The sequence below is a fragment of the Pinus tabuliformis genome, chromosome 4_2 (assembly GCF_031772625.1).
Source record: "Pinus tabuliformis cultivar Carrire ecotype Pingquan chromosome 4_2, CPIR1, whole genome shotgun sequence".
Lineage (NCBI taxonomy): Eukaryota > Viridiplantae > Streptophyta > Pinopsida > Pinales > Pinaceae > Pinus > Pinus tabuliformis.
In genome coordinates, this window is record NC_142304.1 from 609,654,501 (window position 1) to 609,726,589 (window position 72,089).

The following is a 72,089-nucleotide window of genomic DNA, read 5'->3' on the forward strand; positions in this document are numbered from 1 at the left end:
GTCATTTTGTAAATTTTCCGAAGTAGGAACCTTGTTTTCAAGTAGACACCACATGAAGAAGCATGATTTTACTAGGCATTTTAATTTCCATGAGTGTTTCCACCAACATACATGTTACCCTCTTAATCTGTGAGAAATCAGATGAAGGTAACCCAAATTTGGATTATTGAACCTCCAAAGGGTGAGTGTGACTAGAGTAGCTCATCTTCACTGTCAATCAACCTTATATGAGGAAAAAATCTCTGCAATTAAGCCCCTCCAAGCATCACCATGTCCATTCAAAATTTCTATGTTTTCAGCCAACTACCATTCTTGTTCCCAAATATCAGTAGTGCCCATGTTCACCACCTGATTAATATTATGGGTACCATTTCTACTAAGGTGGTCTACTAAGTCTTTAGGAAGACAAAATCCTTCCCCATACTTAAACCAAGGGTCAATACCTACTTTTAATTTCTATCCATTTCCAATTTTCCATGAAATATCTTCTTCAATCAAAGGGAAAGAGTCAAGGACTTCCTTCAAAATAAAAGAGATGTTAATTTGAGCTTTGTTTAGTTTCCTGATCCACTATTCCAGAGTCCCAGGGTGTAGGTATTTCCTGTGGATCAGTTCCTTCCATAGGCTTTTAATAGAAATGAGCCTCTAGCCTACCTTAGTAGCAAGCGCTTTAACAAATAGAGGGATATTATTTAACCCCCACCCCCCAAAGCCTTCGGGACATCGATTTTTTCCCACTTGACCCACGACATAACAAAGTGATCATTCAAACCTTCCCATAAGAATATTGGATAGACTTTGCGAAGCTTTTCCATAATCCATTTCAGGATTCATGTGAGTGCCATGCAATAGACAATAATGGCTTCGAGGATGAATTTCACTAGATCAAGCTGCCCAACTATGGACAACCAATGCAAACACATTATTTTTAGTCTTTTCTATAATTTTGCAACCATCCAGTTCCAATCTTATTTTCTGTAACACATTAGATTTAGGAAAAATCCTAGGTATTTGATTCCATCATCCAACATATTTTGGGTGTAGGGAAAATTCCCCATAATATGGAGATATCCCTCCTCATTAATTGAGACCAATGAGATGGATGACTTAGCTGCATTAAGTTTTATGCTCGTCGTTTCCTTGAAGAGACCTAAATCATATTGTAGAAAATTTGCATCTTTATGCGAGCCATTCAAAAAAATCAAAATATCATCAAAAAATAATAGGTTTCTTAAACTAAAATTTTCTATAACAGTAATATCTTTGAAGGCCTCCCATTTCTTAGCATTGTCTAATATTCTACTTAAGCCTTCTCCCACTAGTAGGAATAGAAGTGACGAAAGTGAACAACCCTCCCTTAGACCTCTCTAAGCATGGAAGAAGGGAGAAGCAACATCATTGATTAATACCGCAAAGGAAACTAAGGTTAGACAACTCATAACCCATTGAATGAAAGGTAAATTTTCCTCCTCATTAACACAACGTGGGAATAATTGAGCTCAGGTTTTCATAAATTTCCTTCCAATAATTGTGTTAAACAATCTCTCTCAAGTCCTTCCACCACCCATTATTATATGAAAATTCTTGCATATTAATGCCCAAGCTTAGATTTTAAGCAAATATGATACCACAAGTCCTTCCACCACCCAACATTATATGAAAATTTTTGCATATTAATGCTCAAGCTTAGATTTTAAGCGAATATGATACCATTTTATACTTGATACTCTGGATAATATGAAAATTCTTGCATATTAATGCTCAAGCTTAGATCTTAAGCAAATATGATACCACTTGATACTTGATACTAGCGATAGAATCTAAGCCTACCTACAAAATTCATGATGCTCTAACAAAGTGCACTGCTTCAAACATTCTTATTGATTGTCACATAAATTAATTAATACAAAACAATAGGAATTTTGGATCGTAGCTCTTGTACAAGTAAATTTAAAACCTACTAAAAAAATAGTATTTAGAGGGTATTAATCACCTCTCATTTTGCAATATAATCTATTTCATATACATTTCATATTTATCGTTTTGGGCGTCTCTATGCCTCAGCGTTGAATCTGCTAAGCCTTTTTTACATGACACTGTCTCTGGAACATAATTGGATAGTTGTTGTTGTTCAAATAAATCTTGAACCCGTGCAAGGAGAGGCATATTTAGAGTGTCTAAGTCTGCTCTATTTTTTCAATACGAGTTATTTCACATACATTTCATCTTTACTCTCTTGGGTAGCCCTATCCCTTTGAACTAAGTCTTCTGTGCATACGTCGTCGTCGTTGCCTCTCATACATGTGGGACACCTTTCCAATCCGACCCAAAAAATACTTTTGGCTTATTTTTCCTCTTAAATGTCATCGCGTTTCTTATATGATTGGATGATGGACACTCTAGTGGTTCAACTTCTTCAACTAGTCAAAGTCAATTCCCGTTCCTTTTGGAATACCACCTTTCACTGGTACCTCTCTTCATAAGACACCTGAACTCACAAAGCCATACTCCGGAGAGTATTATCTCAGGACAAATATGGTCATGCATCAGGCACCAGTAGGCACAAACGACATGTTTAAAATCTTAATCTATAGAATACACTTAAAGAGAGTGAATGTGCTTCTTATCTTGGTGACCTGACATTCCCTAAACTTAGACTTCGAAGGACATGGGACCTGCTTGTTTATAGTTGGATGAATGCATATGTCTCAGCATGGAGAGTTTGATTTGTATTTTTACCAATTATCTTTCTACAATTTGTAAAGAGATATGGCTAAATATTCTTCAATTTCATTTCTTGTAAATCCCATTTGATTTTCTGCCTATTATGGATTCCTAAATTCAGGAAACTCTTGAACAATCTTTCCCTCTATAACCATTGCGACAATAAAATTATTGTATTGCAATTGACCCTATATTGAATTCAAAGAAACTCTCTAGCAATCTTTCGCTCAATATTGACGTACTAGAGTGTGGTATATTTTTAAATAAAGCATGCTAATAAAATACGCTAATAAAATAATAAAAAAATACAACAATTTCATTAAACAAAATTTATTAATAAATTGCCAATCATTTAAAGGCGTTGTTAGTAGGAAAACATAGATATGCACACACAAAGGAAATATTTCTATGACACACTACAAATAACATAAATACATCACATATTTATGGTGCTTGTTAGATCCAACTGATTCCAAAACAAGGAGATTGGTTGTTGATAAATTATCTCAACAATTCAACCAATTAACACAAAATTTACCTGCTAATGTAAGTTTTATTTCCAAATCCCCCTTTAATGCTTACATTATTACATAAATCATAAATTACAAAATAGAGAACACATAGTACAAAAACATAATTGGTCTTTGTCTCATTGGACTTCATCAACACTCACGTCCACTCTGGAATCTCGCAAACATTGCTCTTTCTTCATCACCACTTATTTGAGTTATTACTTGAACTCCATTTAAAAATGATTTCCTCTAAACATCTTTCATGAACTTTACAAGATCAACAATATTGATAACTCGGCTAGTCAGGGCTTCCACGATAAGAGTTATCAAGTAATGAAACACTTTGTGGACCTTCCACCATCTGTCAGATATTTCACTTTTGGCTATCTGTCAGTTGCTAGGATGGAGGTTTAAATACTAAATGTATTCAAAAGTTGATCTGTTGATCTAACAAATTGACCTATCTAACACACAAGGATCTCATATCATAACATGTAGTCATTGTTCAGGGGTTTATGAGCACCAGGAACAACAAACCATAACAATTTAAACACAATCAAACTATTGATGTGTCAAGGGTTTCCAAGCATCAAGAACCACTAATTTGAATTATGCAACACTATTAAATAATTGGTTATGCACCTTTTGCAAACCAAAAAATATACATAACTTGATACAACATACATCATTGATAACTTAAAATATTCTGAGAGCTTTTGCATTGGACTCATCATCATTATCATAATCTGAGAAGTCCTCAAATTTGTCTTATGGCGAGTCTTCAAAAGTAGCTATGTTAGCATATTCTTTTAATTTTCCATTTAAGAGATCTTTGGCATGAGCTTTATAGTTAAATGTTGAGTCCATGTTTTAGGCAATAAAAACATTTTATTGAGTTCCTCTTTTTATTGACTCTGCCGCTCAATAATAGTTCCATCTCAAGTTGTGAATTGTCCTTTGCATCACCTATTTTCATTCTCTTATCTTCTGCTAAGAGAGGTGATATTATTTCATCTAGTGATTTAGAAGAAAATTGACTTAAGGTGAAAATAACATTATCATAATTGGAAGATAAATCGTTTAGCAAAATAGCCTTAGCATCTTCATCTTCTATTATTACCCCAGTTTCCCCCAACTTCTTTATGAGATATTTTAAATCATTTATATGTGTAGAAAATGATACCCCCTCATGCATCTTAATTTTGAATAACTACAATTTCAAGGAGAAGTTTGCATTCACAACCTTTTCCCCAAATATTTTGCTTAACTGTTCCCATATTTGTGCAAAAGATTTTTCCAAGTCTATGAGATGAAGTTGTGAATCTGACAATGAGAGACCTATAATGGACTTAGCTTTCGCTTCCTTTTTCAAGCCAATCAACTAATAATTTAGGGTCTTAAGGTGTTGATTCAGTTCCTTTAACTAAACCCCATAAGTTTTTATACATAAATGCATTTGGACTTTTACCTTCAAGGTGTGAAAGTTAAATCCATTAAATTTTTCAAAAACGATTTGTTCCATGTTTAAATAAACAACTGCTTAAACAACTGCTTTATTATTGTTACCTCACAAATATGTAGCAATAATGATAGTTTGCGTTGTAGATTCCCTTTGACCATCTCCTTCCCACACGCAACACTTGACTGGTTGGGCATGCATTTACAACACGCGATGTACCCAAATAATCTCCTTAATTATGGAAGCAAGACGATTTATCTTGGCACAAATTCCCTATACAAGATCTCATGAAGTGAACTATCATATCGAAACAGCTACAACCCTCGGCTCCATATGCGTAGAGCTCACCACCATGTTTTTACTCTCAACAAAGTTGCCCTAAAGCATGGAGGAAATGAGCTGTATCCATCTCTTCTTGATTAATTATTGTAGTTCCTCCGCTGTCAGTTTGGTGGCGAGCTCATCAGTCGCCAGATCAAATTCAAATTCAGTCTCGCATTTCCGTGGGATGTCCTGAAAGGAGTAAACCTAGAGCTACCAGCTCTAATACCAAGTAGGAAAAGAGGGAGATGCACACATGAAGGAAATATTTCTATTACACACAACAAATCACACAAATACATCACATATTTATGTTGCTTGTGAGATCGAACCATTTCTATAACAAGGAGATTGGTTGTTGAGAAATTATCTCAACCAATTAACACCAAATTCACCTATTTCCAAATATAAGCATGCTAATAAAATATAAAAAAATTGACAACAATTTAATTAAACAAAATTTATTAATAATTTTCCAATCATTTTAAAGATATAGTCTATTTATTATATGTTTTAGACTTTTGGTCATAAATAAGCAATATAATTTTTTGTCAAATCTTAATATTTTGTTACTTAAAATGTATTTTTAAGTACAAATTCATCACTTTTAAAAACATTTCGACACTAAAATTATGAAAAGTTCACAATTCAAAATTGTAATTCCAACAAATTCTTACAAAATTCTAAAAAAAATCCAAAAAATCTAAAATGTATAACAAATAAACTATTACATTTTTAAATAAAACTAATTAATAAAATATATACAATTTATAACAATTTGATTAAATAAACCATTATCGAATTACTCAACCAGATTCGAAAAGCACCTCGTGTAATAAATTAATTTGCATGCTTTCATTTTGTTACAATAATTGAAATTTATATTTAAAATGTCAATGCCGTGAGCGATAACATGACAACAAGATTTGCCAAACAATAGCTATAGCATGTCACAAGCAATGGACCAAATTATTTCGTTCGCGTCGGGCCATACGTTTTCACGGCACCATATGAACTCTTCTATGTCAACCATCCAGCAGATCACCACCATCCAGATTTTCCAGAAGCTTACACCGTTAGATCAGTCAAAGCGGTGACGGTGACATGCTAAAGGATTTTGGATTTCTTTTATTGGAATTGGACAGAAAAATTTGAAGTAAAATTTTAATGTGTGTTATTTTAATTAATTTTTTTATTTTATGTATAGATTCATTACTCTAAAAAAAATCCCTAAGTCGATTATGTAAAAGTTAAGTTAATCATTAAATTCATGCCAAATTTTTAAAAATTAAATAAAAAACCTACCTATTAAAAAATAAATAAAAAAATCCGCCATAACCCCTCGAGCTTTAATACGGAGTTAATGAAGCTTAGGAAAAATCTCTGATCTCACTTATTTAGTGGAATTTGTTCTTCAAAATTCAGAAATGAAGTGCCGTGAAGAAGACATTTTATCCATATTCAAACGGTTGGTGATGGTGGACGGCTGGAGGCAAGCTTGCCGCCTCCAAACTCCCATACCATTCCATTCTTCAATCTACCTTCCTGCGATATTACTCCGTTGTGCGTTGATTTTGCCATCATGTATTTATCATACATCTTATCCTTAGGAGTTCCATTAATTTCACCATTCCTGGCTTCTCACGTTTGCAATAGGATTTAAAAAAATAAAAATTAATTATCAATATTTTTATTTCAATAATTTTGAGGTTGATGCTATTAATTTAATTTCAAAAAATATTTTAGTAATAATAAGTTTTGAGATTAATATTTTGAAGTATCAATAAGATAGAGAATTAAGATTTATTTACAATATTGATATATGGTTTTTAAATAGTTAAAAATTTAAATTGAAAAAATGTGGCAATCATTAAATACTTATTATTGTATTATTATTAATTGTATTATTAATTTTTTATCTTCATATACGTTTTCTTAATTCTTAACAATTTTAGATGTATATAGTTATTTATATTTATAAAATGGATTATTTATTATTTAATTTATATAATTAGATTAATACTAATATAATTATAATGAAGGTTAAAAGGCGTAAATTTATGATAAACATCAACGCATTTATACCTTCCATAGTTCTATGATTAAAAAAATCATAAAAATTAATAAATATATAATTTTATTTTAACTTATTATTATAATTATGAAAAAAAAAAAATATGAATTAAGTATATATACATTTTCCATTTTACCATGAATATTTTTATCTCGTAAATAAGTTTTGTTATAATATCATGCTCTATCAATACAATATGTCTCAAAAACCATAACTCATTTCATATCACACATGCTAATATGATGTTTTTCTAATTAATTAATTTAATTAAAAATAAAGAAAAGGTAGAACAATTTTTTTTTGTTTTCAAGTTGTCCCAGTTCTCTAGCGATGTAACCTGTGGCTTGAAAAACAGTAAACCTAGGCCACACCAGCCCTTAAAGTGGCTGGATTTTTGCCCACAGAATTTGAAACCTTAAATACAATAACCTTTAAAGTGACCAAATTTTTACCCATTTAATTAACCAATAACCTTTACATCATGTGCTAAAATCTGAAATTATCTTACCAATTTACTCTGCACAGATTATCTTCCCAATTTAAAGACAAAATCTGTGGGGAGTACTTTACTCCTAAATCTGAAATTAGGTTTGTTAAGGGTTTTGCAAGTTTTCTTTCTCATCCCAATTCAACGATTTTATTCCAAGTAACCGATGTCAGCTTTGGCCCTATTCTTTAATTTTTGGATCAAATGTTTTATTAAAAGCGAATATTTATGGAATATGATATAAGGTCAATAAAGTTAAATAGTTCCAAAACAAACCGTTAGAATAAGCGTCGCTGACATGGGTGGCGGCCTCAATCTCTTTAGATTGAATGCAGACCGAACAGAAAGCCACCAAATCTTGTATTAATTTTTTAATAGCTAAATTATTTTTAATGGTCTATGTGATGACCGCAAGGCAACTAAAGAATGCACTCACTGATAAGTTGGCAGACATCCCAGCGTAAAAAGGTTTCCTTAGTCGTGACGTGACTTGGCCATCCTTGTAAGGTCTTCGGGCGTGCATGACGAGTCGGAGCGCACGACGGGTGCGGGCGTGGGCGAACCGGCGAGTTGGCGCACAAGGCGAGCGTGCGCGGGTGGACCGGCGAGTCGAAGCACGCGGGAATGCGACGAAAGAGCGAGCCAGGTGTGACGATATGTGTGACAGTTTGCGACAAGTGATAAAATGAAGTGCGATGGGGAAGTTTATACCCGTGGAGCGTTTGCCGATATGATCAAAGGGCCGACTCACATGGAGGGCAGGCCGACGTGTTTGCAAGGCGTTCAAGGGGTGTGTGAAAGAGATTTGGTGGTTGGCTGGGCGAGCCACCACCCCGTTTGCGATGGGTATATGTTATGGCATTTGAAAGTGTTCAAAGGCCATCATTCGATCACAACAACTTCGCATAAGAGGTGCAGATCTTCAAGTGCGCATAAGGGACAAGAGGGAGTGCATAACTCTTGTGCTAATCTTGGTTTAAGCCGCACGGTTGGAAGTAGCATTTAGAATTTGTCGAAGGTGTTGGGAAAGGTGTGCTCGTGGGTTGATTGTGAATGCACGAAGTCTTGGCGTGGGTGTCTTGGTGACTCGGGTGAGCACCCGCCCATCGTGCAAGTGTGCACAAAGACAATTTGCCTTGATTGTAAATTTGGCTAAGTATGGAACTTGATATATTCCAAGTAGACATGTAAAAGCTTGTAAACATTGAAGATTGATTAATATATATATTTCAGGCAGACTCATGGTTCAGGGAGTTGCCCCTCCCTTTATACTGTGCAATTGTGTTCTTGTTATAATTGTTGTTGATAATGAATGAGTATCGGTGTTCATTGGTATAAAGGCTAAATATAATAATACTTGGTTGAAAAACACAAACTAAGAGAAAGTGAATTAGGCGTAGTCCATGAACATAAGTATTGGTGAAAATAAAGTGTTCGGTGGTGCCACACCTCGCTATAAGCGATTGAAAGACTACTACAGGTGTAGGGGCGTGACAGTTGGTATCAGAGTTGGTACGTGATGAAGTGCAAGTGTGGATGCACTTGACAGTTGATGACAGTGGAAGCAGGTACTTGCAAGTGAAGGAAGCTAGTTTCACATACAAGTGGAACAAGGGCCAGTTCATGGTTGCAGGGAACTTGGTGAGGCTGGTGAATGGTGAAACAGGCTTAGCAGAGGTGAAGCTTAGTGCTTGGACCAAGCTGAACGATAAGGCATGGCAGGTTTGGAAGAATTCAAAGGAAAGCTCTTGTTGACCATATATAGGTTGAAGCGGATGAAAGAAGAGAATCCCCGGATGAACTTAGTTGGACAATGGAGCAAGATGAAGTTTCAGATTGTGCTAACAAGGAAGAGGAAGCCGTGATGATTGAGAATGCCGCAGACGTGAAAATGATGGAGGATGAACTTGAGGATGATCAAGTTGGACCAGGATCGTGCAGTTTGCAGACATGGATGGATGAGAATACTCACATGGAGGAGCGTCATGATCATGATGATGATGTAAGTATTATTGATACTTGTGTTTCACTTGAGCATTTGGTAGATGGACCGTATGCAGGGAAGGGCAATGTCAGTTTGTCGATGCTAGGGAGGATCTTACCATGGATGTCTACGATGAGACCTTGTATGGAGAAGCAAGGATTGTTGATTGTTGCAGGACTTGTTGGGGTTGTTTGTGACCTTATGGTAGAAGGTACAAGAGCCCGTGATAAGGGAGGAACATGATGATTGTTGCGGATGATTGGGTCATGCTTTAGCCACTTTGGCTAAGTGCCCGACATGACTCATGGACAGATTGGAGGGCACACACTAGAGGTATGATGATGCTTGGGTGGACTTCTCATGGCCGAGACCAAGAGCAAGTCTTGGTGGAACCTTTCGTGGGGGAGATATGATGGAGAGACTCATGTGATGATGATATGGTTGGGTGACCGAGTTCACTAAACCGAAGATAGCAGATTTGGATGATATGACCGATTGTTGTGATGGGTCTAGTTGGTTGGACTACATGGGCAACTTGAGTCATGGACATTAGGTTGAAGACATGGAGCATGGAAGTCTTATGCAGGGACATGATGCAGGAGCACTTGTAGAGGTGTTATGGACATCCAATGGGGAGTGCCAAGGTAGGGATGTTGTGCAGGTAGATTTGCTGGTGTGACATGGATATGTTTTACTTATGAGCCAATGGAGAGGTTGTGCACTTATGTACAACAAGGCCATGGACTTGGATGGAGTTGTGAGTAGACTATGGAGCATTCCTATTACATGGAGAGCTGAGGCATCTTGTAGAGACCTTTGGGCCGAGACTTGTATGCTTGCTGAGATGTTGGTTGGGGATGGCTTATGGAGCTCATGATGACATGAGATTATTGTGACTTATAGGGGGATTTCATATATCGTGGACTTGGAGGATCTAATGCATTGAAGAGCTGAGGTCAGGGACTTTGATGCAGGTGCATACTTTCAAGTACATACATGGGTGTGGCTTGGAAGAGTGACTTGATGTGCAGGATCGATATGAGGCACTTTGGAGCAATGGAGTTACGACGATGATGATGCCTTAGTGGCAACACTTGGGCATGGGTTGAGCCGATACTCAACCGCTTTTGACACATGGGAGCTGATTGATCTATGATCATGGGCAGCACATGGATAGATGAGACAGGTGTATACTTGTTTCTATGATAGACTTGAGGGATGGAACATTGTAGATATGATGAAGGATTGCTTCATGGACCTAGATGTGGCACATCGAGAGTCGATTTGATGAAATGCTCTCTTCACATTGAGGAGATACACAAATGGATGATGTTGGGATATATGTGGCTGATTTCATGTAGCACATTGACACCAAACATCATGGACAACATGTTGCAGACGAGATGAGGGCTACTTCATGGACCTGAGCATGGCTTACACTTATATGGAGATGGATTCTTGATCGAGTTGAGGATGTGACAGGATGTTTTGGGAAACAACTGATGGTGGCATGAGGATGTGCATTCTCATGGTTTGAGCGTGATAGTTGGATTAGCTACCCAACTAGTTCAGACATGGGGGTCGGCATGCACATAGATGTGTTAGCATTGTGTTGGAGTATCATGGTAGTAGTTCACATGAGGGCGACACATGATGAGATCGACACGGGATGTTGCACGAAGCATGTAGCTTGAGATGGAGGAACCAGCCTTCCACAATGAGAAGCAGCATGTGGAGATCGTGACAGGGTGATCGATGGTCATGGATTGAGATGATTTCTGATGCACGACATACCGATGAGGTGTATACCTTGGTATGGCGATCTTAGTGACAGATGGTTACCGAGGCGAGACATGGTGGAGACGGTGGTTCTACATATGTTGCAAAGATGGTTGCAGTATGTGGAGGAGTTGACATCATTGATATGATGATCTTGGTGGATGGCTATCGGGATGGTATGTTGTTGAGGATGATAACGATTTTAGGTGGAGGAGGATGTAAGGTCCTCGGGTGTGCACGACGAGTCGAAGCGCACTACAGGCGCGGGCGCAGGCAAACAGGCGAGTTGGCGCACACGGCGGGCACGCGCGAGTGAACCAGTGAGTCAGAGCACATGGGAATGTGACGAAAGCGCGAGCTAGGTGCGACGATATGTGGGACAGTTTGCGACAAGTGATAAAATGAAGTGCGATGGGGAAGTTTATACCCGTGGAGCATTTGCCGCTATGATCAAACGGCCGACTCACATGGTGGGCAGGCCGACGTGTTTGCAAGGCATTCAAGGGGTGTGTGAATGAGATTTGGTTGTCGGCTGGGCGAGCCACCACCCCATTTGCGATGGGAATATATTATGGCATTTGAAAGCGTTCAAAGGCCATCATTCGATCAAAACAACTTCGCATAAGAGGTGCAGACCTTCAAGTGCATAGAAGGGACAAGAGGGAGCGCATAACTCATGTGCTAATCTTGGTTTAAGCCGCACGGTTGGAAGTAGCATTTGGAATTTGTCGAAGGTGTTGGGCAAGGTGTGCCCATGGGTTGATTGTGAATGAACGAAGTCTTGGCGTGGGTGTCTTAGTGACTCGGGTGAGCACCTGCCCATCGTGCAAGTGTGCATAAAGGCAATTTGCCTTGATTGTAAATTTGGCTAAGTATGGAACTTGAAATCTTCCAAGTAGACATGTAAAAGCTTGTAAACATTGAAGATTGATTAATATATATATTTCGGGCAGACTCGTGGTTCAGGGAGTTGCCCCTCCCTTTATACTGTGCAATTGTGTTCTTGTTATAATTGTTGTTGATAATGAATGACTATGGGTGTTCATTGGCATAAAGGCTAAACATAATAACACTTGGTTGCGAAACACAAACTAAGTAAGAGAAAGTGAATTAGGCGTAGTCCACGAACATAAGTATTGGTGAAAAGAAAGTGTTCGGTGGTGCCGCACCTCGCTATAAGCGATTGAAAGATTACCGCAGGTGTAGGGGCGTGACAGTCCTAGTCAAGGTTGTTGCGTCACCTTATAATAATGTGTTCGATTCCTTTTTTTATTCAATATTTCATATATATATATATATATATATATATATATATATATATATAATTTTATGACTAAGTCACCTGACACGGGGATTCGGGACACGTATGATTCGGGATTCGTGGTGTCGGATTCGGGACACGCTGACCCCCCGGAACAGGACACGTTATATATTATTTTATTAAAATATATATATATATTATATATATATATATATATATATATTTAAAATATATATATATATATATATATATATATATATATATATATATCCAGGTGGATATTGGTGGCCACCTGCCAAGTCCACCTAGACCCCCACCATTGTCTTTCTCAGCATTTTCAGTTTCCTTAATTGTAGCACAACTTACTATTTTTAGCAAATTTTCGGGTCCTGAACTTCCGGAGCCATTTTGAGGCCCTAAACGGCGTTTTTTTGGGAATCCAGGGGCAACATGGGTCCATGGAATGGACTGATGTTGCCCGTTCCAACAATGGCAGTTCTCGGATAGATATTTCTAACGAGCTATTGTATGCGTCAAACGGAGATCATTGCCAAAGTTACGACCCCGGGAAATTGATGTACCAATTTACCCCAAACGGGGCCCACAGTTTGGCGTTTCATCTCCTAGGGTTAGGTTTTGGAATGTTAAGGGTTTTTCATTCTTTCTCAACAATAAATAGGCCTGCGAGCCTCATTGTAAGATAGTTCAGAGGCATGTAGCCATCACATCTCTTCTCAGAGATAAGCTACCATCGCCCTAGCTGGTTTATTTCCATTTCTGGTTGTAAGCATATTTCAGTATTTTCCATTAATGAAATGAAGTATTATTTCCGCTGCATCTTTGTGTATATGGTTATCTCTGTAATTTGTTGCGTTCCTGTTTAAATCCGGATCAGTGGTATCAGAGCGGTCTGCTTTTTCTCTGTTTTTCTTTGCATGTCCCCAACAAGGTCGGGATATAAGGAGTTAGGGCTTGAACTGGTTGAACCTTTGCAAGACCAGCCTCACAAATCCCTACGGCCTCCCATGGCGGACGAGAAGAAAGACGAGGGGGCAGGAGATCCCATCAAAATCTTGCTCGAAGAAGCCCTCGAGCGACAGCGGAACGCGATGATGGACAACTTTGCCCAGATCCTTCAGCGGCTACCCAGAAGCAACGCATCGGCTTCCAGCAGCTACTCTTGAAATGCCACACCCTTTAAGGTACAAGTTAATTTTGAAATCCCCATATTCGAGGGTCAGATAGACACAGATGCCGTAGATAAATGGTTAAATCTGCTAGAGGGTTATTTTTCTGTTCATGAATTTTCGAGTCGGGAAAAGATTGTTTTTGCTCTTCTCAAAGCAGCCGCCCACGTCAAGGACTGGTGGGAAACCTACTGCGAGCAGAAGGATGAAAGTACTGGCTCACTATTTTCAGCCGCACCCACCTGGGATTCGTTCCGGTATGCCATCAAGGAGCAGTACTACCCTGTTGGAAGCTATGAGGATGAATACATAAAGTGGACCACGCTGCGACAGGGAAGGGACCAAGACGTGCCGGAGTTCACCAATCTTTTCCATATCCTTTGCACAAAGTTGGGTATCAAGGATTCAGGGCAACATTTGATACTCAAATACCGTGGCTACCTGCACAAGTACATCTAGGAAGAAATACAATTCCTAAACATCCCCTCACTCGGCCCAGCATACCGATATGCCGTCAAGGTCGAGCAGAAGTTCAAACAAAAGAAGCGAGACTTTGGATCTGCGAATCCAAAGCAAGGGAAAGGTGCCCCTAAACCACAGAACAAAGGACAAAGACAAGGCGGAACAGCCCAAGACAACCAGCCAAAGCTGCAAGCAAAGAACAGCGCCGCGAAGCCGAGAAAGGACACTGGAAAATGGTGTGATTTCCATAAGAGCTCCACTCACAACACAAGTGAGTGTCGGGCCAAGCAGTCACTGGTGGCTGAGCTAAAGGTTTCAGAATCAGATGCATGTTCCGACTCTGAGTCAGAACCCGATAAGGGGTATGAAAAAGGGAAGCAGATCATTGATGCGGATCCCAGCGCCACTGTTGCTACTGCAAAGATCCAGAAAAATGAACCCGAAGATCCAGAGGAGGAGGAGCGTCTCTTCCACTCCCAGATGTGGGTAAAGGGCTCCCCGATACAGTTCATTGTTGATAACGGGAGTCAAAAGAACCTCATTTCGGCAGAGGTCGTGAAGTGGTTGGGCTTACCGACCACAGCACATCCACAACCATACACCATTGGGTGGCTGCACCAAGGACGAGATCTTCGCGTGAGCCAGCAGTGTCGCCTTCCATACAACATCAAGCCCTTCACGGATGAGGTATTGTGTGACATTGCTCCCCTTGAAGTTTGTGATGTATTACTAGGACAACCATACTTGTGGAAGCGACATGTTGTGTATGAATCAAGGCCCCGTGCTGTTATTATTACATTGGGAAATAAGTTGTTCAGGATACCAGAGGTAGCACCACCTGCCGCCATCTCTTTGATTACTGCAAAACAATGCAGTAAGATCATTTCCAAAACCAGGAAATTTGTTTTCCTGATGATACGCCCTCAAGGAAAGAAGAAGACAGTGGCCGCGGCCTCCAAACGGGGTCCCTCTGCACGACAACTACAGATGGACAAGATTGTGGAGGAGTACGAGGACATCTTCACCTCCCCGGTAGGGGTTCCTCTGCACTGTCAAGTCAAGCACTCCATCGATCTGACCCCAGGGGCGCCGCTACCCAATGGACCAATTTATCGGCGCTCCGTTCTGGAGAACGATGAAATCAAGAGGCAGATTCAGGAGCTCCTGCAGAAAGGTCACATCCATCCGAGTTCATCGCCCTGTGGGAGCCCGATCGTGTTGGTACAGAAGAAGGATGGGACGTGGAGACTCTGTATTGACTATCGAGTGTTGAACAAGATCACTGTCCGTAATAGGTACCCGATCCCGCAGATTGATGACCTCCTAGACCAACTAAAGGGGGCGAAATATTTCAGCAAGATCGATCTGAAGTCAGGATATCACCAGGTACCAATCGAACCCTCTGATGTGTGGAAGACTGCCTTCAAATCCAAGGAGGGCCTCTTCGAATGGTTGGTCATGCCTTTCGGATTGACGAATGCTCCTACAACCTTTATGAGGCTAATAGATGACATCTTGCAGCCATTCACCAACTCCTTTGTAGTAGTATATTTGGATGACATTCTGATCTTCAGCCAGAGTTGGGAAGAGCACATCCACCACATCCGACAGGTTCTCCAAACACTGCGGCAACACAAGCTATGTGCCAATTTGGAGAAATGCACTTTTGGCATGACCCAGGTTCAGTATCTTGGATACATCATTGATGAACAGGGGGTGCATGTCGATCCAGCCAAGATCCAAGTCATTCGAGATTGGCCCTCTCCAACCAATCTAACAAAGCTCCGCAGCTTTTTAGGTCTTGCCAACTTCTACCGCAGGTTTGTGTTGGGGTTTTCTCATATTTCTTGGCCCTTGAGTCAAGTCACCAAGGGAGGGGCTAAAGCAAAATTATTTTGGTCTGAATCTCAACAGAAGGCATTCATGGAGCTAAAGGATCGCCTCTGCACGGCACCAGTGCTCACGTTACCAGATTTACAACAACCATTTGAGGTCGAGACAGATGCCTCTGACTATGCTACTGGAGCAGTCCTTACTCAACATGGACATCCGGTGGCATATCACAGTGAAACACTTTCAGACACAGTCCGGAAGTACCCCACTTATGATAAAGAGATGTATTCCATTGTACAGGCCTGCCGAAATGGAAGCATTACATTTTGGGGAAGGAAATGGTCATCCACACAGACCACCGACCCCTGCAGTTCATACAGACCCAAGGGAAATTGCAGAATGATCGCCATCAAAAGTGGTCTACATACTTGCAACAGTTCCATTTGAATATCAAGTATAAGAAGGGCAGCACCAATAATGTTGTAGATTGCCTAAGTCGACCACCGATCGTGGCGTTAACCATCGTGCTCAACTCTTGTGGGCACGAGACTTTTGATTGGCCACTTCTCTACAAAAGCGACCCAGAATTCGGCCACACATACCAAACACTCTTGGAGGGTCGGCATGTTGCAGATTTTCACCTCCAGGATGCCCTATTATGCCACCTCGGTCACCTTTGTGTTCCTTCAAGCGAGCGTGCCAAGATGATTTGGGAAGCACACTACAGTCGGGCTGCTGGGCATTTCGGGGTCGAGAAAACAGTGGCAGTACTGCAAAATTATTTCTATTGGCCGAATCTTCGACAAGATGTTGGGAAGTACATCAGATCATGTACTGCCTGTGCCATTGCCAAACCGACCATTAAGAAGCACGACCTCTATACCCCGTTGCCTACCTCTAGTCGACCTTGGGAATCCATCTCCATGGATTACATGTCAGGCCTTCCTTCCACTAAGCATGGAAATGACTGTGTTTTTGTGGTCGTTGACAGGTTCTCGAAGATGGCCATTATGGTGGCCTGCAAGAAGAATATAACAGCAGAAGCCACTGCTAAACTCTTCTTTGAACGAGTGTGGGTGCACTTTGGGATCCCACAGTCCATCATCTCAGATCGGGACAATCAGTTTCTCAGCACATTTTGGTCCAGTCTCTGGTCAATGCTGGACACCAAACTCACGAAGTCCACAGCCTTCCATCCTCAAACTGATGGCCAGACAGAGGTTGTCAATAGGATGATTGTGCACATTCTGCGCATGTATAACTCAAAACATCCACGCACATGGGACGAGAGCCTCCCCTATGTTCAGCACAGCTACAATCGAGCTCTTCACAGCTCCACTGGCCATAGCCCTTTTCAGGTGGGTTTGGGATTCCAGCCACTATGCCCCATTGATGTGGCCATGCCACTTGCAGCTACTCACATGAATTCAGCTCATGTCCAGTCCGAAACAGATAAGGCCACCAGCTTCATTGAGCGCATCCAACATATTCACCAGCAGGTCCATGACATTCTTGAGAAATCAAATGCCAAGTACAAGCAGCGACATGATCAACACCGGGTGCCACATAAGTTTCAGGTGGGCGACAAAGTTTGGTTGCATTTGCAAAAGGAACGCCTTACTGGAGCCTATCGGAAATTGAGACCACTCCGATATGGTCCTTACACCATTACTAAGGCTATGGGAGACAATGCATTTGAGCTCAGCATTCCCCCATTCCTTGGCCTGCACCCAGTGTTAAATGTGGACCGCCTTCGGCCATACTTTCCACCATTGCTCGACACATTCGACATTTCAGAACAACTCAAACCCACAGAATTAAATCCAGATTGCATGGAACAAGCTGCAACTGATCGGGTCATGGACACACAGATCAAGAACACTCGCCAACAGAATATCCAACTGTATCGAGTTGTCAAAGCAGGCCAACTCCTTCAACAGGGCAAGTGGCTCACCAGGGAACAAGTTCAGCAAAAGTTTCCTCATCTCATGGAGGAGCTCAACGCAATGGGGACCATTGCTTCCTAAGGGGGTAGGAATGATCCAGGTGGATATTGGTGGCCACCTGCCAAGTCCACCTGGACCCCCACCATTGTCTTTCTCAGCATTTTCAGTTTCCTTAATTATAGCACAACTTACTATTTTTATCAGTTTTTCGGGTCCTGAACTTCCAGAGCCGTTTTGAGGCCCTAAACGACGTTTTTTGGGGAATCCGGGGGCAACATGGGTCCATGGAATGGATCGATGTTGCCCGTTCCAACAATGGCAGTACTCGGATAGATCTTTCTAACGAGATATTGTATGCGTCAAACGGAGATCATATGCCAAAGTTACGACCCCGGGAAATTGATGTACCAATTTACCCCAAACGGGGCCCACAGTTTGGCATTTCATCTCCTAGGGTTAGGTTTTGGAATGTTAAGGGTTTTTCATTCTTTCTCAACAATAAATAGGCATGCGAGCCTCATTGTAAGACAGTTCAGAGGCATGTAGCCATCACATCTCTCCTCAGAGATAAGCTACCATCGCCCTAGCTGGTTTATTTCCATTTCTGGTTGTAAGCATATTTCAGTATTTTCCATTAATGAAATGAAGTATTATTTCCGCTGCATCTTTGTGTATATGGTTATCTCTGTAATTTGTTGCGTTCCTGTTTAAATCCAGATCATATATATATATATATTAAAAATTAGATATTATCATATTTCTTACACAAATTTTAATTAATGATACAAATTTATTGATTTCAAACATAGATCTTCATCTATAGATATTAGCATGCATAGTACATACAAAATTCAAATAAATGTCAGTGGTACTGGTCACATAAATGATAAATCTATTAAAAATTTAAATCATGATTCATAATTCATAACTGAAAGACAACTTACAACTACAAGATAGTAAGATAAACACACTGACAACTGTAGTTTTCTCATTAAGTCATCAAATCAAAATGTGTTACATAGGTAGTGTTGGTGCAATGCCAATGGCAAATAGAAATAGAAAATATAAAACAACTACAGGTATACAAGCCTCAAGGCATCAATTAGCATCAGAATCAGCATCACTGTCCCCATCATCATGGTCCCCACTGCTCTCCTCTACATCCTCCTCCTCCCGTGTATCCATAGTCGCCTTTGCATCTGCTGGTATGGAGGCTGACCCCTCTAAGTCATCAAATCTAATAGGCTCTAGCACTGGATCATTGAGATCCATGTTGGCCAATGCCAACTCAACAATGGTGTCCAGACCCATATCATCAGGAACAGTGTTACTTGGGAGCGGGAGCGACATATTCAGAAGCTCTTGGTTTGGTGCTCTTGATTAAATACGAGTTCCATACCCTAATACATGAAAAAATTCAATGGAAACATTGCAATCCCCCAATCCTAAAATCCTGAAAAACTGATAAGTCTGCTGGATTTTGAATGAAATCTAAAATTCTACTTTCTCCATATGAAATCCAATGAGGTCGGAACCACTCTCAAACATCCTGAGTTATTTCATGGTAATGTTAAAAATTTAAGTAAAAGGATGAAAATGAAGATTAACATTACCATGAATAGCATATCAATACTAGGGCCTAGACTTGATTACGAAGCTGCCAAAATGCTCTACTCCTTACTGCAACAACACAAATCACTTACCAAATGAAAATATTAATGAGCAAACACGCCCTTTTCATACCCGCGCTGAGCTTAGCAAGTCCTGGAAACTGGACATGAGTCCTAAAATCGCGATACGCCCCTGAAAATCGCGACACGCCCTCGGACACAACGTGTCTTGTGATTTGGACACAAATCCAGACTGAATCGTGTCGGATTCGCCGGATTCGGGATTCACAAGGGGTTTAGGACGAATCCAGTTTCCTAGTTTTATGAATATGATATAAAATTGTTTTTTGCACATACATTTGTTGATGTATTCTGATAAAATTTATCACATCTCGTTAAATTTCTCATAATAACAAAAATCCAAAATATGAAATCTTGCTACTATGTTAATCGACATTTCATACAAGAAAATAATTACATTGCAACATCAAGTTTTTTTGTAATGTGTACAAAAGCTATATGCCAAAAAAACCAAAAACGTATTTTATCTTCTCCTGTTGCTGTGGATGTTGTCCTTATTCAATAAAAGGATTACAATTCTTCTCCTGTTGCTGTGGATGTTGTCCTTATTCAATAAAAGGATTACAATTCATACTGTTTTGCTTCTTTAGTTTCAACAATCAGCCAGCTCCCATAAGGCTTACTAATACTCACCTTAGAGAGCCCATCTGCCATCCAATTGGGTTTCCCGAAGACATGGAAACAAGATAATAAATCAAAACTCTCCCTGCCAACTAGAAGTGCGTTACTTCATCATTTTGAAGGTTACATTACAAAATTTTTAAATTTTAGAAATTGTTTTTTTAACTAGGCTTAAACAGACTCTGTTCTTACTTAAAAAAATATTGGAATTTGGTTTCTAAACATAGATTTGGAATAATTAAAATCACAAATTTTGAATATTGAAACCAGTTTAAAAAAATATTTAAAATAATTTGCTTATTTTTTAACATATTTTTCCATGTCATTTTTAGAAAAACAAATAAAATTGTTTATTAAGAAACAATAATTTCTATGTTTTATATTGTTTTATAAAGACAATATTTTACAATAATAAGTTTACACTATATACAAATTTATTTTTATGTCAAATTCAAACAATTTTCTCAGCTATTGTTTTAATATACTCAATTATTATCTATGTAGCAGTGCTAAAAAAATGTTTAGGAGTTGTCAATCTCATCTATTTTTGCAATACAAAACTATTTCATATACATTTCATCTTTATCCTCTTGGTTGTCTCTATGCCTCAGTGTTTGAGTCTTTTGCACATATGTTACCGCCTATAGAACATAATTGAATGGTTGCTCTTGTTCAAATAATTTTGAACCTGTGCAAAGAGGCTCATATTTAGAGAGTCTAAGTCTCCTCTCTTTTTGCAACAGAAAGGTATTTCATATGCAGTTCATCTTCATTCTCTTGGGTATATCTGTTCCTTTCTGCTAAGTCCTTCTCTTGGGCATCTCTATCCCTTTGTGCTAAGCCTTCTCTGCTTACGTCGCCGTCTCTCGTACATCTCGGCCACCCTTCAAACTGGACCTCCCAAAGGCTTTTCGCTTATGTTTCTCTCCTTCATCTTGGTTGGGAGATGGACACCCTGGTGGTTCAACTTCTCGAAGTCAACTATTCAAAGTCAATTCCCATTCCTTTGGCGTATACCCTACATTGGTCACGGTCACCATCGAAGACATAATCCAATATAGACTCTAGAGTATTGCCTGATGCCAAAGATGGTCACTATCAAAGACAATCCAATCAGCAAGCAAAAAATGGCATCTTCCTAAAACTGAGATTTCGAAGGACATGGATGATGGGACCGCTCGTTTACAGTTGGATGACTGCATATGTATCAGTTCCCTCATAGTTTGATTTGATTTGTATTTTTATCAGTTGCCTTTCTACAATTTATAAAGAGATATGGTTAAATGTTCTTCAATCCCATTTTATTCTCTTCCTACAATGAATTCTTAAATACATGAAACTGTCGAACAGTCTTTTGCTCGATAAATGATAAATTTGTCAAATTCCAGTTGACTCTATACTGAATTTAAAGCAACTTTCGAGCAACCTTTCCCTTAATAATGGTGTATTAGAGTGTGATATATTTCTAAATAAGATTTATGGAAAAAATACATAAAATTTAGAAAAAATCATTAAATAAAGTATTATCATATAACTCGCACATGGTGTAATGAGTTAATTAGCAAGCTTGTTACGATAATTAAATTTATATTTAATTTGTAAATTTGTGTTTGTTTGGTTGAGAGTTGGACTTTTGGGTTAAAGGCCAAGATTAGGCATTTAAGAGTTAAAGTCTATGCCCTTGCCAATTTTGTTTATCTGGTATAAAGTGACAAGTCAGTGGGTATTTACAGATAGCAGTCAGTGTGAGTTATTTTCACTCTGGGTTTAACAACTAATTTATGACAGGTTTTTTCACTTACAAAAAATGGGGGTAGAGTAAATAATTCTAGTCGAGTAAGAGCTTACGTAAAAATGGGTGTAGAGTAAATAATTCTAGTCGAGTAAGAACTTACGTTTTTTTGGATGTAAAAAAACAAGTTAACACTGGAGACATCTAACAAAAGAGAAAACCTAATCCCTTTATGGTCCACCACCAAATTATTTTAGGTGATTTTCTTAACTAACAAGAATGACTTAACCTACATTAACTGTATGAAAACAGTCCCATTACCAGGTTGATAACCGAATTATCATAAATCTCCCTTGGTTAGCAAAAAACATATCTACAATATTTGCCAAACGGCCAGCCCCTAATTCCGGCGTACCCCACAAGCAGTGGACCACACCATTTCGTTTGCGTCGGGCCATACGTTTTCGGCAAGTGCTATTTCATGGACTATAGCATTATTAATGCTCCCTTACATCACTGTCATTCCGTGGGCATAGACGGTAGTACAATCACGCTGACACCCCGGATTATTTCTGGACAAGCGCTTTCCGGTAAATCATACCACGGATAACCACCATGTACAATACATAAAACCATACCATGCTATGCTATGCATCTGGACGGGGCATCTGAGATGTGACGCGCTGATAGCATGACCATACCATGCTATGCTATGCATCTGGACGGGGCATCTGAGATGTGACGCGCTGATACCATGCTATGCTATGCATCTGGACGGGGTATCTGAGATGTGACGCACTGAGCAACCATGTTACTCCATGTGAACCGAACCATTCAAATTCAAATTCGAAATTCGAAATTTGAACTGGTGAATCCGCCCCGCCGAATTCGAAGTTTGAACTGGTGAACCCGCCCGGCCCAAATTCAAAATTTGAACATCGATAATTGCTATATCTCGCATTTCAAGTCGTCTGGCATCATGGTTCAGGGCGGGCACGAGACATATATCCGGAATTCCTTCCTGGGGCAGTGCATTACCGCCTGTGGAAGCCCGGACGAGAAGAAATTCAGCGGCGTGGGCATAAGCCTCATGGGCAACCACAACGCTGTAACAGACGTTGTCATCTTTTCGGCTGCTATGGGGATTACAGTGACAGGTCAAGCCAATATCCTCACAGGAGTTCACTGTTATAACAAGGCCACAGGCTTCGGAGGAGTTGGAATCAAACTAATGCTCAGTGGATTGACTCAGATCTGAGGAACATCGGTTCTTATTTGGATTATAGAGCTCATTCTTCATGCACTCCATGGCAACAAATTTGGGAAAGCTGAGAGAATTGTTGCTCTCACAGAACAAAAAGGTACCTACAATGCCTCTATTTATAGTCAGGCTCCCCCATATGATTACCTCTATTGTGGTTCCTCGCTGTACGGTGACCTGAATCCTCAGAGAATGAGAGAGTGGATGGCTTATCATGCCAAATTCTTTGGCCCTAGATTGCACTTTGTTTTTCACGATGCTGGTGGAGTCCATTCCCAAGTTAGAAAGGTGTTGGAGCCATGGATTCGAGCAGGTCGTGTGACGTTGCAGGATGTAACAGAGCAGGAACAATATGACGGGTATTACCATAATCAGTTCCTCATTGTGAACGATTGTTTGCAGTTTGCACAGGTACAAATTCATGGCGAATTGGACTTTTTTCTTCGATGTAGATGAGTATCTCTATATTCCTCGGCGGAAAACACTGCAATATGTGTTGAATGAGCTCTCTGGCTATACCCAATTCACCATTGAGCAATATTCCATGTCTAACAAGCTCTGCTTGCAGAATAATCTGCACAGCATCTCGACTAACAGTACTTATTCCAGGTAATAGTAATTATGGTTTCTATTAATCCGAAGAAAAAATTCGAATATGTTTTTGGGGTTTGAAATTCAATGTGATAATTCTGTTGCGCAGGGAATGGGGATTTGAAAAGTTATTATTCAGGGATGTGAAGAGAGGCATAAGGAGAGATCGCAAGTATGCAGTGCAGGCAAGAAATGTGTACGCAACTGGCGTTCACATGTCTGAGAATGTGATGGGGAAAACACAGCACAAGACAGAGGGTTTGATGAGATTCTATCATTATCATGACACCATCACCAGTAGAGGAGAGCCGTGCAGGGAATTTGTGAAATCATCGATGAGAAAGAATGTGAGTTGGGTGGGAGGCATTCCGTATGTATATGATGGCACCATGAAAGTTGTTGCTCAATCCATTAAAAAATTCGAGAGAGACATGATGGGATCCCAGCTCGCATCCATTCAGCAGTGAGCGATTATGTTGGGAAAATTCTGCAAATTGATAAAAGCAAGTACCATTTATGAAAGACCAAATCATTGCAAGAGCTTTGATTTGATCAGGCCGAAATCCAGAGCTCATCAGACTTAGTGTTTAGTGATCGTACCATTCTTTCTAACTCTTGAGCCTGCATCTATCTCTTGTAAATTTCCATGCTTGTTTACCGCGGGGGCGGGATTCTGCCCTGCCCTGCCCTGCCCGACCCCAGCATGGTCCGATGCATGTAGGTTTATGGTACTGTATTCTTTTGTAAAGTATGAAATTTCAATTTGAGTGGACTTTGATGCTCCCCGCCATCATTTGTTCACAGATCACTCTCACCTCACCTCACTTTGTACTGTCTTTCCCACCACGAGATCCTCGCTTTCAATACCATGCGTTTGGTGGATGACTGGAATCGGTTCATTTCCTTTTCTGTTCTACTATCAATAATAGTATTGCCAGAAATTTGACATTATATGTTACAAAAGTGGATTTCATTTCATTTTCTGTTCTACTATTAGTAGTATTGCCAGAATTGTTTTATAAATTGTTATGACATTATAGGTTACAAAAGCGGAATTTAAAGTTAAACGGAAAAACTAATTTCCTTCGTACTTATTTGTATAATATTCTTTAACATATATGAAAACTCTCTCTTTTATATATATATATATACAGTATTTTATAAAAATTAAAAAATATATAATTATCCACTAGTCACCGTAACACATTTTTTCACCTAATGGTTACAACTCTGAAATTCAATTGCGTCATACAGCACGGGCATGTCTATGCATAAAATAGATTAATTATTCAGCCATGGTTAAAAACTGTTATCTTACAATCCTACCTCCATCCATTGGTTTAAAACGTCAACCCTTTGGATTTCAGTAAATAAAATTCACCTTTGGGACACCACCGAGGATATTAAACTTAGATTTGAGATACTATTGTATTGAATTTTACATTTACAATTTTATTGGTCAATGGTTTAAACGTTACAGTTTTATTTAAGTCTAATCTGTGTTATCATCATTTAACACATTTTAATTTATGATTCGAGAGGGTTTTAAAAATGGTTTGTTTGGTAAGGAAATAATTTAACAATTTAAAATCTAGAGGTATTTTATAAGAATAAAAAGTTATCTTTTTAAATAATGTTGATGAGTCACTCAGCATTGGTCAATAACAATGATTTTTAAATAATGTTGTTGAGTCATTTTACATTTGCCAATTACAATAAGTGCATAACAACCAATAACGGTTGTCTCAGTATTGGTTTGACAACTGAATTATGATAGGTTTACCTACTTTTCAAAAAAAAAAAAAATATAAGCATACACCAGTACATTTGAGGATAACAACCTGTGATCGTTGTCCCACTGCTGCTTTCACAACTGAGTTATTATAAGTTTTCCTACTATTAAAAAGATAATTAAAAAAAATTAATTTATGAATAAGTGTACTTGGAAGAAGGTTTTAAAATATTTAATGCATTTGAGGATAACAACCTGTGATGTGATCGTTGTCCCACTGCTGCTTTCACAACTGAGTTATTATAGGTTTTCCTACTATTAAAAAGATAATTAAAAAAAAATCAATTTATGAATAAGTGTACTTGGAAGAAGGTTTTAAAATATTTAATGAGAACCGCTCATTAATAACCATTTTAGATCCATCTTAACTCCGAAACTACCAAGAATCTAGAGGGATCGAATTTCTTTGCACCTTAAGTAAATCTATGGGGTTCAAAGGTTTACTACCTCTCCTCCTTTCTGTAACTGGAACCTTGGATCTCTCATTTTCCACAGATTTCACATTATTTCCATCACCAATTGAGCTGCTCCCAAGACAAATAGATATATAACTTAGAAAAAAAAATATTAAATATATAATTTTTATATGCTTATTAATTAAATTTAAATCTAAAATTATGAAATATAATAATTATGAATTTGAATCATTATTTTAATTTATATGACCAAATAAAATTTAATAAATAACCATATATAATTAACATTTCAAAAAAATTAAACTAAAGCTATTTAAAAAAAAACTTATATTAATATGTAATTCTTTTAATGGGAAAAAATCAATAATCACATGAAATTAAATAATTATAAATTTAAGCTTTCTTATTAAAATTTAACACAGTTATAAATTAATTATTTATAATACTACATTCATATTTATTTTCAATTTCAAAAAAATATTTTAATAATTAAATCTCCATTTATAGATTCATGAAGTAGGGTCACCATTATTTTTTTTATTTGGACAACTTCTTAAATTTGATACCAAGATTATTTTGTAGTGTTTTTTATATTTGATAAATTATAGTCTACTATTAAAGATGATTACTAATCGTGTTAAGAGGTGTTTTCGAGTTTTATATGACAGATATTTGCAACAAAATTTTATTTAGACAATTTCTTAAATTTGATAATAAAATTATCTTGTAGTACTTTTTGTTTTTGGTAAATTTTATTATTATATTATTAGAGTTGATTACTAATGGCTTTGAGAGGTTTTAAATTTGATAATAAAATTGTCTTGCAGTGCTTTTTATATTTGATAAATTATATTATATTATTAAAATTGATTATTATTTATGTTGAGAAGTGTTTTCAAGTTTTATATGAAATAGATATTTGTAATGTTATGTGATTTAAATATTAAGATTAGGTAAAATAAAAATTAAAAAGTAATTTTTGGGTTTAGGTTTTGAGAAGTCATGATTTTTCTTATAGTATTTTGTTATGATGAAACAAAAGTTTGAAGAAATTTATTATGAAATGCAAGCATATTACTTTAGATCCATCTTAACTTTTAAATTGATACGTCAATACTTAATAAATTTAAATTTAAAATCAATTAAACTGGTTTTAAAGCTATAATAAAAACAACGATATTACCCATCGATAAATGTGGGTGATATCAAAGATTCCATCAAAAATTGTTTTTTTGGTACATTGTCATAAAAAGGCATTAATAAACGATTAAATTGTACATCGGTAGAGTCAATAAATTAACTTGGTTCAGTGAAGCTGATTTAGCCCCTTACGGTATTTTTCATCCCGGGCACGCACTTCCCTTTCATCCAATGCATTGCGGGGGAGGAACATACATACGAGGTCTGCTAGTCTGCTCTTTCGAAAAGTTAGTCTGCTCCTCCGTCGATTTATATGATCCAATCCAGCTTATTTTTATCCCCTTCCCCCAGTATTGGTTTGGTCTAACTTGGGGAGATACGGCTAATGAATCACTATAAATAAAGTACCTAATACGCCTATCCCAACACGCCTATTGCAATAAGTTGTGGTTAGCTCAGCAATTGCCCTCTCACTCATTACTGAAAGTTGACGGAATGTGATTAAACGAATCTTTGGTTTAAGCACCTTTCCCCGTTCATTATTGAGAAGGGCTGGTTAATTAACTGATTTAAAGTGAACTGCTTCTTTCTAAAAGTTCCTCTCCTTATGGTGAGACCCCAATGGGTCTTGAACTGATGGACAAATAAAGCTAGGAGGTGTATTTGACTAGCAATTGTCTCAAAATGTGCAAACATAGGTCGATAGGTTTTTTAAATTGGAAAAATGATATGAGGAACGCATTTGCATAATATGTATTGGAAAATTTAAATTTTATATAGATATTGTAAAAGATAATATTTTAGTTTTATGGATCCTGGAGTTCGAAAGCATACCAGTGAAGTTCTTAGACTATCTTGTTCTTGAAGGGCAACACGGACACCAGATTCGACCTCTAGAAACTCAGATCAATGTCATAGCTCAAACCTGAGAGAATAACAAGGATACTTTTAAATTCAAGTGAGTTAGAAACTACCTCCTCAATTTTGGGAAGAAAAGAGTTATAAATTAAATGTAGTCTTCAACAAATGTGAAACTTATAATATTTAAAAAACAAATAAAAAATAAAGAAACTTATGCAAATAGTTACATGCATCCATTGCAAAGTACATCCATCACACAAAAAAAAATCCATCATACACCACTAAATAACAAAAAACCAAATTTATAAAAAATATTAATAATATTCAAATTATGTAGTGAATTGACTTTAGAAAATTGCTAGATTGAACTCTCTTGCTCGTGAATTTGGCGTGTTCATATAATGATAACGGAACAATAAATGTAAGTCAAAATGTGACAAATTTATAAAATACAATAAATTTTATTTTACCAAAATCACAACGGTCAAATTCAATATTCAAGCTTCCATACATGAGAATTGTAGATTTTTCCTTGGCCAACACACAAATTATGAAGGGCAGATTGTCTACAACTAAATTTCCTATATCGGCTTGCAGCTGGAAAGTTCCAAGAAAACTAAAAATCTTCTGAACCACAAGACTAAATTCATTGCATGCTCAAGTATATCATGCTCCATGAATAATAACTAGGCATACCATATACAAATCTACAACTCTTTTCTAGTGTCCTGAATAAGTATGAACGGATTTACAGTTACCTGTGCTAGTTCTAACATTGTAAATTCCCCAGGATTCCCAAGATTGAAAGGACCAACATGCCTCCATAAGTCACATAAGGCATTCAACCTTCGGGGTTTCCAAGGAAGTGTTTGTAGTTAATTTTTATTTGAGAAGTGAAATAAAACAGTACCATATTACTTCCAACAACACGGAGCGATAAACAATGGACCAATATTTCTGCTGCAATTGTCAACTTACCAGATCATAAACGAACTAGAATCTCTGTGTATGTTTCCCATCTCCATAGAATGTCAAAGGCTCCTTGCACAAAGGCTATACATAATAATAATGAATTTATCAAAATTATCTTAGACAAGAAAAAGGAATAAATCCCAAATTAACTCACTATAGAAAGAAAAGATTAAGCACAAAGGAACTAGAAAATAATTAAGGCACATAATCAAAAGGTTATACAAAGGCCCTAAGTGAATAGAAAAGCATAATTCAAAAAGATAAATGATTATAATCATTTGGGGAAATCATCAAAGAAGTGGAAAAAAAATTGTCTTAAGCAAAAGCACCATTAAGTGCAATAATACAATATTACAAACATAAGAAATCCAAATACTGCCCAAAGTTCCATAATACCTGCCAAAGTTCCTTAAATACATGCTTCTTCTTACTGAACCATATAAGATGTTTTTTAATTACCCTGTGAATGACTTATTACTTCATATAATTTTCGGGTAAATATAATTTTCAAACATTTCTATTAGAATAATTAGGTTTCTATTCGGTATTTTGTGGTACCTATCAAACTACTAAAGGATTGCTAACCTTTATTGGACTATGTCTTGCAATAAAAAATCTCTAGGCCTTTTGAAAAACACACCAAATAGTACGACACTTTTGAATAGGAACCAAGCTAAAAAGAAAAATCAAAGTACCAGTAAACAGATAATGTAGCTCTAGATTTTTCTTCAAGGAGAATCATCGTATGGTCTACAACTACACAACCTATGTAACACCAACATTCAATGCATAATACAACTACAAAGTTATGAGATCATAGCCTTGAGAGTCTGGGAAGAAAATCAATAACTTACCTGAGCAACAAAATTACTTACAATCTGACCATCATCAAGGCACATTCGCAGACTGTATGTACTGAAAATTTGAGAAATATGAACTTGAAAGCACGATATCAAATAAGTATCTTGGCAAGTGTGATGTGAAATAAGGTTTAATATATTTAGATTTAATACAGATATTAAGACAAACTCATATTCACAATACACCTCAACATTTGCTCCCCTGTGATAATCCATTGTTAGAGTTTCGGTTGTTTTCTTACCCTCATCATAACAACTGCGAACTCTTGAATATCACCATGAAAACGATATTAGCAATCTTTATTGGGTTCTATAAACTTATATTAGCAATTGATTTCTTTACCAGGGTATATAAATTTATAATTTTTATTCACAAGAGAATTGGTTTATGGTGGATTTAAAAAGTTGGATTTTGCCTATTTGCAAATTTCACCTTTTTCATTGTATTGACTTTACATGCTTGCACCTATAGTTGTGCTTGAATAGCATACTTTTGCATTGGATTTTGGAATTTAGTTTTATGTTTGGTAGTTATAGAGGTATAGGAAGATTCTAGGTTTGCGAAATTTGCAGTTTCATTTATTACATTAAAAGTGCATATTAGTTATGCCACATTCTCAAAATTATGCATTTTGGGTCTTCTGAATTTTACTGAAATACATTGTTTTTTTTAGAATCGAAGTTTTATGTATTCTATTATGCTGATTTCGAATGATATTATATGGATTTCTTTATTGGGCCACAGTGAATTTATGTATCACTCTTAAGTTAACTTAATTGAGTTGTATTTAATTTAATTTGTGGACTTTGGGTGAATAATCACAAATAATATAATCAAAGTAAGAGGTTTAATCATGTTGACACATGGAGCGTTTGTGCTGCATTATTTAATTCCTTAACTAGGAAAGCTAATTTTGAAGCCTGCACTTTTCAATTTTGGAGATTCCAATTTTAAAATAATAATATATATTTATAAATAATATATTAAATATTAATATTTATTTAAAATTATTTACCTATATGTTAAATATATAGTTTATGTTGTTAATGTTTTTGTTAAATTAAAAATTTCATAATTAACTATTCAACTTAATATTGTTTTGGCTAATAAATATAGTTTGGATTTTACTACTAACAAATTTGTTTATTATTTAGTCATTATCATTTAAATGTATTGATTCTATACCGGTGAAATAATGATAAGAAAATAATGTTTTCATAAGATGATGAGTAGGTCAGTTTCCCGATTTTCTTCATCCAGGTATTATTAACCTCTTATATGATTTATTTAAAATTTTATTTGATTTTTTATTTTAATTTCAATTATTTGATCCTATAATATTGTAATTACTATACATTTCTCTATATTTTATATATAAAGCTCAATATTCACCTTAATGAGTTGTAAACTTAATAGTCACTATAATGAGTTCTAAAGGACACCTTTAAATTTCCATATTTTGAAGTCCACCACGAGGTATAGCTACTTCATTCGATGAAAACTGTAAGCCATGTGGAGTGAAAAAATCCCATTGCCCACCAGCGGGGATTTTCTTGTCATAACCGCAAGAAAACAGAGGAAGGCACCCCATTAAAATTATTGCCAGAGAAGACACATAACAGAAATACTTGACTTTTGTAAACCATAGATTTATCTTCTGCACTACCATGCTTAATACCCAATGGCGCAATCGCAATATATTTTTCTTGAATAACCAGCATTCTGGTTTCCGTGTTATAACTTGCCAGCATAGACTGACTCCTTGAGGAGTAGAAGACTGGGCTGTTGTCTGCGCCGGAACGAAGTGATCGTCCGGATAATTTGCAGTTGATTTCTGATCATTGCCTTACAGTCGTAGGGATATAAATGACATCATGTTCCTGATTATAGACGGTTGAAACTAGTTTATGAAACCCCCATTACCATATTCAAAAAGATCACCAAGGGTTGGTAAAATCACTGTACTTAGCTCCTAATCATTTTTTTCCAAAACATTAGATTATAAAAATTATGAAACGACTATTGTTTATACAAAAATTGCATTGACGGTTGTGATTATAAAATTTCCAAAACATTAAATTATAAAAATTATGAAACTACTATTTGTTTATTCAAAAATTGCGTTGAGGGTTGTGATTATAAAATCACTATGTTCAGCGCTTTATAATTTAAATTATGAAATGGCTATTTGTTTATTCAAAAATTGCATTAAGATTCTAAAATCAATGTTGTCAATTCCTTATCATTTCTTTCCAAAACATTAAATTATAAAAATTATGAAACGACTATTTGTTTATTTAGAATTGGCGTTGAGGGCTGTGATTATAAAATCACTATGTTCAGCTCTTTATCATTTCTCTTCAAAACTTTAGTTTATGGTACATTTAATTTAGAGTACTGTTTACATGATTTTTTTCCAAGAATGGAGGATCCTTTAGCGCATAGCCAAAGTTGGTAGAATAACCAAACACGACAATTGACATATACGGAGGGAGAAAACCAATCACATATCACCAAGCAGTCTCCATTGGACACATCGACCCACAGATCGACCCCAAGGGAGGTATGGAGGTCATGAAAATGAAAGTGTTAAGAGAAAGGGCATTGGGATACGTCAGCACCAACAGGCAACAATGATGGCCAATGGGGAGCGTTTCGGGCGGTCCCCATGGGACATGTCAACTCGGAAGGCAAACCCCGATGAGTTTGTTAACATGCACAAGAGGGAAGTGCGTGGATAAGGGAGTTTCGAGCTTAGCACCTGGACACTACCCTCGACTTGTTTCACATAGAAATAATATCTTGGGCATAGAGAAAAGAGTCGCAGAGGCTCTAGGAGCATCTAAGCACTAGCTCCTTGGATTGTTTCGCGTAGAAAGGAAGGAGTGAAACACATAATAAACAAAGGGGCTATCAAATAGGGAGCTCCGTCCTTTGGGTTGATGGGTGGTCATTCGCCTAAAAATGTGACCAATGATGTGGAGCCATTAACAAAGGAAAAAGGCCTCCTATAGGACTTAAAAGGGCTTAGTACCTAGGGCCTAAGCCAATGCTCGCCATGAATCGGTCTTATGGTGGATAACAGGAAAGGTGCCATAAAAAGGGACCTAACACAAAGAGGTCTTATTCCTAACACAAAGAGGGAGCATGACCACAAGGGGAGTATACTCAAGTCAATATTTGAGTATGAGATTATGCATTGAGAATTGGTATCCTTAACTAGTATAAGTTATGCTTTGCATGATAGAGGCTAATGGTGTTTGTTGCATATGAATCAATTGACTATTATGATATCATTCTAATTGGTAATTAGTATCATACATCGGATTTATGGTGAAAGGAACATGGTGCATATACGGAAGATGTGCGCATATACGGAACCTGGGCATATACGAAAGATGTGTGCATATACGGAAGATGTGCGCATATACGAAAACTGGGCATATACGGAAGATGTGCGCATATACGGAAACTGGGCATATACGGAAGATGTGCGCATATATAGAAACTGGGCATATACGGAAACTGGGCATATACGGAAGATGTGCGCATATACGGAAACTGGGCATATACGAAAACTGGGCATATACGGAAGATGTGGGCATATACGGAAGATGTGTGCATATACGGAAATTGGGCATATACGGAAGATGTGTGCGCATATACGGAAACTGGGCATATACGGAAACTGGGCATATACGGAAGATGTGTGCATATACGGAAACTGGGCATATACGGAAGGTGTGTGCATATAAGGAAACTGGGCATATACGAAAGATGTGCGCATATACGGAAACTGGGCATATACGGAAGATGTGTGCATATACGGAAACTGGGCATATACAGAAGATGTGCGCATATACGGAAACTGGGCATATACGGAAGATGGCATATACGGAAGATGTGTGCATATACGGAAACTGGGCATACACGGAAGATGTGCGCATATACGGAAACTGGGCATATACGGAAGATGTGCGCATATACGGAAACTGGGCATATACGGAAGATGTGTGCATATACGGAAACTGGGCATATACAGAAGATGTGCGCATATACGGAAACTGGGCATATACGGAAGATGGCATATATGGAAGATGTGTGCATATACGGAAACTGGGCATATACGGAAGATGTGCGCATATACGGAAACTGGGCATATACGGAAGATGTGTGCATATACGGAAACTGGGCATATACAGAAGATGTGCGCATATACGGAAATTGGGCATATACGGAAGATGTGCGCATATACAGAAACTGGGCATATACGGAAGATGTGTGCATATACGAAAGATGTGCGCATATACAGAAAATGGGCATATACGGAAGATGTGTGCATATACGGAAACTGGGCATATACAGAAGATGTGCGCATATACGGAAACTGGGCATATACGGAAGATGTGCGCATATACGAAAACTGGGCATATACGGAATATGTGTGCATATACAGAAACTGGGCATATACGGAAGATGTGTGCATATACGGAAACTGGGCATATACGAAAACTGGGCATATACGGAAGATGTGCGCATATACAGAAATTGGGCATATACGGAAGATGTGTGCATATACGGAAACTGGGCATATACGGAAGATGTGGGCATATACGGAAACTGGGCATATACGGAAGATGTGGGCATATACGGAAACTGGGCATATACGGAAGATGTGTGCATATACGGAAATTGGGCATATACGGAAGATGTGTGCATATACGGAAACTGGGCATATACGGAAGATGTGGGCATATACGGAAACTGGGCATATACGGAAGATGTGGGCATATACGGAAACTGGGCATATACGGAAGATGTGGGCATATACGGAAACTGGGCATATACGGAAGATGTGTGCATATACGGAAACTGGGCATATACGGAAGATGTGTGCATATACGGAAACTGGGCATATACGGAAGATGTGTGCATATACGGAAACTGGGCATATACGGAAGATGTGCGCATATACGGAAACTGGGCATATACGGAAGATGTGCGCATATACGGAAACTGGGCATATACGGAAGATGTGCGCATATACGGAAACTGGGCATATACGGAAGATGTGGGCATATACGGAAACTGGGCATATATGGAAGATGTGTGCATATACGGAAACTGGGCATATACGGAAGATGTGCGCATATACGGAAACTGGGCATATACGGAAGATGTACGCATATAAGGAAGATGTGTGCATATACGGAAACTGGGCGTATACAGAAGATGTGTGCATATACGGAAACTGGGCGTATACGGAAACTGGGCATATACGGAAGATGTGCGCATATACGGAAACTGGGCATATACGGAAGATGTGTGCATATACGGAAACTGGGCATATACGGAAGATGTGAGCATATACGGAAGATGTGCGCATATACGGAAACTGGGCATATACGGAAGATGTGCGCATATACGGAAACTGGGCATATACAGAAACTGGGCATATACGGAAGATGTGGGCATATACGGAAGATGTGCGCATATACGGAAACTGGGCATATACGGAAGATGTGCGCATATACGGAAACTGGGCATATACGGAAGATGTGCGCATATATGGAAGATGTGCGCATATATGGAAACTGGGCATATACGGAAGATGTGCGCATATACGGAAACTGGGCATATACGGAAGATGTGTGCATATACGGAAAGGATCAAGTTCTCCGGCATCAGCTTTGAAATCCATTCCTTCATCTGGCTGGCTAAGCCATTTCTCTTTCTCAAAAAATGGCATGAACAAACAAAGATACCATTCAGGGTTCAATTCCTCAACATACCAAATGGAAAAAATACATCCATAAGTCAAGGAGAGGGAATGAAGTAATTTGACTGCTTATCTTTAGGTTGATAGGCCTCTCTTTTGAATCAGTGCACCTCTTGTCTTAGTCTACACTTCTCATGTCTATCTGACATCTGTACATAGATTTTTATGCCACCCAGAGACATCTGTGCACACCATTTTTACACTAGAGTTCCAGGAGAGTCCGTTTGAATTCTTCATGGAGTTTATGGCACTAAACATGAGTTTTATGGTGCATGACTTCATGACAAAGAAAAAGATGACATTTTTTGATACGTCGATACTGTCGCCGACAAAGTCGCGGGATATGGAATGTTTACTAATATCATAAACGACAGGTTGGAATACGACACAGGCACAATAAGCAACCAAGAATGGGGTGGAATCATGTTATACCATAGATACTGCAGCTTTTTGGGCATGGACACAAGATACAACCTCGACTACAAAAACCATAGGCATTTCTAAACTCAATATCTACGATACCAAGCAATCACATCGACTATTGCTACTTCGTGTTCAATCTAATTTCCATCTAAAAAATAAATAATTGCCCCTAGGTTTGAAAATAAAGTCCCTGGGAGTTGTCGTGATGGGAGGAGTTGGCTTTGTTGGAAGTCACCTAGTTGACAGGCTCATGGAAAGAGGTGACAATGTTATTATTGTTGACAATTTCTTTACATGAAGAAAGGAGAATGTTTTGCATCATTTTGGCAATCTAAGGTTTGAACTGATAAGGCATGATGTTCTGGAATCCTTAATGTTGGAGGTTGATAAAATCTACCCTTTGGCTTGTGATGCTTCCCCTGTGCATTACAAACATAATCATGTGAATACTATCATATCCTTTACTCATCGAAATATGAAATGAATCTATGCTTTTTAAGTAAATTTCTGTAGATCTTGCTATTTTTCACAATGGAGGTTTCTATTCAGTATTTTTTTATTATAAAATTGTTATGTTTTGCTCTGAATCCTTAACTCGAGCTTTACAAAACTAATGTTCTGGGAACCTTGAACATGCTCGGACTTTCCAAGCATGTTGGGGCATGTTTTTTGCTTACAAGTACAAGTGAGTTTTATGGAGATCCTCTTGAACATCCTCAAACTGAAGCATATTGGAGCAATGTTAATCCCATCGATTAGTTTCTTATCGGACTTACCTTGGATGAAGGCAGTCACCATGTTTTATTTTCAATTATTGTTCGATGTTTTCCTTGTATTGAAAACTAAAAGAATTATCGTTTTCATGGTGATATTCAAGAGTCCGCAGTTGCTATGATGAGGGTAAGAAAACAACCGAAACTCTAACAAGGGATTATCACAGGGGAGAAAATGTTGAGGTGTATTGTGAATCTGAGTTTGTCTTAATATCTGTATTAAATCTAAATATATTAAACCTTATTTCACATCACACTTGCCAAGATACTTATTTGATATCGTGCTTTCAAGTTCATATTTCTCAAATTTTCAATACATACAGTCTGCGAATGTGCCTTGATGATGGTCAGACTGTAAGTAATTTTGTTGCTTAGGTAAGTTATTGATTTTCTTCCCAGACTCTCAAGGCTATGATCTCATAACTTTGTAGTTGTATTATGCATTGAATGTTGCTGTTACATAGGTTGTGTAGTTGTAGACCATACAATGATTCTCCTTGAAGAAAAATCTAGAGCTACATTATATGTTTACTGGTACTTTGATTTTTCTTTTTAGCTTGGTTCCTATTCAAAAGTGTCGTACTATTTGGTGTGTCTTTCAAAAGGCCTAGAGATTTTTTATTGCAAGACATAGTCCAATAAAGGTTAGCAATCCTTTAGTAGTTTGATAGGTACCACAAAATACCGAATAGAAACCTAATTATTCTAATAGAAATGTTTGCAAATTATATTTACCCGAAAATTATATGAAGTAATAAGTCATTCACAGGGTAATCAAAAAACATCTTATATGGTTCAGTAAGAAGAAGCATGTATTTAAGGAACTTTGGCAGGTATTATGGAACTTTGGGAAGTATTTGGATTTCTTATATTTGTAATATTGTATTATTGCACTTAATGGTGCTTTTGCTTAAGACAATTTTTTTTCCACTGCTTTGATGATTTCCCCAAATGATTATAATCATTTATCTTTTTGAATTATGCTTTTCTATTCACTTAGGGCCTTTGTATAACCTTTTGATTATGTGCCTTAATTATTTTCTAGTTCCTTTGTGCTTAATCTTTTCTTTCTATAGTGAGTTAATTTGGGATTTATTCCTTTTTCTTGTCTAAGATAATTTTGATAAATTCCTTATTATTATGTATAGCCTTTGTGCAAGGAGCCTTTGACATTCTATGGAGATGGGAAACATACACAGAGATTCTAGTTCGTTTATGATCTGGTAAGTTGACAATTGCAGCAGAAATATTGGTCCATTGTTTATCGCTCCGTGTTGTTGGAAGTAATATGGTACTGTTTTCTTTCACTTCTCAAATAAAAATTAACTACAAACACTTCCTTGGAAACCCCGAAGGTTGAATGCCTTATGTGACTTATGGAGGCATGTTGGTCCTTTCAATCTTGGGAATCCTGGGGAATTTACAATGTTAGAACTAGCACAGGTAACTGTAAATCCTTTCATACTTATTCAGGACACTAGAAAAGAGTTGTAGATTTGTATATGGTATGCCTAGTTATTATTCCTGGAGCATGATATACTTGAGCATGCAATGAATTTAATCTTGTGGTTCAGAAGATTTTTAGTTTTCTTGGAACTTTCCAGCTGCAAGCCGATATAGGAAATTTAGTTGTAGACAATCTGCCCTTCATAATTTGTGTGTTGGCCAAGGAAAAATCTACAATTCTCATGTATGGAAGCTTGAATATTGAATTTGACCGTTGTGATTTTGGTAAAATAAAATTTATTTTATTTTATAAATTTGTCACATTTTGACTTACATTTATTGTTCCGTTATCATTATATGAACACGCCAAATTCACGAGCAAGAGAGTTGAATCTAGCAATTTTCTAAAGTCAATTCACTATATAATTTGAATATTATTAATATTTTTTATAAATTTGGTTTTTTGTTATTTAGTGGTGTATGATGGATTTTTTTTTGTGTGATGGATGTACTTTGCAATGGATGCATGTAACTATTTGCATAAGTTTCTTTATTTTTTATTTGTTTTTTAAATATTATAAGTTTCACATTTGTTGAAGACTTCATTTAATTTATAACTCTTTTCTTCCCAAAATTGAGGAGGTAGTTTCTAACTCACTTGAATTTAAAAGTACCCTTGTTATTCTCTCAGGTTTGAGCTATGACATTGATCTGAGTTTCTAGAGGTCGAATCTGGTGTCCGTGTTGCCCTTCAAGAACAAGATAGTCTAAGAACTTCACTGGTATGCTTTCGAACTCCAGGATCCATAAAACTAAAATATTATCTTTTACAATATCTATATAAAATTTAAATTTTCCAATACATATTATGCAAATGCGTTCCTCATATCATTTTTCCAATTTAAAAAACCTATCGACCTATGTTTGCACATTTTGGGACAATTGCAAGTCAAATACACCTCCTACCTTTATTTGTCCATCAATTCAAGACCCATTGGGGTCTCACCATGAGGAGAGGAACTTTTAGAAAGAAGCAGTTCACTTTAAATCAGTTAATTAACCAACCCTTCTCAATAATGAACGGGGAAAGGTGCTTAAACCAAAGATTCTTTTAATCACATTCCGTCAACTTTCAGTAATGAGTGAGAGGGCAATTGCTGAGCTAACCACAACTTATTGCAATAGGCGTGTTGGGATAGGCGTATTAGGTACTTTGTTTATAGTGATTCATTAGCCGTATCTCCCCAAGTTAGACCAAACCAATACTGGGGGAAGGGGATAAAAATAAGCTGGATTGGATCATATAAATCGACGGAGGAGCAGACTAACTTTTCGAAAGAGCAGACTAGCAGACCTCGTATGTATGTTCCTCCCCCGCAATGCATTGGATGAAAGGGACGTGCGTGCCCAGGATGAAAAATACCGTAAGGGGCTAAATCACCTTCACTGAACCAAGTTAATTTATTGACTCTACCGACGTACAATTTAATCGTTTATTAATGCCTTTTTATGGCAATGTACCAAAAAAACAATTTTTGATGGAATCTTTAATATCACCCACATTTATCGATGGGTAATATCGTTGTTTTTATTATAGCTTTAAAACCAGTTTAATTGATTTTAAATTTAAATTTATTAAGTATTGACGTATCAATTTAAAAGTTAAGATGGATCTAAAGTAATATGCTTGCATTTCATAATAAATTTCTTCAAACTTTTGTTTCATCATAACAAATACTATAAGAAAAATCATGACTTCTCAAAACCTAAACCCAAAAATTACTTTTTAATTTTTATTTTACCTAATCTTAATATTTAAATCACATAACATTACAAATATCTATTTCATATAAAACTTGAAAACACTTCTCAACATAAATAATAATCAATTTTAATAATTTAATATAATTTATCAAATATAAAAATTACTGCAAGACAATTTTATTATCAAATTTAAAACCTCTCAAAGCCATTAGTAATCAACTCTAATAATATAATAATAAAATTTACCAAAAACAAAAAGTACTACAAGATAATTTTATTATCAAATTTAAGAAATTGTCTAAATAAAATTTTGTTGCAAATATCTGTCATATAAAACTCGAAAACACCTCTTAACACGATTAGTAATCATCTTTAATAGTAGACTATAATTTATCAAATATAAAAAACACTACAAAATAATCTTGGTATCAAATTTAAGAAGTTGTCCAAATAAAAAAAAAAATTGTGACCCTACTTCATGAATCTATAAATGGAGATTTAATTATTAAAATATTTTTTTGAAATTGAAAATAAATATGAATGTAGTATTATAAATAATTAATTTATAACTGTGTTAAATTTTAATAAGAAAGCTTAAATTTATAATTATTTAATTTCATGTGATTATTGATTTTTTCCCATTAAAAGAATTACATATTAATATAAGTTTTTTTTTTAAATAGCTTTAGTTTAATTTTTTTGAAATGTTAATTATATATGGTTATTTATTAAATTTTATTTGGTCATATAAATTAAAATAATGATTCAAATTCATAATTATTATATTTCGTAATTTTAGATTTAAATTTAATTAATAAGCATATAAAAATTATATATTTAATATTTTTTTTCTAAGTTATATATCTATTTGTCTTGGGAGCAGCTCAATTGGTGATGGAAATAATGTGAAATCTGTGGAAAATGAGAGATCCAAGGTTCCAGTTACAGAAAGGAGGAGAGGTAGTAAACCTTTGAACCCCATAGATTTACTTAAGGTGCAAAGAAATTCGATCCCTCTAGATTCTTGGTAGTTTCGGAGTTAAGATGGATCTAAAATGGTTATTAATGAGTGGTTCTCATTAAATATTTTAAAACCTTCTTCCAAGTACACTTATTCATAAATTGATTTTTTTTAATTATCTTTTTAATAGTAGGAAAACCTATAATAACTCAGTTGTGAAAGCAACAGTGGGACAACGATCACATCACAGGTTGTTATCCTCAAATGCATTAAATATTTTAAAACCTTCTTCCAAGTACACTTATTCATAAATTGATTTTTTTTAATTATCTTTTTAATAGTAGGAAAACTTATAATAACTCAGTTGTGAAAGCAGCAGTGGGACAACGATCACAGGTTGTTATCCTCAAATGTACTGGTGTATGCTTATATTTTTTTTTTTTTTGAAAAGTAGGTAAACCTATCATAATTCAGTTGTCAAACCAATACTGAGACGACCGTTATTGGTTGTTATGCACTTATTGTTATTGGCAAATGTAAAATGACTCAACAACATTATTTAAAAATCATTGTTATTGACAAATGCTAAGTGACTCATCAACATTATTTAAAAAGATAACTTTTTGTTCTTATAAAATACCTCTAGATTTTAAATTGTTAAATTATTTCCTTACCAAACAAACCATTTTTAAAACCCTCTCGAATCATAAATTAAAATGTGTTAAATGATGATAACACAGATTAGACTTAAATAAAACTGTAACGTTTAAACCATTGACCAATAAAATTGTAAATGTAAAATTCAATACAATAGTATCTCAAATCTAAGTTTAATATCCTCGGTGGTGTCCCAAAGGTGAATTTTATTTACTGAAATCCAAAGGGTTGACGTTTTAAACCAATGGATGGAGGTAGGATTGTAAGATAACAGTTTTTAACCATGGTTGAATGATTAATCTATTTTATGCATAGACATGCCCGTGCTGTATGACGCAATTGAATTTCAGAGTTGTAGACGATTAGGTGAAAAAATGTGTTACGGTGACTAGTGGATAATTATATATTTTTTAATTTTTATAAAATACTATATATATATATAAAAGAGAGAGTTTTCATATATGTTAAAGAATATTATACAAATAAGTACGAAGGAAATTAGTTTTTCCGTTTAACTTTAAATTCCGCTTTTGTAACCTATAATGTCATAACAATTTATAAAACAATTCTGGCAATACTACTAATAGTAGAACAGAAAATGAAATGAAATCCACTTTTGTAACATATAATGTCAAATTTCTGGCAATACTATTATTGATAGTAGAACAGAAAAGGAAATGAACCGATTCCAGTCATCCACCAAACGCATGGTATTGAAAGCGAGGATCTCGTGGTGTGAAAGACAGTACAAAGTGAGGTGAGGTGAGAGTGATCTGTGAACAAATGATGGCGGGGAGCAGCAAAGTCCACTCAAATTGAAATTTCATACTTTACAAAAGAATACAGTACCATAAACCTACATGCATCAACCATGTTGAGGCCGGGCAGGGCAGGGCAGAATCCCGCACCCGCGGTAAACAAGCATGGAAATTTACAAGAGATAGATGCAGGCTCAAGAGTTAGAAAGAATGGTACGATCACTAAACACTAAGTCTGATGAGCTCTGGATTTCGGCCTGATCAAATCAAATCTCTTGCAATGATTTGGTCTTTCATAAATGGTACTTGCTTTTATCAATTTGCAGAATTTTCCCAACATAATCGCTCACTGTTGAATGGATGCGAGATGGGATCCCATCATGTCTCTCTTGAATTTTTTAATGGATTGAGCAACAGCTTTCATGGTGCCATCATATACATACGGAATGCCTCCCACCCAACTCATGTTCTTTCTCATCGATGATTTCACAAATTCCCTGCATGGCTCTCCTCTACTGGTGATGGTGTCATGATAATGATAGAATCTCATCAAACCCTCTGTCTTGTGCTGTGTTTTCCCCATCACATTCTCAGACATGTGAACGCCAGTTGCGTACACATTTCTTGCCTGCACTGCATACTTGTGATCTCTCCTTATGTCTCTCTTCACATCTCTGAATAATAACTTTTCAAATCCCCATTCCCTGCGCAACAAAATTATCACATTGAATTTCAAACCCCAAAAACATATTCGAATTTTTTCTTCGGATTAACAGAAACCATAATGACTATTACCTGGAATAAGTACTGTTAGCCGAGATGCTGTGCAGTTTATTCTGCAAGCAGAGCTTGTTAGACATGGAATATTGCTCAATGGTGAATTGGGTATAGCCAGAGAGCTCATTCAACACATATTGCAGTGTTTTCCACCGAGGAATATAGAGATACTCATCTACATCGAAGAAAAAAGTCCAATTCGCCATGAATTTGTACCTGTGCAAACAATCGTTCACAATGAGGAACTGATTATGGTAATACCCGTCATATTGTTCCTGCTTTGTTACATCCTGCAACATCACACAACCTGCTCGAATCCATGGCTCCAACACCTTTCTAACCTGGGAATGGACTCCACCAGCATTGTGAAAAACAAAGTGCGATCTAGGGCCAAAGAATTTGGCATGATAAGCCATCCACTCTCTCATTCTCTGAGGATTCAGGTCACCGTATAGCAAGGAACCACAGTAGAGGTAATCATATGGGGGAGCCTGACTGTAAACAGAGGCATTGTAGGTACCTTTTTGTTCTGTGAGAGCAACGATTCTCTCAGCTTTCCCAAATTTGTTGCCATGGAGTGCATGAAGAATGAGCTTTATAATCCAAATAAGAACCGATGTTCCTCAGATCTGAGTCAATCCACCAAGCATTAGTTTGATTCCAACTCCTCCGAAGCCTGTGGTCTTGTTATAACAGTGAACTCCTGTGAGGATATTGGCTTGACCTGTCACTGTAATCCCCACAGCAGCCGAAAAGATGACAACGTCCATTACAGCGTTGTGGTGGCCCATGAGGCTTATGCCCACGCCGCTGAATTTCTTCTCGTCCGGGCTTCCACCGGCGGTAATGCGCTACCCCAGGAAGGAATTCCGGATATATGTCTCGTGGCCGCCCTGAACCATGATGCCAGACGACTTGAAATGCGAGATATAGCAATTATCGATGTTCAAATTTTGAATTTGGGCCGGGCGGGTTCACCAGTTCAAACTTCGAATTTGGCGGGGCGGATTCACCAGTTCAAATTTCGAATTTGAATTTGAATGGTTCGGTTAACATGGAGTAACATGGTTGCTCAGTGCGTCACATCTCAGATGCCCCGTCCAGATGCATAGCATAGCATGGTATCAGCGCGTCACATCTCAAATGCCCCGTCCAGATGCATAGCATAGCATAGCATAGCATGGTATGGTCATGCTATCAGCGCGTCACATCTCAGATGCCCCGTCCAGATGCATAGCATAGCATGGTATGGTTTTATGTATTGTACATGGTGGTTATCCGTGGTATGATTTACCGGAAAGCGCTTGTCCAGAAATAATCCGGGGTGTCAGCGTGATTGTACTACCGTCTATGCCCACGGAATGACAGTGATGTAAGGGAGCATTAATAATGCTATAGTCCATGAAATAGCACTTGCCTACGTTTTCAGGCCGTCCACCACATGAAATCTTGTAGGCCAACCGTCCAGCAGATCACCGCCATCCAGATTTTCCAGAAGGTTACACCATTCAACAAGTCAAACCGGCGAGATTGTAGATAAGTCATACACTAGAAGCGCGCCATAAGCACAGAGTGACCGCTCAGGCTTTCTGTCCGATCTAATGAAGCTTGGGAAAAATATCTGAAGCCACTTATTAATTGGAATTTGTCTTCCCGAATGTTCTGCAAAATTCAGAATTGAAGCAGACATTTTATCGATATTCGATTTTGGTGACGGTGGACGGCTGGAGTCAAGCTTGCCGCCTCCAAACTCCCATACTATTCCATTCTTTAGGCGACCTTCCCATACGATATTCCTCCGTTGTGCGTTGACATTGCCATCTTTTATTGCATGTCATATTCTTTAAGATCGCTCACGTCTATTTCTTTATTCTGGAATAACACGTCTCTATTATGGAATAATAAATCAATATTTTAATTCAGTTATCAATATAATTGAATTTGTGCAAAACTAATTCCTTTTCAAAATTTAAATAGAAAAAATCTATAATAATAATAATTATTGGCGAGTTTTTTATTTTTATTTTTTCAACTATGTTAGAAATTGTCTATATTTATAAAGTGGATTCTTACTCTTTTTTATTTTATTTTATATAATTGTACCAATATTAGCATATTATATAAATGAAATATTTTTTAAAATATTATTAAACATTAATTGATAATAACTATTATAATAGTTAGGTATATATTTCATTTGGTTAAAATTAAAATGATTATAAAAACTAATTAAGTTATAATTTTATTATTATTACTATTATAAAATAAAATTGATGATGATGATGGTGGTGGTTAACGTCTATGGAGATCAAACAATGGTCTATTGAACCTAAAGAAACAAATTATTTATCTTGATTTAAGATTTTATTCCTATGCTCAAAAAGTTTGGAGAGAAGCCTCCCGAGCTCACTATAATTTTGACATTGTAAAAGGCTAGGAAGGTCAGTACTGTAACAAAGATTTTGACACTAAGATCTCATGTGGTTGTACACGGGGCACTCTAAGAGGAAGTGGTTTTCATCCTCGATGTTCCTATTCTCACATATATGGCAAATCCTTTCCATCCATGGCATTTTAGGAACTGCCCAATGACCTCTTTCACTACGCAGCTCATGAGAATTCGTTCTAATCTTTGCTATATTAATTTTCTTCTTTGAGCTAGTTAAAATAGAGAGATACTTTTGATGTTTTAGCGTGGGGTTGATGACCTTCTTATAATAACTTAATTTTCTTTTAGTCGCTAAATCTTTCTCACACCACATTTTTTCTTTAAACTTAGAACTAACAATATCTTTAATGTTATTTATGTTTTGCAATGCATCATTTTCGTTGATCTCCCAATAGTTTAACCAGGCCCTTGTGTCTTTATGCCACCCTTGATTGAGCCTTAAGTGGTTTTGGCTGGAATTTAAAGCTATCTTAGGAAGTTCATGATCGTCTATGTTATTGAGCTTGTGCTTGTACAATAAAAACCTGAGCATAGCTAGGATCTCAATAGGGGAAAGACCTGCTTCTATAAGGAGAATAGGATAGGGTGTATTACTTTTAATTTTCAGGTTATAAGTTATAAAACGCTTCTGGATTTGCTCAATCTTCTCCATGATTCTTTGGAGATGCTGCAACCCCAAACCTCACAGCCATATAAGATAACAGGAGTGACTAAAGTTTCAAAGAGGAACTTATTTTTATCCCACATTACGAGGTTTGTTATTTTACAATTATTTTCAAGACCAAAATAAGCTTTCCACCCCCCATTAATCCTTTTCTCAATGCTATGGTTCCAATTGAGCTTGTGATGAATATCAATTCCTAGGTACTTGTAAGAATACACTTCCTCCAAGTTATTATTGTCATACATAAAATTAGCGTAAGTGTCCTTCTTGGATTTGATAATCATAACTTTTGTTTTGTCAGTGTTAACAGTCATACCCATGGTAGAGCAAAAATCCTTAAGAAGCCTGAGTTGCTTATCAAGATCAAATGGGCACCTTGCCAAAAGAACAATATCGTCAGCATAAAGAAGAAGGATGACGACTATCCCAGCTAAGATCGTACCATCACATCCTGCTCCCTCTAAATAGCCTTCAAGCTTATCGATGTAAATGCCAAATAGGGTAGGGGAGAGGGGCAACCTTGTTTAACTACGATGTTACACTTAATATCTTTCGACCACCCCTCATTGCTCTTTAACTTGGCAATTACATTCTCATATAACCTTATAGCGACAGCCCTCAACACAAGAGGAACCTTTAGCTCTTCTAATCTAATCCAAAGGTTGTATCTAGGAACCGTATCGAAAGCCTTTCTAAAGTCCACAAAGCAACAAAATAAATTGGATTTATCATTACGACATTCCTCCACAATGATCCTAAGCATAACAAGGTGGTCTGTTGTTGAGTAATGCCTTCTGAAATCTGCTTGGCCTTTAGCCCGCTTACCTTCACTTTCAAGCCATATGCTTAACTTCACTTTCAAGCCATATGCTTAACTTCTTTTCCAAAATACTACCATATAACTTGGCTAAGAGAGGTGTGATCATAATTGTTCAATAATTAGAGGGGTTATTTGTATCCCCACTTTTAAAAATAGGGATAATGAGGCTCTCAGTCCAAGGTTTAGGGAACCCTTGCTTGACTACTTGATTGAAAAGCTTGTGAATGTGGGGGATGAGGATAGGACCTCCAATTTTTAAGATTTATGCCTGGTAACCTTCAATGTCCTTAGCTTTCCCATTAGCAAGGCGATTAACCCCAAACTTAATGTCTTCTAAAGAGAAAAATTCTTTCGTTGTGAGAAGGGTTTCCAAATTATCCATGACATTTGGAGATTCATAAAGCTTTTTAAGATAGGAATTCTAATCGTGAAGAGCAATTTTATTATTATCTTTACTCTTCCTAGTCAGAATCTGCCTCCAAAATTTCTTAGGAGCTACTTTAGAGAGGTGTAAGAGATTCTCCTGTCTTTAACGAATGTATTGCCTCTTTTTCCTTTTAGTTACGGCTTTGTATAGTTTTATCTTGTCCATTTTAAGAGATTCATCAACAGCTTCCTTAATTACTCTCCTCACACTTTTACAATCTTTGTCATACCATGGATTGGTTTTGCTATTTCTTTTATTATTTGAAATTTCAATTGAGAACTTGTTAATAGAATATGAGAGGGTTGTAGTAAAATTATGATAGAGGTCTTCTATGTTGTCTATACTAGATAAAGGAAGAAAATTAGTTTTTAATCCATTTAGAAAGAGATCATTTTTATTTCTATCAAATATTAAGTTCTTTTGGCTGTAAGCATTATTTTCTATGGGAACTCTATGCATGACAAAATTGAGAGTTATAAGTAAAGGCCTATGATCAGAGTTAGGTTCATGGTTGTTTAAGATGTCAAAATTTATTATTTCATTGTATAATGGGAAATCAGAAATAACGTAGTCTACCACGCTGCTACCAAGTCCATGGATGCAGGTCATCTTACTGGAATTGTGCCACTTCTTTAGTGATCCGGATTTAAACAGGAACGCAACAAATTACAGAGATAACCGTATACACAAAGATGCAGCGGAAATAATACTTCATTACATTAATGGAAAATACTGAAATATGCTTACAACCAGAAATGGACATAAACCAGCTAGGGCGATGGTAGCTTATCTCTAAGAAGAGATGTGATGGCTACATGCCTCTGAACTGTCTTACAATGAGGCTCGAAGGCCTATTTATTGTTGAGAAACAGTGGAAAAACCCTTAACATTCCAAAACCTAACCCTAGAAGATGAAACGCCAAAACTATGGGCCCCGTTTGGGGTAAGTTGGTACATCAACTTCCCGGGGTCGTAACTTTGGCATACGATCTCCGTTTGACGCATACAATAGCTCGTTAGAAAGATCTATCCGAGCACTATCATTGTTGGAATGGGAAACATCGGTCCATTTGATGGACCCATGTTGCCCCTAGATTCCCCAAAAAACGTCGTTTAGGGCCTCAAAACGGCTCCGGAAGTTCAGGACCCGAAAAACTGCTAAAAATAGTAGGTTGTGCTACAATTAAGGAAACTGAAAATGCTGAGAAGAACAATGGTGGGGGTCCAGGTGGACTTGGCAGGTGGCCACCAATATCCACCTGGATCATTCCTCCCCCCGTAGGAAGCAATGGCCCCATTGCGTTGAGCTCCTCCAGGAGATGAGGAAACTTTTGCTGAACTTGTTCCCTGGTGAGCCACTTGCCCTGCTGAAGGAGTTGGCCTGCTTTGACAACTCGATACAGTTGGATATTCCGTTGGCGAGTGTTCTTGATCTGTGTGTCCATGATCCAATCAGTTGCAGCTTGTTCCATGCAATCTGGATTTAATTCTGTGGGTTTGAGTTGTTCTGCAATGTCGGATGTGCCTAGCAATGGTGGAAAGTATGGCCGAAGGTGGTCCACATTGAACACTGGGTGCAGGCCAAGGATTGGGGGAATGCTGAGCTCAAATGCATTGTCTCCCATAGCCTTAGTAATGGTGTAAGGACCATATCGGAGTGGTCTCAATTTCCGATAGGCTCCAGTAAGGCGTTCCTTTTGCAAATGAAACCAGACTTTGTCGCCCACCTGAAACTTGTGTGGCACCCGATGTTGATCATGTCGCTGCTTGTACTTGGCATTTTACTTCTCAAGAATGTCATGGACCTGCTGGCGAATGTGTTGGATGCGCTCAATGAAGCTGGTGGCCTTATCTGTTTCGGACTGGACATGAGCTGAATTTATGTGAGTAGCTGCAAGTGGCATGGCCACATCAATGGGGCATAGTGGCTGGAATCCCAAACCCACCTGAAAAGGGCTATGGCCAGTGGAGCTGTGAAGAGCTCGGTTGTAGCTGTGCTGAACATAGGGGAGGCTCTCGTCCCATGTGCGTGGATGCTTTGAGTTATACATGCGCAGAATGTGCACAATCATCCTATTGACAACCTCTGTCTGGCCATCAGTTTGAGGATGGAAGGCTGTGGACTTCGTGAGTTTGGTGTCCAGCATTGACCAGAGACTGGACCAAAATGTGCTGAGAAACCGACTGTCCCGATCTGAGATGATAGACTGTGGGATCCCAAAGTGCACCCACACTCGTTCAAAGAAGAGTTTAGCAGTGGCTTCTGCTGTGATATTCTTCTTGCAGGCCACCATAATGGACATCTTCAAGGACCTGTCGATGACCACAAAAACACAGTCATTTCCATGCTTGGTGGAAGGGAGGCCTGACATGTAATCCATGGAGATGGATTCCCAAGGTCGACTTGGGGTAGGCAACGGGGTATAGAGGCCGTGCTTCTTAATGGTCGGTTTGGCAATGGCACAGGCAGTACATGATCTGATGTACTTTCCAACATCCTGTCGAAGATTCGGCCAATAGAAATAATTTTGCAGAACTGCCACTGTTTTCTCGACCCCGAAATGCTCAGCAGCCCGACTGTAGTGGGCTTCCCAAATCATCTTGGAACGCTCGCTTGAAGGAACACAAAGGTGACTGAGGTGGCATAATAGGGCATCCTGAAGGTGAAAATCTGGAACATGCCGACCCTCCAAGAGTGTCTGGTATGTGTGGCCGAATTTTGGGTCGCTTTTGTAGAGAAGTGGCCAATCAGAAGTCTCGTGCCCACAAGAGTTGAGCACGGTGGTTAACGCCATGATCGGTGGTTGACTGAGGCAATCTGCAACATTATTGGTGCTGCCCTTCTTATACTTGATATTCAAGTGGAACTGTTGCAGGTATGTAGACCACTTCTGATGGCGATCATTCTACAATTTCCCTTGGGTCTGTATGAACTGCAGGGGTTGGTGGTCTGTGTGGATGACCGTTTCCTTCCCCAAAATGTAATGCTTCCATTGTCGGCAAGCCTGTACAATGGAATACATCTCTTTATCATAAGTGGGGTACTTTCGGACTGTGTCTGAAAGTGTTTCACTGTGATATGCCACTGGATGTCCATGTTGAGTAAGGACTGCCCCAATAGCATAGTCAGAGGCATCTGTCTCGACCTCAAATGGTTGTTGTAAATCTGGTAACGCGAGCACTGGTGCCATGCAGAGGCGATCCTTCAACTCCTTGAATGCCTTCTGTTGAGATTCAGACCAAAAGAATTTTGCTTTCGCCCCTCCCTTGGTGACTTGACTCAAGGGCCAAGAAATATGAGAAAACCCCAATACAAACCTGCGGTAGAAGTTGGCAAGACCTAGAAAGCTGCGGAGCTCTGTTAGAGTGGTTGGAGAGGGCCAATCCCGAATGACTTGGATCTTGGCTGGATCGACATGCACCCCCTGTTCATCAATGATGTATCCCAGATACTGAACCTGGGTCATGCCAAAAGTGCATTTCTCCAAATTGGCACATAGCTTGTGTTGCCGCAGTGTTTGGAGAACCTGTCGGATGTGGTGGAGGTGCTCTTCCCAACTCTGGCTGAAGATAAGAATGTCATCCAAGTATACTACTACAAAGGAGTTGGTGAATGGCCGCAAGATGTCATCCATTAGCCTCATGAAGGTTGCAGGAGCATTCGTCAATCCGAAAGGCATAACCAACCATTCGAAGAGGCCCTCCTTGGATTTGAAGGTAGTCTTCCACACATCAGAGGGTTCGATTGGTACCTGGTGATATCCTGACTTCAGATCGATCTTGCTGAAATATTTTGCCCCCTTTAGTTGGTCTAGGAGGTCATCAATCCATGGGATCGGGTACCTATTACGGACAGTGATCTTGTTCAATACAGAGTCTCCACGTCCCATCCTTCTTCTGTACCAACACGATCGGGCTCCCACAGGGCGATGAACTTGGACGGATGTGACCTTTCTGAAGGAGCTCCTGAATCTACCTCTTGATTTCATCATTCTCTAGAACGGAGCGCCGATAAATTGGTCCATTGGGTAGCGGCGCACCTGGGGTCAGATCGATGGAGTGCTTGACTTGACAGTGCAGAGGAACCCTTGCCAGGGAGGTGAAGATGTCCTCGTACTCCTCCACAACCTTGTCCATCTGTAGTTGTCGTGCAGAGGGACCCCGTCTGGAGGCCGCGGCCACTGTCTTCTTCTTTCCTTGAGGGCGTATCATCAGGAAAACAAATTTCCTGGTTTTGGAAATGATCTTACTGCATTGTTTTGCAGTAATCAAAGAGATGGCGGTAGGTGGTGCTACCTCTGGTATCCTGCACAACTTATTTCCCAATGTAATAATAACAGCACGGGGCCTTGATTCATACACAGCATGTCGCTTCCACAAGTATGGTTGTCCTAGTAATACATCACAAACTTCATGGGGAGCAATGTCACACAATACCTCATCCGTGAAGGGCTTGATGTTGTATGGAAGGCGACACTGCTGGCTCACGCGAAGATCTCGTCCTTGGTGAAGCCACCTAATGGTATATGGTTGTGGCTGTGCTGTGGTCGGTAAGCCCAATCGCTTCACGACCTCTGCCGAAATGAGGTTCTTTTGACTCCCGCTATCAACAATGAACTGTATCGGGGAGCCCTTTACCCACATCTGGGAGTGGAAGAGACGCTCCTCCTCCTCTGGATCTTCGGGTTCATTTTTCTGGATCTTTGCGGTAGCAACAGTGGCGCTGGGATCCGCATCAATGATCTTCTTCCCTTTTTCATTCCCCTTATCGGGTTCTGACTCAGAGTCAGAACATGCATCTGATTCTAAAACCTTTAGCTCAGCCACTAATGACTGCTTGGCCCGACACTCACTTGTGTTGTGAGTGGAGCTCTTATGGAACTCGCACCATTTTCCAGTGTCCTTTCTCGGCTTCGCGGCGCTGTTCTTTGTTTGCAGCTTCGACTGGTTGTCTTAGGCTGTCCCGCCTTAGCTTTGTCCTTTGTTCTGTGGTTTAGGGGCACCTTTCCCCTACTTTGGATTCACAGATCCAAAGTTTCGCTTCTTTTGTTTAAACTTTTGCTCGACCTTGACGGCATATCGGTATGCTGCGCCGAGCAAGGAGATGTTTAGGAATTGTATTTCTTCCTGGATGTATTTGTGCAGGCAGCCACGGTATTTGAGTATCAAATGTTGCTCCGAATCCTTGATACCCAACTTTGTGCGAAGGGTATGGAAAAGATTGGTGAACTCCGGCACGTCTTGGTCCCTTCCCTGCCGCAGTGTGGTCCACTTTATGTATTCATCCTCATAGCTTCCAACAGGGTAGTACTGCTCCTTGATGGCATCCCAGAACGAATCCCAGGTGGGTGCGGCTGAAAATAGTGAGCCAGTACTTTCATCCTTCTGCTCGCAGCAGGTTTCCCACCAGTCCTTGATGTGGGGGGCTGCTTTGAGAAGAGCAAAAACAATCTTTTCCCGACTCGAAAATTCATGAACAGAAAAATAACCCTCTAGCAGATTTAACCATTTATCTACGGCATCTGCGTCTATCTGACCCTCGAATATGGGGATTTCAAAATTAACTTGTACCTTAAAGGGTGTGGTGTTTCCAGAGTAGCTGCTGGACGCCGATGCGTTGCTTCTGGGTAGCCACTGAAGGATCTGGGCAAAGTTGTCCATCATCGCGTTCCGTTGTCGCTCAAGGGCTTCTTCGAGCAAGATTTTGAAGGGATCTCCTGCCCCCTCGTCTTTCTTCTCATCCGCCATGGGAGGCCGTCGGGATTTGTGAGGCTGGTCTTGCAAAGGTTCAACCAGTTCAAGCCCTAACTCCTTATATCCCGACCTTGTTGGCGACATGCAAAGAAAAACAGAGAAAAAGCAGACCGCTCTGATACCATTGATCCGGATTTAAACAGGAACGCAATAAATTACAGAGATAACCGTATACACAAAGATGCAGTGGAAATAATACTTCATTTCATTAATGGAAAATACTGAAATATGCTTACAACCAGAAATGGACATAAACCAGCTAGGGCGATGGTAGCTTATCTCTGAGAAGAGATGTGATGGCTACATGCCTCTGAACTGTCTTACAATGAGGCTTGAAGGCCTATTTATTGTTGAGAAACAGTGGAAAAACCCTTAACATTCCAAAACCTAACCCTAGAAGATGAAACGCCAAAACTATGGGCCCCGTTTGGGGTAAGTTGGTACATCAACTTCCCGGGGTCGTAACTTTGGCATACGATCTCCGTTTGACGCATACAATAGCTCGTTAGAAAGATCTATCCGAGCATTATCATTGTTGGAACAGGCAACATCGGTCCATCCCCTGGATTCCCCAAAAAACGTTGTTTAGGGCCTCAAAACAGCTCCGAAAGTTCAGGACCCGATAAACTGCTAAAAATAGTAAGTTGTGCTACAATTAAGGAAACTGAAAATGCTGAGAAGAACAATGGTGGGGGTCCAGGTGGACTTGGCAGGTGGCCACCAATATCCACCTGGATCATTTAGACCATTGCAAATTATGAGATCCTGAGCACTACAAAGCTTGACTAGCTCCGACCCAAACAAATTTTCCTTGAGGTCTTCAGAGCTCCTTTTGTACTTGCTAGCCAGAGTAGGGTCTTTGTCTAACCAAAGAGGATTAGGGTTGGAATGATTGCTTAGAGTAATAGCTTGGTTGTTTGAAGTTCAAGCATTAAAGTCACCTATTAAACGGATATTATCGTCATTCCTTAGGCTAGAAATATCATTCTCTAAACTATTGTAAGGGTTAGTTTTATCTAGATTCTTCTTCTCATAGAAGTTAGAATTGATGGGGGGAAAATAACATATTGCTATGTAGGACTTTTTATTATTAATGTCTTTGATCTCTATCCAACTATATTGGTTGTGAGGGTTGTTTTTATAAATCCTAACATGGAGGGAGATGTTCTTCTTAATGTAACAAGCCATTCCCCCAATGCCTCTATGGGAGGATCGCTTGTTCCAAGTAGACCATAGCGTAAAGCCATCTATGTTAGGGACCTTAGATTCTTCGTGCTCCTAAGTTTCAACAAGCAAAATAATAGCAACATCATTTGAAATCCAACTTAGTTTGGGGCCTTTGTTCCATGGGAAGCCCCGACAATTCCAAGAAAGGATCGGAGCATGTTTAATTGCTATTGATTACTATCTTTTTGGTTTCTATCTTGAATAAAGGCTTTTCTATTTTTAATTATTGCCCATTTTCCTTCCTTTCTAGCTTCTTTTACCTTTTGAACCTCCTTTCTTAATTCTGCTTGATCTTCTGGAATGAGATCTTCATTTATGAATATTCTCGTTCCTTTTAGACTTGAGGTTTTACTAAGTATGTCGTGCTTATAATCAATGGATCTCACCCTTATGCGGATTAGTCTTCCTTTATTCTCGGTTAATTTCCTCAACCTTGTTGTTTCTGTGAGACACATTGTTTCAATTTGTAATCTATTATGTAGTTCTGTATGGGCTAAGGCTAAAGTATCCTCATCTACTTCCTTTTTTAAACTGAAGATTATAAGGTTCAAGCCCCTTTTGTTACGTTCGTGGTCTATTTCTATTAATTTTTTCATTTCATCTTTAATTGGTTTGATATCTAACTTATCTACCACATTATTTAGGGTGAGGTGGCTATTAACTTTTTCTTCTAGTTCTTTAATCATGTCTTTCATTTTAAGACTCTCTAAAGTATCAACATCTCCTTGCTGGGATGGTTGGTTAGTATCTTAGTTTTGTTTTTCTATAACCTGCAATCTAGTCTCCATTACCTCCATTTTATTCTCCAGTGGTTCTATTTTATTTTCTATTTGTTTTTGGATCGCGTCTTCAAGAGTTGAAAATTTATTTTCTAGCATGGCCTCTAACTCTTTTTGTAATTTCTCTTCTCTTTCTTCTCTACGTTTCTCTAAAGACTCTATATACTCATAAAGGCCTTGTAGAGTAACTGTGCTAGGTCTACCCTTGGTAATCTTTGGTAACTGTGGTGAAATATTCATACTTGAAATTATATGAGCAAATATGTATTAGAAAAAGAAAAAGATAAGGAATGTGTGCACCTGATATCAGCAAACTTGACTGTAGATCGCCTGTCTGCCCTTGGTAATCTTTGGTAACTGACTATAGATCGCCCGTGCCCACCGCAGCCCATAGACTGAAGAATATATGCGAAGAATGTATAGAGTATGTTTTTAATTCTTTCACCAAGTGTCATAACTCTTTCACTGAAGAATATATGAGAAGAATATATAAAGTACGTGTTTAACTCTTTCATACTTGAAATTATATGAGCAAATATGTAAGGAATGTGTGCACCTGATATCAGCAAACCTGACTGCAGATCGCCCATCTGCCCTTGGTAATCTTTGGTAACTGACTGCAGATCGCCCGTGCCCACCGTAGCCCGTAGACTGAAGAATATATGCGAAGAATATATAGAGTACGTTTTTAATTCTTTCACCGAGCCTCAGAACTTTTTCACTGAAGAATATATGAGAAAAATATATAAAGTACATGTTTAACTCTTTCACCGAGCCTAGGAACTCTTTCACCGAAGTATATATAGAGTATGTGTTTAACTTTTTCACCGAGCCTCAGAACTCTTTCACCGAAGAATATATGCGAAGAATATATGGAGTAAGAATATATGCCAAGAATATATAGAGTATGTTTTTAACTCTTTCATCGAGCCTCAGAACTCTTTCACGGAAGAATATATAGAGTATGTTTTTAACTCTTTCACTGAGCCTCTTTCACCGAAGAATACGGAAGAATATATAGAGTATGTTTTTAACTCTTTCACTGAGCCTCTTTCACCTAAGAATATATGCGAATAATATTTAAAGTACGTGTTTAACTCTTTCATCGAGCTTCAAAACTCTTTCACTGAAGAATATATGCGAAGAATATATAAAGTACTTGTTTAACTCTTTCAGCGAGCCTCAGAACTCTTTCACCGAAGAATATATGCAAATAGTATATAGAGTATGTTTTTAACTCTTTCACCCAAGAATATATAGAATATGTTTTCAACTCTAACACATATATGTTTTAATCAATATGAATCAGATTATTAATTATGGAGATTTATCTTATTTTACCATTATTTATTTGTGGATAGACTTTATTACAAAACCATGAGCCATTACCATGGATTATCAATACCATATCTCAAAATACCGTAAACACTTACTCCCATGACATTTTTTTAATTAATCAATTTAGTTAAAATAACAAAAAATAATATAATTGTTTTAGAGATAAATATCACTCTTGTGATTATGTGGTTAATATTAGAATAGAATTACTAATTTTTATATATTACTATGAATATTCTAATATTTCTTGGAAGTTAAATATCTACTATGCACATAATAATTATTGATAATTAAATTATAATTCTGGAAGTTTTATTCTAAGATAAACTTGTTTGTCAACATAATTCGAAAATCCATAAAAATAAATTAAATTATAACTTTATTTTAAAATATTTGTTATTGTCCCTAGCCCCAATTCAATTAGGGAAGTATTGTGTAAATAAAGAGATCTAAGGTTCAAAATCCCCAAGAATAACTGGTCTATGAAGATGAGGACATGGTGTGGACTTTATAGTGCTATAACCTTGCTAGTTTGACAATGACCCAATTGTCAATTCCTTATATACATAGATTTTGTCTAACTAGGTTGCAAATTTGCTTTGGAAATCATGGAAATTCCGACAAGAATTTGATAAAATCCACGAGGGATTTTTGTAGATCTAAGTTATAGCGGTCAAACTTCAAGATTTTGAGTGCCCCATAAATTTTTGATGAGGCTGAATCCATTTCCACCGTAAAAACTGCTATATCTTGTGAATTTTTTTTAACCGGTTTCTGACTTTTGACTATGCAAATATTTTTTCCAAAGACGTTACGTATCAATTTCTCAAAAAAAATAATATAATTATTAATAATTTAAATAAAATTGTAAATATCTTATTCCACAATTAACATACCTATTAACTTAATAATATATTATATAATAATAAAAACTAATATACTTCTGTAGAAAATGCAATGGAAAACGCAATTAAGAACATAATAGTGTGGAGTTTGGAGACGACCAGCGTGACCCTATCATCGCCAACAAATTAAATATTGCTGAAAATTACATTTGGTGGATGAGTGGAGAAATGTCCGCCGTCCAGACGCAATATTCTTCGGTCGTCCCTTTTATTTATTTATTGTACCCGAGAAAGTCCGCCGTCCAGACTGTTCTTGTTCTTTAAGGATGCCATATTCTTCCGTCGTCCCTTCCTCTATATATATGCCTTGGACCAGAAAAAGTCCGCCGTCTCCAAACTGTTCTTATTCTTTAACCCTGCCATATTCTTCCGTCGTCCCTATATATGCCTTGTAGCAGAAATACCAGAAAAAGTGGAGATGCAATATAGAAAATCCAGCTATCCGCTGCTATCATATGAATAAAGAGCATTTTTTCTTGGCTGTAGACGAACTATCATCATCCTCTCGTCTTTGCAACACTGTTGTGATCTGAGTTTGAATCTCCGACCCGTCTCTCAATCATGACTGAGCTGCCGCTAAGAAAACGCGGCCGTGAGCCCGAGCTTCTGGTGGATTCCACTGATGTCCTGGAGCCGAAACGCTTCCACGGAGAAAAAACAGAGCTGTTTCTTCAACTACTGCAATTAGATCAATCCTTGGCACATGAGGATGAGGAAGAAGAATTCGCTCCCAGTGAGGAACTCGTAAAAGGAGTCATGAGAAGCCTAGAGGAAGAGATTGTAGCGACATGTTCCACTTCATACCCTTCCTCCAACTCTGGGGATAACTCTGCGGGCTCCAATATTTATAGCGGTCATGAAGGTCAAACCCGAGATTCAGACTGGGGTGTTGATCTGTGTTATCTCCTAGAGGCTTCAGACGACGAGCTTGGCATTCCCCCAGTCCCCGATATGGGCATGAAAGAAGCATGTCCATCTTCGAAGGAAACGTCGGAGAGTTTGCGCGAGAACCGGGATCTTAAATATCTGTGTGAAAACTGGCACCTGGATAACGAGTTTGAAGACTATCAACAATTTGCATTGTATAATAATGACTGGGATGCTATTCAGCTTGACGATTATATGAACGGAAAAGTTTTCGGCCAGGCCATGTTATTCGATGGACAATTTCTGTAAACTGTTGATGGCATATAATAATTGCAAGCTTTCTTTATATCTGTAGAGTTGTTGGTTCAATTTCGTCCAAAGGAGATGTAGATATAGGACATCAAACATTTTTACCATCACAAAATTTGATTCCTTGAATTGTTTGGCAAATTATGAAACGCGAATACTTTAGCATTGCTTTAAATTTGGTATTTGACATTAGGAGCTTTCAAATTATTCTAGTAGGATAAATCATCAGAAGTTATCTTTCCTCCAATTTAAAGACAAAATCTGTGGAGAGAAATTTATCCATAAAATCCTATTGTAGCTTTGTAAAAGGTTTTGCAGGTTTTCTTTCTCATCCCCATTTAAGTGATTTTATTCCAAGTAAACTGATGTCAGCTCTGGCTCGATACTTTAATTTATGGATAAACTGTTTGAATATCATATAAGATCAATAAACTTAAAAGAGGTTGAGAACAAACATTTCCCGTTTCGAATTCCCACTCGCAGGCGTCGCTGCATGGGCGGTGGCCTCATTCTCTTTAGGTTAAATCACTACTACACCAAGGTCATTTTCAAAAAAGAAATCTTAAAATTTAATATCAATTGAATGGTCTTAAGACAAAAAAAAAAAATATTTTATCACAAAAATTATGTTTAAGATAAATATTTTATTGAGACAAAAATATTTTAAGACAAAAATAATTTAAGACGAAAATATTTTGAGACAAAAATTTATATTTAAGACAAAAGTAGTTTGAGACAAATATTTAAAGACAAAACTTTATATTTAAGACAAAAGTAGTTTGAGACAAATATTTAAAGACAAAACTTTATATTTAAAACAAAATTATGTTAAGAAAAAACTTTATTTAAGATAATGGCCACTTTAGATGAAACCTATTTAATACAATTAGCAATTAAGACACAAACATATCAATTTAAAGCAATATTATCTAACAACTGCAAAATTAAATATGACAGTGTGCTCTAAGTCCGCCCGCTTGCAGGCAACTACTATCTTGCGTGTATACGAGGTTGTTATTTTACTTATCATTTACGTTATCTTATATAAAGACAATGATTTGTTGGGCTCTTTGTTTTGTGGGGGTAGTGGACTAAGAAGAACGCAACTTTTACTGACAAGATTTCTTGGACATCAATTCCTCTTTTGTCCCTTTCATATTTGATGATACGATTAGAGACAACTTGTCTATCATTGCATTTGACACTACTACATGGAGGGGGGTTTTAAGACAAATTTTTAAGAGAAAAGAATTATTTTGTCTTCAAATTTTCAATACGAGGCGCTATTAAAATAAGGTAAGGTAAAGGATTAGGGGTCTCTACTAGCATTCACCAAGTGGTTGGTTTACCATAGTTGTGAAGTGATATTCAACAAAGGAAAAGTGTTCTTGAGACACATAGCCATGGGATAGGTGAAGTAGATCGGGGTTCGTGTGAAGAACCTGTATAAGCTAGATGTGGAAGACTGTGTTGCATTAAGCATTAAGGCAGAGAAAGTGCAGGTCGCGATGTCAATGAACTTTGGCAAAAAATACTTGGTCATTTGCATCATGGTACCTCAAATATTATACAACAAATAACCACTTGCCTCCCTAAATGAGAACTTAAGCAGTATGATATATGCAAAGGATATACGTTGCGGAAGTATATAAAATCCACATTTCATGGTCGGGACAACAAAGCACATGCAGTCTTAGAAAGGATCCACTATGATTTTTATGGACCTTTCTCGACAACCTACACTGTTAGATACATATTTTGTCATTTTTATTAATGACTTCTCATAGAAGTGTTGTATCTTCTTCATGTGGAAGGAAGATGAGACATTCTCCAAGTTCGTAGAATTCAAGACACTGGGTGAAAAAGAAGCTAACAAGAAGGTGAAGGCTCTGTTGTAGCGGCTGTAACACCCTCGAAATTTTTGGCCTGCATTTAAATTTCAGAGCCTACTATGGATATTGTGATCGATCATTTCTTAGTCACTTATTGGTAAGTTGACGATCTCAAGCTCCCCTTTTCGATCTTAAAAGTCGTTTATGCTTTTATTTTTACATAGAATGTGTCATCTTTGGGAATGTGGGTTATCACTTGTCATGCAAAGGGAGGTTTGTTTTGATTCAAGGGGAAATCTTTATGAGAATGGGTTGTCCTCCCCACATGGACATGTTTCACACTCATTTCACACACTCTTACACAAGTGTTGCCTTTATCCTCCCAAAGTCGATCATCAAAGCGCACTTGCTGTAAGATGCCACAAAGGTTGTTGTTAAGCGAAGTATGTGTTATATGTTCTAGATGGTCTATGTTGTATCGCTAAGTTTTCAAGTGTGTGATTGTAGTCAAGTTTTATCATTATTCACAACAGTTCCACTAATCCCACACTTAGCCAAATTTCGTAGTTTCCAAATCAACCTAGCCTCATCCATCTTTTCTGAACTGCACACTTCACATATCTAACCCTCAAGATTTTCCCTTGCCTATTGGAACTATGCAATGTGCAGAAATCCCAACCTCCCTTAGCATTCAAAACTGCGTAGTGGTTTCCTTCAATGTCCTTCCCTCAGTTGGAACCCAATGTCTCCAAAAACTGTGTAGTTTTATCCCTTGACTACCTAGTCTGCCTTGCATCCTGAAATTGTGTAGATGTGTCCTCCTAGGGCCTCATCACATAGAAATTCCTTTCATCCGGCTAAAACTGTGTAAATGTGTCCTCCTAGGGCCTCATCCTGCAATAGTCACTACTTGATGAAACTACACAATTATGTCTCTTAGGGGCCACGAGAAAGATGACATGATAGATGACTCTCAAGGAGATAAGGAGAAAAATAAGCAGACTAAGGAACCCAAGGTATGATAGAATATTGGGACTGCATGAAGACTCCATCTGATGCATAACCCTTTGGAGGCTAGGTATGGAAAATAAAGCACATCTTTTGAAATACACCTCTTACTGTAGCTTAAAAGTTTTCTTATCATTGTTGTATCATTTTGTCTTCAATGACATGCATGGTTGCAAGAAATGAAAGTCATTCCATGTGTTTCCTCTACGTGTCTTGCTCCCTTTCACTTGTTTATTACATAGCTTAGAAGATGAAGAGAAATACCACTTGTTTATTTAAGCTACAGAGGTTGTGACCAACATGATCTTATGACTAACCAGGCACGATGCAAGGCATCCTAAGTGGGATGAAAGATGTTTGATGATATGTATATAGTCAGTACACTCCTTTGCATTACTCCTTTGCATTAATCCTTTCTTTGTATCTTGCATGTACCCTCACTACTTATTAGATTTGGCTACTTGCTGCTAGTAGTCTCTTAGCTCTTTCCTGACAAAGCAGGGGAAGGAATTTCCTTCAACCTAATTTCTTCAAGGCTCTTCATAGAAAGTATAGAGCTAAGAGAAGGAGATGTGGAATATTACTATCAAACTCTTGAAAATACTTTGCATTTTTGAATCTATCCAAATGATTAAGCTACCACTCAATAACATTGTCAATCATGGAAGACTCAAGAAAGATCACATCTCTAGATATTATAAGCTTCTTATTCATTTCATCATACAGATGGTATACTTTAGAGGTATGAGTACCCAAAGAAGATACATTTGTAACTCCTTGCACTGAGTTTTTTCTCTGTTCCTTAGGTATGAAGGCATAACAGGAGGAACCAAAAACCATGAGATGCCTCACCAAAGGAATGAAGCCATACCGCATTTCATAGGGAGTCTTGTTTCTAATAGCAACAGATGGACACATATTCTTTATATACACAACATATAGAATCACATCAGCCCAAAAACTTATGAAATTAACATGTGAATTATGCCAAGTTCATAGTGAAAGTAATACATTCCAGTGAACTATGTGTTGAAAAATGCAGCAAGAAATTCTCAATTTGATTTTTCCTTGATTAAATTGAAAAAATTCGAATTTCCACATCAATAGACAACTTGGACGATGTTAACTTGTGTGACATGGCTTGTGTCACCTAGTTTACTCAATAAATTCGAGTTGGAGGACTTAGAGTGCAGTTCCACATATGTGATTGCTAATTTGTAGCAATAAAGGTCAATTATCTCATGTTGTTGTGAGTTAAACTAGTTCTAACTTTTGGAGGAACTAGTGGAAGGTCATTTAAGTAGTGGGTCTTCAGTCAAACTCAATGATCATCTATTTAACTGATCATTCAACGAAAAATAGTTGGGGCATGCAAAGAAGTTGAGTTCCCTAAGATTGGTGGAGATTCCAAGGCAGTTTTAATTTCTTATAGCTCACACAATTGCAAGAACTTACTATAACCATAGTGGAGGAGGTAGCTTGAGTAGGATATTCTTGTGAAATTGGAGAGGGAATGATTGTTGGTAGCATTAATAGCCTACCATCAATTTTTTTTGCACCACACTTCAATGTTTGGGTAGGGTTTTTGAGGGTAGATAATTTTTTCTAATGCTTTTTGGTCATGCACATCCTCACTAAATATCTTGGGAGGTCTGTAATAGTTACTTGCATGCACATCCTCACTAAATATGTTTTGGGATGTATGTACTAGTTCCTTGCAAATTTCTGTTTGTCAAGGCTTAACTACTTATGATCTTAGGTGCTCACAATAGTCTGACAGTTTATGGCACTCTCCAAATCACCATTCCTGAAAGAATCCAACAAATGACTTGTGAGGAAGACGAGAAGGGCACACTCTTATTAGAACTAGCCTAGAACAATCGAATTGGTTGGTCCCAATGGTTTTAGAGTTGTACTAGTCTAGTTTTGTGGTTCAGATCGGCTAAGGCTGGTCTTATATTGAATCGACATTAAAACACCAAAGTGACTAGTTCTCTACTAAATTGACCAATTATGAAGAATGTAGCAAAACATAGCTAATGACCACCAAATATTTTTTTTTAATAAAATACTTAAAAGGAAAAGAAAATATCTTAACCTGAGGGCCCTACAAAACCTAAGCTAAGTAATTAATGGTAATATTTAATTTTTAAAGTTAAAGTAAAAGTTGATGTTCTCCTTATCTTCCCCTTTTGAAAAGGAAAGTTAAGGATAATGTCAACTTTTACTTAAATTTTGAATATTAACATTAATTGTTTAGGGTTGTTTCAGAGTGGTTCCAACTTCATTCAATTTTGAGAAAGTCAAATTTTGGATCCCATTGAAAACTTAGTGGTCACTGTTTGAACTGCTTCTTTGTAATGAGTCCTAGACTTTGACTTCCAATTTTTCATGTGCATTTATTGCATAATCATATTCCTCATGAGACTTTGTCGCAGAAGTTTATCTTTAATCCATTACAAGCACTTGACCTAGCTTAGGGAACCATCAGCTACCCCTCCCAAGTTTCTCCTCAACATTGAAATTTTCTTTGGAAGCAGGCATTCATTTTATCCATTAGATGATTTTTTCCACTGTGACAATCCAACAATAGCCCTGCCAGCATATGCTTGACAATCCATATCATCTTTACTATCTACCTTATAAACACTCTTAAATCTTATGTCTCCAATCTAAAAGAGGAAGAACCAGAAAGTGCCTTCTTGGCCCTCTTCTCAACCCACAATATGTTTAGCTTCTCTCTTGTGCTTACACTCTACTCTTCTTGCAACTTCAGAATGGTGAATCTTAAACACGGTCTCATGATGTGCATTCAGAAAGGCATAATTCACCATTGCTTTGCATCAAATTAACCCCCTAGCATTCCATTTACGTTTACATGCAAGCATATATTTTCCTTGTGGAGGACCGTTAAGCTTCCCATCCTAATTTCACCTCCCTCTCCTACCGCCATGAACCTGATATGATGAATTTAACCAATCTCACAATATCTGAGATAAACAATTGATCCAATTGCGTAGATTGAGTTGAGACCCTTTTAGAAACTAAATCCATTCCTCCACAATGATATGCCCCTCTCCAACAACATCATCATGTTGTCTTCTAGATCTATCATTCCCATCATCACCATAAATTTCTCAGTCCTTCACTTACATCTTTGGTAACGTCATCATTCAGATCACTTATACTTTGTTGCATTGTTGCTTGTGTTATGATTTAATTTAATGGAAATATCTCCCTAGTAGGCATGAGTAACCAAATTCAAGTTCTTATTGAACTCTTTTGTTAGCATACTTAATTTTCATTTTTGCCTATTCGGTTTCAAATTCTAGTGCGGTTAGTTTACTAGTTGACTACTAGAATTCACCAAGAGGTTATTGATGATCATAGTTAGTTTAGAGTGAACGTTGGACTTTTCCTTGAAAACCAAGCTCCAATAATATGCAATTATCATGGAACATTTCAGAGCTCATACTTTTCTACAAAGGAATACACTATTTTCATTCATCAAGAAAAGTTATATGAGAAAGAACCAAATGGTTATGTTTTTCAACATTTTCACCTACATTTCCTATCTATCGTTTTCTTATTGAATGAGAAAGTTGGGTTTTTGGGATTTTCAAATTAAAGTTCTACATTGGTGGTGTTCATCTGGAATTTTGGTCTCCTTCTAAAATCTTGTTTGATATGTGAAAATCGAGCATTGGTGTAGCTTTTAGTGGTGCAATTTTTAAATATATGAAAATTCTATATTGATTTAAGACATGCAATGTTCAATATCTACATGATACCTTTTCTTGACATTCCATTCATAAATTTGAAATTTGTAACAAGTATAAATTTTACTAATTAATTATTATATTGATTATTACAAAATTAAAGACAAAGAAAGAATAATATATAATGTAGGTTTATGTGAATGGGAAATGTTTTGACAAAGGAACAATTATATAATGATAGGTGGACCATAGGGGTTGGGTTCCTTACCATCAATGTATTCTATATAAGTAGGGAGAAGAAGGAGAAGATGGCATCACTTTTGCTTGTTTAATTGACGACAAGGCTAAGAAGATACAACATAGTAATGGATTGATGGCTCATGCATGACTTGTTTTTGAAATATCTAGAGCAATAATGTCTATGACTAGGTGAAGAGTAGAACTCGAAATATTTTTTGCAATAATCAATCTTGAGTGAATAGAATGTCATATCTATATAGACCTTTGTGAGAGTACTCTATTCTAGGTGACGATAGAGTACATCATTTCCTTATTGGAAGTAATTAAACTTTTATCATGGTATAATTTAATTATAAATATTGAAAATACTAGATGTTTACAATCAATTTTATAAAGGATTATGGGCTTCTTAATATTTTTGTTGGAATTTTAAATATTGAGATAGAAATTTGTAACGAGAATATAATGACCTCAATTCCTTGTCAAGTCTATAAGTATCTACTATGTGTATTTTTTAAAATCGAATATAAATACAATCAACTTTGTTTTTGCTAACAAAAAAACAAAAACATATTCTATTATATAAGATTTTTTGTTATTGTTAACAAAATTATTATCAACCATGGTTTATTTAGAAAATGACATATATTAAACTATATAATGAATTATTAAATTGATAACTATTTAATATGGGTTGAATTTTAGTGATGTTTCTATGGATCATCTTATGATGTTGTGGATTATTTAGAAGTCATGCCACTAGTATGTCAAGCTTTCATGTCTCCTTCTCATGTTTATACAAAATAAAGTAGAGAATGGATGGGAATATTTAATTCATGATACTAAAAATGGGATCACAAATTATCTTAAGTTTCACACACAATACATTGACAACATATCCATGTGATAAGTACTAGAGTAGAGGGATTGTATCCACCAAGACTTTTCAATATATGAAAATATTAGGCTTCAAGAGTTCATGTGTTGTAGTGATGGATGCATTGAAGAGGGACAATGAAATTAACTCTAACTACTAGAATGTAATATTGATGGGTGGAGGTTAAGTATGGGAGCCTCATCTTTAGTATCTCCTTCGTCTATATTTTCTCCTTAGGTGATGGAATTTTTTCACAAAACTATTTTGAGTGTTAACATTTGTTGATTACATGGTCATGTTGTTTCATTAATAGAATTATATTTCTTGATAAAACAAGTAGCAAAAATCCTATTTGTGTGTTAGGATTCAAAATAAATTTTCCTTCCCCTAATATTATTTTTAACTTGAGGAGGTGGAGGATTTTGTGAGGATTTTGAGGATGGCATATTATGTTCTTCTAAGAAATGTGAGTAGGCCTCTATGAAATTTAGGGCCTCAATCAAGAAACTTGGTGAAAGAGATAGTTGTTCGGTAAAATATGTTGATATTGTTGTCAGGATATCAGATGGCGCCTCTTACCTAACCTAGTCACAATAACACAAAATTAAACTTCGAAGTTCCACTTTAATTCTTCCTGCTGAGTTTTTACCGCAATCTTAAGGGACCTTGGTAAAATAAGTCCGTTGATGATTAGTCGTGACATTCTGGTGTAATAATACTTGTACATACCATAGAGTAGATAACTCCATATCAATAACTAACCTTGTGTATCTATGTGGATGATATTTTGGTTATGGATGACATAGTATCTTGGTGGAAATATGTTTGGATCCATATGAACATGGTGATAATATTTAACAAAATACTCATGTCTATTCATCAATTTCGCATGTGATTACTCGGGACCCAACATGCACACTTTTACCTAGGATATAAGATTATGTAATCCTTTCTTGGATGACTTCACTGTCAACATTGAAGGAAATATTTATACCCTGAGCGATGAACAGGGTGCATGGATGGCTTCCGTAGATCCATTAGAATGAACCAAATACCACCCTCCCAACACATCTCGAACTCCCCACATAAAAGGAGACACCACCAGCCCCGACTGAACCTCCATTCCCATGGTGCCGATTACATGCAATACAGAAAAAACAACCACCTACCATGAGCCAGAAATATGCACCTCACCTAAAGTGCCCACCCACGAGCTAGATTAACAAGAGCTTGAGATTATCGCTCCAATGGCTCCAGCCAGCAACAAAGAAGCCTATAAATGGACCGAAGAGGACCACTACTACTCATTTGTTCCAGAAAAACTAGTTCCCACTTGACCTAGACTGAAACTGCACAAGATGAAATAGGGGCTCTTAGAGGGGCCGCAGAAGCCCTTTTTCCTAATTTTATCCCATGTAAGGATATTTCCATGCCCGATGAGATAAATAAAATATGATATATTGGTCCACAACTTTAAGTACCAGATTTGTTTCCATAATGGGTCAGGAGCTTGGTTAGATGAGGTAGAAAGTGTCGAATAAGATTCTTTAAGAGAGAACATACCTTTTGAAAGGTGCCCCAACTAAAGCTTATCTCGTTTGCCTTTGTTTAGAGTAGGACGCTTATGTAGAATTAGGGTGAGGTCTTCCTAATCTAGGGCAAGTCCCACACTAGCCAATCATTCAGAGACATCCAAAATATCCACTTCGTTAATGCATTAGAGTCTTATCAAAACTATCTAACTTTCTCCACACCTAAGCGGGTGGTAAATGTTTAAATATCGCACAAGAATTTCCTCTAGATTAAGTTTTGGGTGCTGGATCGAGGCCTCCTCCCAAAATCTAGGTTTACTGTCATTTCTGATATCCCAAAAACCATGGTCCTCATTTAGTGCTCGGTTGTCCTTAGCCCTATTCCATATGGAGGATCCACTCGACCGGAATAAGGGTTGTAATGGTCACACAAGTTCTAATGCAATGAGACCTAGCGACCATCCCATTGACTTGAAGGTGATGGTGGAGATCCATTGGAGGGGATGACCGTGGTTAGCCTATGTGCTGATTTAGGTGTGATGTTGAAGGCTCAACTATCAGATCCAAGATCAGATGGCTAATTCTATGTAAATCGAACGACAGTTAAGCTCATCAAACTTTTGGTGACACATTAAAGTTGCAAGACGACTGAATGCGATATGAACGTTAGAACTATCAATCTTCCGCTTGGAGAGATTTGTCATTCATTTTTACACATTCATTAACATTCCCCCAAATTTATTTTAATTCAATATATATAGCTGATTGATTTTAGTTATGTGATAAAATTCGGAAGGATGGGGGATTTTCAAGTGCCCAGAAGGCTAACTACACTATAATCCTTCTTGTAACTGACCAACCTTTAGTTGGATCAATGTCTGAGGGGATGCTTGCACAAGGAGAAATGTACACCAATGGATTGGTCAAACACTCATGAGATGGAGGTGGTTCATCAACTTATTTATGGCAGTAAGAACCATAGTGATTTTCTTACCCTTTGAGCTTCAAAACATAGGTCTTCACCCAAATTTAAGGAATAGGTATGTTGCTCAGTTTTTCTAAGTTTTAAGGGATCAAATCAACTATGAAGGTGGTTCATTAGCCAACTAGATAAATCTTGGTGGTAAAATTTCCAATCCTTTAAACAACACATTGGCAACATAGGCTCACACAAGGATTTCAATGGCCTCAATCACATTCAAGTTAGTTAGCACATAAACACATAGGGTACTAGCTCAAGGTCATGGAGCCTCATAATTTCAGAAGGGGGGGAAGAATCCAGTTCCACTGAAATCTTTGATTAGTGAACTACTAAGCTACTACCTTCGTTAAGAAAACAAACCACTAAAGAATTCATTTCTAATGTGTGTATATGTAAAATTTCTCCTCTGTCTCTTGGCACAACCAAGAGAGCACTGCCTTAGCTCTTCAATGCCTTCTCCTCCAGGGTTGTCTCCTCAATCAGTGAGAGATAACATTGACAATGGGCACTTCTTACCCTCAACCACCTTACTCCAATCTCATCAAGAATGTTAGTGAAATTTTCCAACTTCATTCAACCCCAATTGCATCACATTAAATCTGTCACACCATGGCTTATTTTGGCTGCAAGAAACTTCTACATTTAATTCGGCTAGGTACGGGTCATGTCTAGGTGAGAAAGTAAGTGGATTTAGGTATTAAATTTGGTTGGGTGTGGCTGTCAAAATACACAAGTAGGTAAGCTTCGCTTAAACCAAACATCTGTAAGTTTGTCCCTTCCTTAGTTGCATTAATTAATTTATTTTAAATGATAATTTTCATATGTTTAATTAGAGTTCCATTCATTCATGGTTCTCCACAATGGTGTTACAATCAAAATTATCATTACAAGGGTAAGGTTAGAACATGGGGATTTCACAAGCCCCCCACTCCACAATTATGTAGTGCACACAACCTAGTATTCACACAAATATGGTAAATTTGTTCCTTGTTGCAATAGGGAAAATAGTCATTAGGAGGAATTATATTCCCTCAAGGCCTTAACGTCTTCAGGAGTGCCCATAAATTTGGGGTTAATGTTCTTACTAGTACCTTTTAGTCTTGATGTTCCCTACAACTAGGGGTGTTTTGGTTTTTGGGAGTTATACTCTTAAAGATGGATATGTTACCATTGGTAGTGATGCCTTTTGGAGATCCTTTGTCCATAAGAAAAACCCACCTAGGGGAAATAATCCTTTTTCTATTATTTTTTTCCCAAGACCCTAGAACCATAGGAGTAATAATCCCTTTGGTATTGATTCAACCTCTAAAATTCGATTTATGGGAAGATGATAAAGTCCATGTGATGGTCATCATTTTTCCTAGATCCATTTGATCAAAATTAGTTGCAATTTTTAGGGTTTCTTGATATATTGGATTTGGATAAGCTAATCAATCATCACATATGCTATAACCCCAATTGGTCACCCATGCCTATTAAATTTCCTTTGAATATCCCAAATTTTGATGGAAATCCAGTAGCTAATCACATGACACATATCACCACTGATCATTTGTGGTGTTCATGTATCTCTTTTGTGGATGTAGGTTAGTTTAGCTTTTATGAATTTTTTAATTTTAGTAGTGTGAAATGTATCATGAAATTTTATGTTTATTATAAATTAATGTCTATCCCACTTTACCAATCATTTAATTTATATGAATGAATTAGTTATAAAATATATTATAATATTATTAAAAAACATGAAAAACAATGGGTAGAAATATACAATTTGTAATTTGTAATCATATGGGGTATCTAACATAAACAAAATGATCTAGGTAGGTATCTTCATTGCAAAACATTTCAAGTGCTAGCAAATAGATTGGCCACTTACTAATCAATAAGTTTCACCCGATGAGACTTGCTATACGCAATGGTGAGACTTGCTATAGGCAATTATGGAGAGATTATGGCCTCGAGAGTTTTTTCAAAGGTAGCTTCTAACAAAGATTTCCAAAGTGTTTAGGTATTTGATGACTCCATTTTGGTTGTTAAATGGATGAACAATCAATAGAATGTTAGTCTTTCTTGTGAAAAAAAGAATGTCGGTCATTCTACGATGGAAATGTTTCAAATATATAATTATCAGTGATTTAACCATAGTCGGCTATAAAAACCATTAAATCACAACAAATCTCAAAAAACATATATAATACCACTTTAAATCAATATTCACCCACACCAAAACTTATATGCACAGTGGATGGTGGTGGCCTGTGTCGGATTGAATTCCATCTCTACATTATTCGAGGGTTCTGTAAATTCTACACTGAGATTTGAATTAGGTCAAATCAACATAATGGATGAGAGGGTCATAGAAGCCGATATCAACACGCAAAGGTACAAAGACATAGTAAGTAATAGAGAATTAGTTCTCAATATTCTGAGGTGTGTGCAGTGGAAGATGAGGTAAATGTAGGTGTTATTTATGATTCCATGACAACCCAAACGACATCATATCTTGACAAGAAGTTATCATACTGATCCATCTCTTGTGAACCATGGCATTTATCACAATGGCATTTGGAACCATGGATATTTTTCCCATAGCTAATGTCATAAGTCTTTCTTGTCTATTAAATTGAGGATTTCAACATCAGTGCTAGAGGAGTATCAGAATTTATGCACAGAAGGAGGGCCTTGTTTGCCCCATTACAATGGAGGGTTTTTTGAAAAAATGGAGAGACCAACACCAATGTTTGAGATCCATGAGACGAGGGTTTCCCTGATGAAAATTAAGGGCATGAGGCCCAATAGTTATACCCCTTATGAGCATTCAGGGCAGCAGAGCACATAATCCTTTATTAGTGTGTGGCGGGAGATAGATATAAGACCCTAATTAATTGGAAAAGTGGGAGATAGGGGCACTAGCTGAGTGGGAAACAACAGGAAACAGCGGGCTAGCCCCGCTGAAAATGGAAACAGGCTAGCTTAAAATGGAAACAAGTTGGCTGAAACCACTGAATTTTTTTTGGTGTAGAGGCCGAAAATTATTTTAGTGCCAAATTGTTTT

At 37.4% G+C, this 72,089-nt stretch overlaps 2 protein-coding genes and 1 pseudogene across 2 annotated transcripts; 2 read left to right on the forward strand and 1 right to left on the reverse strand.

Annotated features, from left to right (window-relative positions):
- The first annotated feature begins 23,741 nt into the window (after window positions 1-23,741).
- On the forward strand, window positions 23,742-24,707 carry LOC149170774 (galactan beta-1,4-galactosyltransferase GALS1-like). Its single transcript, XM_089427353.1, has 2 exons — window positions 23,742-23,943; window positions 24,035-24,707. The coding sequence occupies exons 1-2, from the start codon at window positions 23,756-23,758 to the stop codon at window positions 24,390-24,392; spliced, it is 546 nt and encodes a 181-aa protein (XP_089283479.1). The 5' UTR covers window positions 23,742-23,755; the 3' UTR covers window positions 24,393-24,707.
- An 18,167-nt stretch (window positions 24,708-42,874) lies between these two features.
- Window positions 42,875-43,721, reverse strand: LOC149170775 (galactan beta-1,4-galactosyltransferase GALS1 pseudogene; annotated as a pseudogene).
- A 14,508-nt stretch (window positions 43,722-58,229) lies between these two features.
- LOC149170776 (uncharacterized) lies at window positions 58,230-58,844 on the forward strand. The gene has a single exon (XM_089425721.1). The coding sequence runs from the start codon at window positions 58,230-58,232 to the stop codon at window positions 58,842-58,844; it is 615 nt and encodes a 204-aa protein (XP_089281847.1).
- The last annotated feature ends 13,245 nt before the right edge of the window (window positions 58,845-72,089 follow it).

Excerpts from the sequence above, each read along its gene's own strand:
- LOC149170776 (XM_089425721.1), top strand. The coding sequence starts at position 58,230 with ATGACTGAGCTGCCGCTAAGAAAACGCGGCCGTGAGCCCGAGCTTCTG.
- LOC149170774 (XM_089427353.1), top strand. The coding sequence starts at position 23,756 with ATGGCGAATTGGACTTTTTTCTTCGATGTAGATGAGTATCTCTATATT. Across the intron at positions 23,944-24,034 it reads ACTAACAGTACTTATTCCAG|GGAATGGGGATTTGAAAAGT; the intron begins GTAATAGTAATT and ends TCTGTTGCGCAG.